Consider the following 66,741-nt stretch of genomic DNA (forward strand, 5'->3'; position numbering starts at 1 on the left):
CGTTAATCGCTTTGCTCAGATCATTTTAAGATATATCCATGAAATTGAAGCAGGTATACAGCTCCAATGGACCACACTGGAGGAAGCTGCAGTGATAATGACACCCACCTTTGAAACCTTTCTAATGGCCACCGTGATTTTTATTTTTATTTTATCATCCAACCTATTAATAAGGTCATGTAGACGTGGATGAAGTGAAAAAACAAATATTAGCTTGATCTGAAACTTCTCCAGCTCTCAAGAAATTTTTAATGGTGGACATTTAAATCCCCACTTTGTGGTCCACTTAAGCCCTTTACCTTGCTCATTTTTTACCTCATACTTAAAATAATCTGATAAAAGTGATTAACGGCTTGGATGAAACACTTACATCACGGTGGGTCCCACAGAGCCCTGCCCGGACGGATTAGTAGGAAGCAATCCGCGTCCTCGGCTACCCTCGCACCGTGTCCCTAAAATACGCCACTTTTGATGAGAGAAAAAAACGGCGCTTCCTCCATCAGGACCGTACAATAGTTCTTCTATAACAGGGTATGTAAGGACCACATTGATGAATGGCCCAAATCCAATCCGTCCATTAGGTGTTCCCTATAAACTTCACACTATATACTAATAATCATCATGATCCATAATGAATTTTGATCACACCACGGGGAGCATTTTGGATGGGGATACTCACCGTTAAAACATTCCAGATTATGTGAGGCCCACCATATTTACTATACGCCATCTTGTTCATTCAGAATAATGGAACTGACAGGATGAAGGTACAATCCAAAAATAAGACCATTTCAAAACTACAGTTGACCACACGGCCCCACACCTCTTGATTTTAGAGGTTTTAGAAATGAATGATGTGGCCCACCTGAGCTTATAATGGAACTGATATTTTGGATCAACGGATAAAATATAGTGTAGAATGTGATGGAAGTATAGGATTTCACGTACACATCACATTGAGCCTCACGCCCGACGTTTTAGATTATGCTTTTTCTACGACCTTTGATGAGAGACCGGCAATGGGAGAAAAAAATTGAAAAAATAAAAAAATAAAAAAATCCAAGAAACCAGAACCGTCTACTGAGCTCTGTAATTTGTACACGTAACATCCACTCCGTTCATCAGGTGAGAAAAATTATTTGAACCGTACATACAAAAGATAAACCCAAATAGAAAGTCATATGGGCACCACCAATGGGAACTATGTAAAATTGCTCCCAAAACCGTTACTTGGCCTGGCCCACCTGAGGTTTTTATAATATTTAATCAGTTCATTTCTGGATCTTCTCTTCATCTGGTGATTGCAACCGATTAACGCATTTAATGAAATATACACACCAAGGTGGCCAAACACACAAACCAAGAGTCCAGATCTTCTGTTATTCGGTAAACAGGGACTCCCTGATTGCTTAATCCTCATTGGTCCACGTCACCACTCACTTAAAAAAAAACTAAAAGAAAAAGGTAATGGATTGGCTACTCCCCCTGCCACCAGCCATTGGCTGGTGGTCAGTGCTCCGTGGGCCCCACCGTGATGTATGTATTTCATCCATGCCGTCCACCTATTTTTATAGATCATTTTATGCTATGAAAAAAGAAACGAGGTATATCTCAATCTCAAGTGGACCACATTACATGAAAAAGTGTTGAATGAACAATGACCATTAAAAATATTTTGGGGGCCATAAAAGTTTTGGATCAAGCTGATATTTATTTTTTCCCTTCATCTGGGTCTTGATGACCTAATCAACAGATTGGATGTCAAATAAACAGTACAGTGGGCCTTAGGAGGATTTTAATGGTGGATATCCAATCATTATTGTTTTCCTGTGGTGTGGTCCACCTAAGATTTATATCCCTAAATTTTTTTGTATAAATCCCTAAAATGATCTCTAAAAAGGGATGAACAGAATGGATGAAACACCTACATCATGGTGGGGCCCACAGACCACCGACCATCAGCCACGGGGCTGGTGTCGGGGGAAGTAGCCAATCCGTCTCCAAAGAAAAATAATACAACTCCGCCTTATCTGCTAGTTTTCCGCAGGACTCGTGTTTAGAAAGCCCTGCTGCTTGCGAGTTGGATGTTTGTCATTTTCGAGAATGAATTGATTACCTGAAAACGGTTGTACAACTCCGTCTTGTCTGCTAGGTTTCAGCTGAGTTGGTAATCTGATCAAGGGAAAAGATGGACCACATAGTGAAAATTAGTCACTGAAAAAATATGTGAAATAAAATCATCAACCGGGCCACGTGGTATTAAGAAAAATAGACGGTTTAAAGAAAACCATGTGAAAATCGTTTATCAGACCTGAAAAGTAGACCAGAATGTATTTTTACGGTGAGATATTCATTCTGGGGCCCATTTCATGGATCGGATCCTACTTTTACATGACACGTGGACTTCTGAGACACGTTGGATATTAAGCTTACCTACAGCCGTGTTGCAGATAAACAATTTGATGCTCCGGTAGAGCGTGACCATCCATACACAGCAGCACAGCTACTGAACAACACAAACGATGTGTCAGTTGTGAATATCGATGACATGATCAGGTGGGCCATACATCTCCATTAGGTGGTGATCAGTTTTCTGGACCTTTGATTAAGTGGGCCAGAAAATAGACGGACAGAAGGAGAACACATCAATGGTCCAGCAATGTGATCTGGAGTAAATGGACGGAGTGGATGTCACACGCATCGCCTGTGGGGCCCGCAGAGATTTTTGTTGGATGGGGTTTTGTATGAAATTTCCGTTCCTGTTTAGAGGGTTGGGATGGTCCAGGTGTGGTTTTTGAGCTAGGAACCATCCATTGCAAGGCCCAACTGAAGAATGATCAAATATCTATGATAAGATCCTAGCCGTTCATCACGAGGTTCCAATATGATGAGCGGCTTGGATCTTCCACACGCCTGGTAAGGTTTCGCGTGTGAAAAGCGGCTGCAAAGAAAACAAATGGATGGTTTCTTTCGTACGTCTATAATCAATTTATCGTATCGCGATATGATCCTGTTTATCGTTTATTTTCACGCGAGAATATGAAAGAGAGGTTGAGAACATCAATGCCAGGATGGTCCAGCTCAAAACGAACGCCTCGTTCACAAAACTAATGGGCGTTTTTATCCAATACCTGGACGCCACGTGGCAGAGGATAGTCTAATATCAACGCCTCTTGTTGTTGGGTAAAACTCGAGTGATTCGCGCGAGAAGAGATGGAAAGGTGAATCGCTTCACACGTGCCAACATGTCCAAGGCGTGCGAGATCCTGACCAATAAATGGCCTATAAATCAGTTAAATCGTCGAGTGGTGGGCCATAATGGTATGTAAAGAAATTCCTTATGTACACGTGTGGCCCACCCTGAAGAGTAACCATATTGGGTTTCTGGAAATAGAATATTCATGTTGGACCCCACCTGATATACGGATCGGATCTGAGACACGTGTGCAAAGGTGGTACGAATAAGATCTTGAATCTCTCCTCGCGCGAATCTCCTATACGATTTCGTTCTTGTTGAGATCGGGAATGTTTTCTTGTCGAAGAACTATTCGGCGGCTGTATTGGAAGTTACCATACAGCTACTTTTTAACCCTAACGTGTAATTGTTCTAAAATATCTAATCGGTGGAAAATGTGGACCACATCATGATGATCACATGGTATGAAAATGAGGCTGAAGTACTCATTGGTTGTCCACCATTTGAACGGATTAATATTCTACACGTGTGCAATTATGGAGGAAATTTGGTTGTATCAGGACTTCTGTCTATGATTATTTATCCTTGATTTTCCCGGCCTGGGGATTCTGAAAAGGTTATCTATTTGATACTCCGTAGCTTACGCTGCTCCATACACAGGCACTCAGAAATTGTATACGTGGCATAATTTAAATAAAATGAAACTTACAAAATTCATATGATGGCCCACGTAATGGTTGGAGATGGTGGACAGATTGATGCCATGCAGGAACAGATCATCAGAAAAGTGGGCCTTTGGATGATAAAAAAACATCACGGTGGCCCTTAGAAAGTTTTCAACGGTGGGTGTCATTATCACTGCAGCTTCCTCTGGTGTGGTCCACTGGAGCTGTGGACCTGTTTCAATTTTATGTACATACCTTAAAATGATCTGAGAAAAGCGATTAACGGCTTGGATAAAACACTTACATCACGGTGGGCCCCACAGAGCCTTGCCCGGACGGATTACCAAAACACCCAAGTTTGTGGGCCCACCATGTTCTAAATGTAAATCCACTCCGTCCAGCTAGATTCATGATTCAGATGAAATGGGATGGGATGTATCTAAACACACACGCGTGTACAAATCAGCTAATGCACACGCCACCACATATGCCAGCGAGACAGACAGATGAAATATCCAAGCCGTCCATCAGAAGATTAAAACAGCACAGATTTACTAATCAAAGAATAAGGTCTGTACATTAGTTATGTGGGTCACAATTAACTGAACAAATGTACGGTTGCAAAAGTCAACCGAACTTTGTAAACTGTTAATTTATTTTTAATATCATGGTACATATAATAAATGAAATGCTGTTATCCTCGATCCTTAAAATGCAAAAAAAAAAAAAAGAAAAAAAAAAGTGATGTCCACGTGATGGATGGCTTGGATATTTCACGTGTTCGCCACGCTGGCATATGTGGTGGCGTGTACATTAGCTGACTTGTACACGCGTGAGAAATTTTAAAATTTTCACGTCGAGAAATTGAAAATAGCGCCCACGTAATATTCGCATTGCATTGCATGAGAGAGAAAGTCGTCCTTCGTTGGATCCGTTAGAAGATGATTGGCATGAAGAGCAGAGGATTTAAGAGAGAGAGAGAGAGAGAGAGAGAGAGAGAGATGTCTACACTCCTCCAGCCCACATACACTGAAACACTTCCAACATACACATAAGCATGCATGCGTGCATTTGTATGTAATTATGATGATGGGTCTCTAGCAGGACCATCCATTAATCATTTCCAGAGTCTTAAGTCCATGAACAGATCTCAAGATCTAGTATTATAGCAATTCTATGGGTGTATGTTGAGCTTTTGAAGATGGAACACCAAAGCCCACAACCCAAAAGACTCTATGAAGTTTGGAAAGGAAGCAATGTATACTCTCTCTCTCTCTCTCTCTCTCTCTCTCTCTCCTTCTACTTCTCTTTCTATATGTTGGGTGGTTTTTTTTTTTTGTGTATATTTTCTTACTTGGGGTGTGGTTGTCTGATCATGAAATGAATTGGGTTTTTCTCTATTTGAATCTCCATATCTGATTTCAAATTTAGCTGGGCTCTTTTTTTTTTTTTTTTGTTTTTGTTTTGTTTAGATGTTCTTGTTTGATCATATATGAATTCCTTTTTTTTGGGGGGAAGGGATATGGGTCTTCCTTGATTTTGCTATTTGTTCATGAACTACATGTGTTTTGGAATGCTGATATATATATATATATAAAGAAATTCGGATGTGCTTGTTTGATAATAAAGTGAATTTAGTTCTCTCGGTATTGTCTAAGGAAATAGAATTTGGATGGGAAGTGACATGGGCTGTCCCTTTAAATAATATAAAAAAAAAAAATCTCATCTGTGAATTCAATATTTTTGGGGAGTGTTTTTTATTTTTTTGTGGTTTATTGTAATTTGCTCATTTGATCAAAAAATGATTTTAGGCTTTTGTTAAAAATCCTCTAAAGGGAATTGAATTTGGAACAAAGGATATTCGATCGTCCTGATTTTATTTTTGGTGTTTCTCTTTTGTGTAAATGAATTCAGTCTTGTTTAATTGGATCCAGTTATTTTTTCCCAAGAGGAATTTGAATGTCGAAAGGAAGCTCTGTCATTTGTTGGTTTTTGTTTGTTCATGTTCTTGATCTTCTCATATTGGTTTTTAATTGGAATGTATATTTGGAACATAAATGAGCTAGATTTTTTCTCAATTGCTCCAAAGGAAATCAAATTCCGCAACGGGATGATTCAGGTCATCTGCATTTTAGTTCTCATGAAATTCGCCTTAATGGGTTTCATTAAATTGGGGTTTTTGCTATTTATTCTCTGGAAAGGAAGCAATTTGGGCCCTTTTTTTTTGGGGGGGGGGGGGGGGGGTGGTTAGCTTGTTAGTACACACCCATGTCAGTACACACACTCCATGTAGCCAGCCCTGCTAGGGATCGATACCAAGACCTCAAGTGTTGAAACAAGGTATCTCCACTCAGTCTGCCAGTTGAGCTATGGATCTGGGTGTAAGCAATTTGGGCCTTTCTGTCTATTCTTCTGCACTCAAGATTCAAACTGGTTGGACCGACGTGAATGTTATTTCCTGAAATGGATTGGGTTTTTATTTCATTTTAGGAAATTTGAGTTCAAAATAGAAATTGGATTTCATTTTTTTCAGAAAAAATTATTCAATTGGCTGTTTTTTTTTTCATTGAGATGTGCTTGTTTTTTCATTATTTGATGTTTTTAAGGAAACTGCATTTGCAAATGAGTCAATGTGTTCTGTTCTGTTCTGTTTATTTTATTTACTTTCTGTTTTTAATTTTGGATGTGCTCAAATTGGATTGTTGATGGACAAGGAATGATCCGATGCGAGTATTTAAAACCAACTGGGATTTTTCCATTGCTGATAAGTATCTGGTTTTCCTTCTACTAATTAAATTGGGAAGAGGAGGTCTTAGGCATTTCACAACAACAGCCATTCTGAAAACTGCCCAAGTAGTGGGATAAAACTATAGATTAGTCATATCCCCAAAAACTGGATTGATTAGATGATCCTGACTTCTGCTTAGTGGACATCTGTTCATTGAATTTTGGACTGTTTACTGCCTTTCGATCTTACCATCCATTAGAAATCTACTGATATTCAAGTTATGATCATACTTCCAGCGCAATTCTTGTGTTATAATTCATTGACAGTGGGTCCCATTATTTTGGGGTTTAGACAATCCTAACTTCTGCTTTAGTGGGCATTTCTTTGTTGAACTTGGGATCATTTACTACCTTTTGATTGTAACATTCATTAGAAATGTACTGATATTTCCAGTTACGGTCATACTTCGAGCGCAATTCTTGGGTTATAATCCATCTGCAGCGGGTCCCACTACCTTTCAGGTTCAGACAATCCTAGCTTCTGCTTTAGTGGGCCTTTCTTTGTTGAATTTGAGACTGATACTAGCTTTCGATTGTACAATCCATTAGAAAATCTACCAATATCTTCAAGTTATAGTCATACTTCTAGTGCAATTCTTAGGTTATAATCCACCCATGGTGGGTCCCACTATTTTTCGCGTTTCGATGATCCTGATTTCTGCCTACTGGACATTTCTTTGTTGAATTTTGAACTGTTTACTGCATTTTGATCTTACCATCCATTAGACATCTAATGGTCTTAAGTTATGAGAATACTTCCAGTGCAATCCATTGACAGTGGGTCCCACTATTTTGAGGTTTAGACAATCCTAGCTTCTGCTTTAGTGGGCATTTCTTTGTTGAATTTTGGACCGTTTACTACTTTTCGATTGTACCATCCATTAGAAATACACTGATCTTCCATTTATGGTCATACTTCCACTGCAATTCTTGGATTATAATCCATCCACAGTGGGTCCCACTATTTTCGGTTTAGATTCTGCTTACTGGACATTTCTTTGTTGAATTTTAGACTATTTACTGCCTTTAGATCTTACCATCGATTAGATATCTACTTATCTTTTATTAATAATCCATCCACGATGGGTCCAATATTTGGGTATCTAGACAATCTTAACATCTGCATCAGTGGACAGTTCTTTGTTGCGTTGGACCATTTACTGCCTTTCAATATTACCATCCATTAGATATCTACTGATCTTCGATTTATGATCATACTTCCAGTGCAATTTTTGGTTCATAATCGTTCCAGACTGGACCACACTATCTTGAGTTTAGACAATCCGGGTTCCTGCTTTAATAGACATTTCTTTGCTGAATTTTGGACCGTTCGTTGCCTTTCAACTGTAACATCCATCAGTTATCTTTTGATCTTTAATGCAGTACAATTAACCACTTGCTCTAAAAGCTCGAACTGATAGAGCATGGCAGATTAATCCATTTATCTCATAGCCCAGGCCCCACATCGCATGGGTTAGGATCTCGGCCAAACCCCCCTTGTGGGTCCACATCACATGGGTACCGCCTCACACGAGCCACCCACCCCAAGTGTGTCCTAGCATCCCATAGGCTACCCCACTCGAGCCCTGTGTGAAAATGCCCCTGCATTAATCTTCTAGTGCAATTTTTGGGCTATAATCCATCTACGGTTGGTCCCACTATTTTGGAGCTTAGACAATCCTGACCTCTGCTTGAGAGGACGTTTCTTTGTTGAATTTCAAACTGTTTCTACCTTTTGATTCTACCATCCATTAGATATCTATTTTCATTGCAATTTTTGAGTTATAATCCATTGACATTGGGTCCCACTGTTTTTTGGGTTGGACTAGAGTAGATGCAGCATGTACGGTGTGGGTGCCTCCCCTGCACCATGATTGTGGTGTAATGGATCTCTAAAAGAACTCTATCTGGTAGAAATTACACCATAACTGCTTGAATTCTATTTGAATCGATGATTTGCTACACGCAAAGCTGGTTTGTATTAGTGGAATGGAAGAACAGGATTGATGTAGCCGACCCCAATTAGTTAGGATAAGACTTAGATGATGATGATAATGACAGCTGGTGCATATCGCCGTCCATCAGGTGGGTCACATCATCTGGATGACCTGGTCCAAAAATAAGGCCAGCCAACTCTTCAAGCAGGCTAGACATGTACGTTGAGTATGGACAGTCAGAATTTTTTTAAAAACATCCTCTGTTTCCATACATGTCTGGCCCACCCCAAAGGTGGGCCCCACTTGTTGCATGGGTAGGAAGCACAAAACACACAGAGTAGATGCCATATTTCTGTTTCTAATTCTCTTTCAATTGATCATCAGTGTTGCTCAATACCTTAATACCATAGCATGTCCATGATTTCACTATGAATACTATAAAAACAAACTGAAATGATTATAAATCTTTTCTTCTTCTTCTTCTTCTTCTTCTTATTTTCTTTTTTGGATTTTTCAGAGGTTTTTCTGTGGCGGGAGATTGATATTTGGCCCGGATTTTGCGTCGCTATTTTTGTCCACAGTCCTTATAGCAGGCCCGTCGATAACATTCTGCTTGCGAGTGGTTTCGAGGATCAGAACTTTTGATAGCTTTCTTGGGCTTATTGCATTGGCCATGGCCGTGTTCATAACTATATTGGTTTGTAGACTGTTCTTCATCTCTTGCTAGAGCTTTCCTCCATGTTTTCCATTTCAATCTACTTTGGGTCATTTCATTCAGTTATTCAGTTGAAGAGTATGTTCAAACCAGTCTGAAATGTGTTAATCCAATGCTTCCCATAACACTGATTGATTCTCATAAACATACAATGTGGGGCCCGCTTCTCTGATTGCCTATTTGCTTGTCTGAACAAGCTCAACACATGGGGCCCACTTTTCCAATGATGCAATTTGGCTCATGTGGCAGTAAGTCCATTAGTAGACGAGAGATAGGCAAAAAATGTACCCCAAAAGATGATTGTGACCGTCTGATTGTACGCCTGTTTAATGGATAGGATCCTCTGGTAGGGGAGACATTGGGGCATGTTCAATCCCATGATGTGGCCCACCAGATCAATGACTGCATTAACATAATGTGCTGGGAGCCCTATTATAAGTTATCTGTGCTTGTTTCATACTTAATTCTCGGCAGCATGGATTTCAGGCAGTTAGGAATTTGGATCCAGGAATTTCAATCTAAATCATGTTTCACATGGATTTTAAATCCAACTTGGATAGAAAATTCTCAAGAGGGCTCTTTTGAAGGGATTGTTTGGCAGCTTGGATTTGGATTCTAAAGTTAGAATCCAAATCCAGGATTTTGCACCCCCAACCATTTTCTTGTATTTTAAAAGGGGTCCTTCTGAGAAATTTCAATCCAAGTTAGATTTGAAATCCAATATTCTAGGAGTTCCTAATTACCCAAAATCCATGCTGCTAAATGACCTCTAAAATCCAAGAGAAAAGGTGGGTGCAAAATCCTTGATTTTCAATCCAGTCTAACTGTCCCTGCTTTCTTTTCCTCTCGTGTAAGGCCCCTGTAAGTCAAAATCTAGGCTGCCAAACGCAACTGAATTCAAGATTTGAGTTCTTGAATCAGAATCCAAATCCATGCTGCCAAATGACCCTTGTAAATCTTTTAATTGTTGTCTTTCTATGATTTGATGACTCATATGGGATTTGTGAAGTTCCACTCTGTGCATCTTTATAATTTTGATAATTTTATAGATTAATTAACATGGCAGGCATGTGGAGAAAGAAAAGAGATCACTATCTTCTTTTCAAGAATAACCCTTGAATCCACAAAAAAATAAAAATAAAAATAATATTATTGAGTGAAAATTTCTCGAAATAGTAAAAGTTACTAAAAATAGTAAAATATATCTGAACCTATTCAAGCTTTTAAGTTTCACTTGTATTTTAAAAGGTTGGATTTTGAACCGTAACCTTTCTCTTTTATTTTAAAAGGAGTCCTCTTGAGAATTTTCAATCCAAGTTAGATTTGAAATCTAGGGTTCTGGGAGTTCCTAATTGCCTAAAATCCATGTTACTAAATGACCCTTGAAATCCAAGAGAAAAGGTGAGTGCAAAATCCTTTATTTTCAATCCACTCTATCCCTACTCTCTCCTCCCCTCTTTTAAGGCCCCGTAAGTCAAAATCTAGGCTGCAAAACATAATTCCTCGATTCCATAGGATTAAAAATCTAGGTGGCCAAATGCAACTAAAAGAATGCAAAATTCAAGATTTGAGTTCTTGAGTTAGAATCCAAATCCATGCTGCGAAATGACCCTTATACATCGTTTAATTGTTGTGTCTATGATCCGATGATTCATATGGGATTTGTGAAGTTCCGCTTTGTGCATCTTTATTTTTATGATAATTTCATATACTAATTAACATAGTGGGCATGCGAAAAAAGAAAAGAGATCACTGTATTCTTTTCAAGAATAACCCTTAAATCCACAAAGAAGGAGAAAATAAATTTGATATTATTGAATGAAATTTTCTCGAAATAGTTAAAAAATGCTAAAAAAATATACCTATACTCATTCAAACTTGTAAGCAACTCCTAGATGACTAAAAGAATTGACTCTTGACCACACTCTGGACCACAACCAAAGTCTTAAAACCTTAAAAATAGAAAAAAGAAAAGAAAAAAAGAACTAACTAAAAGCAGCAAGTTTTTTACTGAATGGACCTTGATGCGCGTGCCTAGCTACCCACATTTGTTGGCCATAAAATGATATCGTAAAGCGAGCCAAAGCATGTGTTACCAAGACTTTTTCACCCCCCATGTTCGCAAGTCGAGGGATTAGTCAAAGCTAGTGCATTTACAAGCTGATCTAGTTAAGGCATGATGGGCCTTGCGGTCTGGAGACTTGCACTCGATTCTTCCAATATAAGTGCCTAACAGGTCCACCCATGAGCCTATATTTATGGCATACACACGCTCTTATGTGGGGTAAGGCCAAGGCACACCAACTAATCGTTGTGCCCAATGGTGAAGACTTTTCATCCAGACTTTTCTTCAATCCCCTCATGTAGGATGATCAAAACAAGAACAACAACATATTCGTCCCATAACATGTAAATGGTCATGACTAATAGGGTACTGAGATCCATGGCCCACACTCTCCCTTGACTAATGGTTGTTGTGTCTAATCTCAAGTTCCCAAGGACAACTAGAGGAATCCCTCTCTCTAACCCATTCATATAGTTGATTATGATATTCTGCATACATTAATAAGGCCAATGAATGAATGCATAACTAATAAGAAAGATAAAAGAGTAACACTGATTTTCCAGGGCACAACCCCAACACTAATAAACCTAGGGCCTGTTTGATTTTCCACATCAAAGATACCTTGTAAATGGGTAATAATAATTTACCTAAGTAATTATGGCATTGTTCCCGATGCAGATGCTGATACCCTACCCTTTGAATGCTAAAATTGTCCATGACGGCTTCCAAATGAATGTGGGGTCCACTGTGATGTATGTGGCTTATCCCCACCATTCATCCATTATGTCAGCTGAATTTAGGCACAAGCCCAAAATTGAGGTAGATCCAAAGCTCAAGTGGACCACACCATGGGAAACTATGATGAATCAAAAGCCTATCATTAAATACTTTGTAGGCCCTTAGAGGTTTTGGATCAAGCTGATATTTGTGTTTTCTACTTATCCATGTATGTGTGACTTTATGAATAGTTTAGATGACAAATAAACATCAACGTGGACCCAATGAAAGAAACAACTTTCAATGGCAGATGTTTTGCGAACACTGTTTCCTTTGGTGTGGGCCACTTAAGGCTTGGATCTGCCTCTTTTTTCAGCTCATGGGCCAAAATGTTATGTTAAAACGGATGGACGACACATATATGTCAAATACATTATTATGCGGCACACAAATTTAAGTCAATTTTTTGAGACCAGTTTTCAAGGTAGAAATACAACCAAATTATCAAACAAGCTAAAAATTTATCTATTTACAATGTATCTGCGGTTGAGGTGAAACATCAAACATGCCCCTAGGGTAATTGGCCAGGGCATTGCTCATCAATAGCTTTCAAACGGAATATTATATGCGCAAAATGGATAACTGCTTGCAAAGTAATGGCCATCAGAAGCTCTAGTGCACGTCTACGCCATTTTTTCCTTAGTTCGAGCCTTCTGGCATGATTTCTTTCGTTCCTATCCATCCATAAAGTCATTTGCCACCTGTTCTACATCACTAATTTGTAATTAGCATGAAATTGATTAAATCTTACCTGTTTGGATGAATAATGCAGGATTTGATTTTTCTCTTCATGACATCCAGTAGAGATCCAGGTATAGTTCCCAGGAATTCACGACCACTGGAATCAGTAGAAGCATTTGACATTGAGTCTCCATCAATGGAATGGGATGGAGGCCGGACCCCGCGTTTAAAATTGCCGCGAACAAAAGATTTACAGGTGAATGGTATTACAGTAAGAGTTAAGTACTGCGATACATGCCTACTTTATCGCCCGCCACGCGCTTCTCATTGCTCGATCTGCAACAACTGTGTCCGGAGGTTCGATCACCATTGCCCATGGGTGGGCCAGTGCATTGGACTAGTAAGTTACATTCCTTCAGTATTTTTAATTTCTTATTAAGGGTGTGTTTGGTTGTACCAAATATCATGAAATTCATGATATTTGGTGCAACCAAACACACCTGAAGGAATATTAGTGTTTTTCACGCATCTCTTAACTAATATCTACACCTTCCCTTTTTGATATGTTCACCCTGTCTACTTTCAGTGTGTTAGATTACTACACTTTTTCTACCATTCTAATTCCAAAAGTAGAACAATGAAAAAGACAGTTAACAAGACCAAAATGCAGACAGGAGTTTAATCTCAATGAAGAGATGTGATATCTACTCACATGAGTAGGAATTCAAATCATATTCTCTCCACATTCGAATTGTCGAATGAGAGGTGTGGACCATTCATCAGGTGTGTCACCATGTTTCCACAATGGCTTGTAAATAAGATGACCAGGTCATTAGGTGGGGTGTGAAAGCAATGGATATGGTTGAGCATTGACCATTGGTCCATGTTCAATGTAAATGAGCAGCTGAGGGACCTATATTTTTGGGCCATGGCTCACACCAGTGGGCTCGAATCGATGAACTTCACCGGTCTCTCAAAAAGGTGCCATATTGACATTGATGGCTAGAGTATGATTTGCAATCTAACCCTCACAAAACAAGAGCCCATATTGTCTTGGACCAATCATTCACAAGGGACTTGGCTATTTTATGTTCCCGAGTAGTGTGGAGTGTTCTCTATACGGATTGTCTATGCATCAATAATGAAGATTTAATACAATAATCTTAAGGCATATCTGATTGGGAAGACATTCCCGATGTTGCATTATCGCCGAGGGATGCTAGGTCTTCCGCACTTCACACCTCTAGGATAACCTTTAATGAGACTAGGGTTTTTTCTTATGTGTTGCTGAGGGGACCAAAACATGTATTTATAAGAAAGAGGGCTAGAAAAGCTTACACATCACACTTCTCCCTTCTAGGGTCTCCACACGGTAAGTTTCCATATCCGGCTTAATAACCGTGTATAGGGACTGCGGTTCAAGCATCCCGCCCCAAACCTATTGGCAATGATCACAACTATAGTGGGGCCCACTGAATCACTCAATCTAAATAATCCAACTGTCAGATCTAAACCGATGATCATGTGTGGCCCACCTGATTAGAGTCTTGTAGAGAAAGTGGTGTAGAATTCTAGAAGATTTTTAGAGTGTTCCTGGAAGTTGGGATGATCATCACAGTGCCATCTAACAGTTGATGGAGGGAGTCTAGAACGTTCTTGGGTCTTTACAAGGACGAGGGGTCCTCATCTATAACCATTCTTAGAAACATATGCTTTGGATCTCTAGGCAATAGACAATGCTCTTCCATTCTCTTGTATCTCTCTTGCATCCTAGTGGGTTTGATGCACAACACTTGGTAGAATAGGCTGACTTGTCCATGACAGGACTGTGAGTATGAGGGCAGCAAGGTCTATGCTTGGGGAAGCACTTAGGCTATAACAATATTGTTTTCTTCTATCTTCTAATATCCATTCCCTTGAACAGATCACCTGAATAGAATGGTTGTTGAAGCTAACAGTAAAATATTAATCTATTTGTCGCGTCATTAAAGCCATGCAACATTTTGAATTCATCCAGCAAGAATTTTCCTACAAAATTCCAATGCATTATGCGATATGATTTTCTTCAATTTCTGAAAATTACCCATTAATCTTATCAAGTATACTCTTTTTTTCAGTCATGATCTCATCCATTGGTAATTTTAGGCTAACATACACACTCAACGTTGTGGACGAAACCACTCTGCACATTAAGGGCGCATTTGGATGCTCAATTGAACTGAATTGCATTTCATTCCATTCATTATTGAGGAAATTGATAAAGCGGCAAGTCTGCATTTCAAGTTAGACTCATTAATATTGTTCGTACGAATGCTAGACTCTGGTCGCCTAATCTTTATAGAATTGAATCATTGAGATTCATTTCAATCAACCATCCAAACGCAGGCCAAGTCTTGAATGAAATAATTGTTAATCTTCTCTTTTCAGGTGTGCTAGAATCTTACAGTCTGTATTCCAAACTGATTGCAGCGCAATTATCGGTTCTTCTTCTTATTCATTTTGACATCAACTATCCTATGCATCTATGTCTTCACCTTTTCTTGGGTGAACATTTTGAAAACTTTCCAAAAACAGAAATATGATCAAATGAAATCGAATGGGCCGATGCATGAGGTTTCCCAACAAAAGAATCACGAACCAAAGATATGGTATGCAATGGCGCATGAGGTCCCGTCTGTCGTGCTCATCGTGTACTGTTTCATCACATTCTGGTTCGTGGGTGGGCTCACTGTCTTCCATCTTTATCTCATCTGCACAAATCAGGCAAGCTTCTGTACTTGGATGCACTTATTGATGTTCCAATCTATCAGGAATGCTACTTCGATGCTTAAACTATTATCAAAACATATCCACTGTACATGGACAGTTTGTTTAGTGAGACCATGTGATCAGATAATAACCCCAAAGTTGAGGTGATCAAACTGTTGTAGGAGTCCAATCAGTGGCATGAAAAAGGGATGCTATCCCAAAAAAAAAAAAAAGATCAATGGTCCACATGCCATGGATCGATATGATTTTTGGTCTATAGTATCATTTCATGTAACTCTGTATTATCTAATACGATATTTGGGTGCATTTGTTTGCACCAAATATCAAGAAATTTCATGATGTTTTGTACAACCAAACACACCCTTGATATAATCTTCATGAATCTGTCATTTTTCTCATTGAAATTGGTGAATGTTTTTCACTTGCAACACAGACAACATACGAAAACTTCCGATCTCGATATGATAAGAAGGAGAATCTATATGATAGGGGGATGGTGAAAAACTTCATCGAATTTCTTTTCTCAAAGATTCCACCTTCGATGAATGATTTCCGTTCATGGATAATGGAAGATCCTGTGGAAGTTGAATCGGTTACTCTAAATAGTGGGGGCGACAGCATCAACTTAAAGGAGAGAATCGACATAGAAATGGATGGTGAACTTCCCAACGGTGAGAACATGACTAGTCCAGAGATGATGCAGAATTTGAATTACTGCAATATTGATGGTCATTTGAAGATCGAGGATAGGCATGAAGATGGGCATGGCTGTGACGGATATCATCAATTTTATTTTTCAATCAATCAAGAACCAAGAACCTCTGATCAGGGCCCCACAGCCGGAGATGGGACTGTCTTGGATGATGATGTGGATGAAGGAAGCACTTCTAATGGAAAAACAACAACCATTGATCAAGAAATTCACAATCATTAATCATGAGAGGTAACTCACCCTCAAATCTCTATTTTATATTCAGATTCATTCAAACTCATGCACCATGCTATCGAAATCTTAGAAATTCTGCAACCAGCTAATTTTCAAAATCAGCATGTGAAAGCAATTTATTACACATACATGAGCAAACCATTTCTCAAATGAAGGTTCAACTCATATGGAACATTTGGGGTGTGTTTGGATGCTCTATTGAAATGAATTGCAGCTCATTCAAGTCGCTATATAAGAAATGACTGAAGTAGGGTGCAGCCATTTTGTTAAAAATGACAAGTGAATGGAACCCGTTTCAAGTTGGAAATTTCAATTTGTGGGCTAGCCCCACTTTATTGAAATGAAATCATTGCAATTCAATTCAATGGAACATCCAAATGCAGCACCACTTTCTGCATCATGACATTAACTGAAGAGAAAAGAACTCAATGAAGAAATTAAGGGCCTGTTTGGGTGTACCTCAGAATGCAAACTAAACAGAACAGGCATTAAGTCCATGCCCATTTTGTGCAAGTGGAACCTTTTGTACCATCTTGCAAAATGAAGATAGTAGGATGTGCAAAATGCCCCTGTCAGCAAAATGCATCCCAAGATGAGAATGCATTTTATGGACAATCCAAACAGGCCCAGACATGCAATTACTACTACTTACGGATACCATTTGAACTGTCTCCAAACATGCAACATGGATACCATCGTATGGTAGAGAACTAGAACTATGATTAGGCCATTGACGACTCCTATGCTAAAAACCATGCATGGGTACACAGCAGCATATAATACTTTCTCTTTATTTCAGTTACTTAGAAACTGTTTGGGTGATAATAAAAAATCATTCCAACTCATTTTTATGGAATTATACCAGACATGACCACAGGAATGTCATGCCATGTCTGGATTTTTTCACTAATTCACAACAAATAATAACCAACAGTTCAAAACTTTTGTGGCCCACCTGAAGGGTGAATAGCCTTGTTTTTGTCTCAAGCTGTGATCACGGAATGGTCCACCTAATGGAAGGTTTGGACCATTCCCACGTGCGATACATTGTCATGTGTGGGGCTGCCATCTCCAACTCACTTCCGCACAAAAGAGAAAATGGTTGTTTTCCTTGGTATTTGTTTGGGTACTTTTTTAATTGAATACAGACATTGTCACCGGTGATTTGTGCAGAAAAGAGATGGGCTGATTTTTGCCGGTCATCCAAACGGGGCCTAGTGTTGCTATTAAATGTTAAAATTTTTCCAGTAAGCCGATTGGCCACTGTGCTCATTCTTCCTGTTTGGAAACATGGAACAATTATCTGATGGTTATTTCCAAGAGCAGCATTGTGTTGTTTGAATAGCAAAGAAACTAAATGACCGATGTGAGAGGAATATGAGATTTACACTTGCTATCCAAACAAGACCCGAATCCATGTTTCAATAGTGCCCATTGAAATAACAGTTAGATAATTATTACAATTTTCTTTTCTTTTCAATGTTTCTGATGCAGGACATGAAATTCAAATATGATGTGCAAGATTTTCAGGCTTAAGATCACATTAGTTCAGAAACAATTACACAAATTCTATATCCCACACAAAAGTTCAAACATTCAATCAAGGGGAATCTATGCAGGTCTAGACCTACACATGTTAGGGTTGGATCAATAAAAATTATGAACCAAACGATACCCAAAGGAAAGTAAATTCATCCACACATGCACATCAATCTGTCCCTAATAAAAGGGATTCATTGGTTCCAGTCCAAAGAACCCTAGGATTAGAAAAAAGGAGGCAAACAAATTGAAAATAATGCAATCTAGGGTTAGGGTTATGGAAAGTAAGTACGAGAGGGATGAAAGAGGTGGGAAATCTGAACCTGGAGACAGTCCACGCGCGCGGACAGCGGGCCAGACCTGACACACCTGCGTAGGGGCCTGTCCGCACGTGTGAGGGGGCCCCGAATCTAGAAACTAACTCCTTGAGTTGGTCGGCTAGGGGTGGGCTCCAAAACCACCAATTTTTGGGCCAATCCGATATGCGGTTTGTGCGTGGTGCTCCGCTGAAGTTTCAGCCCTCGTGCAGGGCGAGATTTTGGAATTCTACTATAGGGAGAAAAATTGCTGCAATAGAAGACGGATTTGAAGCATAGATGATTGCAGGAGATGAGAAGTATGGATGTTAGAAGATAGGGGCGAACCGGGATAGATGTGGCTTCACACCACACAGTAGTCAGCCCTTCAAGGAATGGAGGGTTTCACACCCAATTAGATTTCCACAACTCAGAAGCTCATAGGAGTAGAAAAACACAAGAATTTTTAATCTTCAATGAATCAAAAAGACTAGAAGGGGTGCCTATTTATAATAAAACCCTATACCCCAAAACTCGTGCCATATGCGCACTATTACTTGGCGATGAAGTAATCAAAAATAACAATTAATCAAAGTAATTTAAACCGTCGATGATACTCTTAATAACAATAATAAGCAAAATTTAAAATACGAGATTAATTAGAATAGTGGGCTATGATCATAAGACCCATGGTAGGCTTTACATGGCTATCGGGTCGACTCCAACGAACCAAAATGCAATCCTCTAACGAAGATGCCCTCCCTAGACATCGTCATCGATCCAGATCGATAGTGGAGCCCTCCTCCTCCTTGCGTACGTGCGTAGTAGGGGCGTGCATGTGCGCGTGATGTCCCCATTAGTTTCCAAGAGACGAGACAAGCCTACATTTCCAAACAAACTAGAACAAGCTTAACTATGGGCGATGGAGAAAGTCCATTATGCCCAATATGTAATGCACTTCTCTGCATTTCCAAACACCATTTCTTTCAAACTGCTTGTGGGCGCCATTTAAAAAAAATAAAAAAATGGAGGAATGCCAATTCGAACACTTTTTACTAAGACCGTTTTGTTGATATTGAAAACAAACGTGGAATCCGTAAGAAATGGAAAACTGTGTTTTCCATAAGGAAACCTTTGTGTTTGTTGCAGTGTAGTTTTCCATGGATTCATGTAGAAATGTGAGAAAGTTAATATTCAAATGATCACCTTATTCCTTTCAGCATTTTGAAATTAATTCATCCGACTTTTTTTTCAAAGACATTGATTTCTATATGCTTTATGGAAAGGTTTGAAACTTAAAATGGATTCCAGTCTTTTCTTTTCCATAGATTGGAAAAGTAGGCTTCCGCACGATTCTCTTTCAGTTCCAATGTATTCCATAAAAACAAACATGCCTGAATCCTTCTCATTGAATTCTCTTTCACAGGTCTATCCATGAACTATCCTATATGAGCGCAAGATGATTTCCAATGCAATGCTGGATTTTTTAGTTCGACAAACACCCATTTGACCATATAGATTGAGGAGTCTTAAGTTGGCTCCTGAAAGCATCTTGACATCGAAATGTAAGTGCAGTGATGATATTCATACTGAATATATATATATATATATATAAAAGAACATTCAAAGTCGTATCTTTATTCAGTTTAGAGATTTAATCTTGCATTTGCTAGAACTAGGGAACAGGCGCATGCATTGCACGTTTATATGTCTAGTAATCTGCATGGCGTGCGAACATCCATCGAACTAAAGTGTGTGGTTCCAAAAGTGTGATGTGGTTTTTGGGCTGCAATGATTCTATTTTTTTGTGTAGAAATCTAGAGTTTTAATGATTTTTATTTTTATTTTTTGGATTTTTACTGCAAAACTCCTCAGAAATTTGCATTTTACCAAACAATGCCCGAACAAAATGAAAATCCAGGGAGGAAGATGCTTGTTGAGTGGTGAAAGCACCAAAATGCTCTCAGTTGTTTTTTTTTTTTTCCCTGTAAAAGGTGTTTTAGTCGAGAATTGTGGAGTCCACGTGGTATGTGTATAACATCCGATATGTCTAACATGCGAAACCGAGTATGGTATTCATACTAATTAAAAAAAATGTGTTTGATCGAATCACCAGACGGGCCACACATCTATTCAGATGTTTTTGAGTGGTGTATTACTATAGTTAGGGAAATTCGAATGCGTTTCACATGGTAATTGTCCATTTGGATGTATTGTTTTGTTTTCCTAGAGAAACATGTCATTTGCTTTCCTTTAAAGGGAATGTCTCAACTAGTTGCAGATGAGAAAACCATGCAACTATTTATGTGGGGCCTACTGTGGTGTGTCTATGGCAACAAACCCACAGTAGTCTCCAACCATGAAAATGGGATGCTCCAAAAATCAAGTCTATCGAACAATTCAGTGGGCCACCTCATGAATTTGGAAGTTTTTGGATAATGGTTCATTTCTTTCTTTGTTGTGGCCCATCTGATTTTAGTAGCATCCCATTTTGGACAACCACATTTGAAGGGTTGGATGCCATACACACCACAGTGGGCCCCACACTGCTAGTTGCATGGTTTTCTCGTTGACGGTCCAGCATCCATTTTGTTCCATGGATGAATCATACAATGCTCGGGCTGAAATTTTTTACAGTGCTTTCAGCCTATTGGTTTGTAGTACAGGTGGGGCCAGTGGTTCTGTGATCTGGACCATTTTAATATTCTTTGGAAGCCTCCTCTGGTTTGATTCTTGAACCTTAAAAATGGGAGGGTGAAATCTTGTTGGCTTTTCTGGATGGGCCATGCACCAAAAATCTCCCAGATGGAGGAATCCTGACCCTTAGGTGGGTTGGGCCCATCTGAAATCTGATGCTTTATTCTCATTACCGAAGGAATGTATCTATGCATTTTGGTATGTTAAAATTTTGAATTCTACAAATCAATGGTGTGTGTGTTATTTTTAGTATTCCGTATCGACTTCAAGAGACCTATGGAACCAAAGTGACCTCGCAAGAAGGCTCTTTGATTTCTTTTATTTATTTATTTATTTTTAGTCTTGTGTTTGGATGGAGGAGAACAGAAACATGGATATGGAAAAGCGACCTGGAATCCTCAAGAAATAGAATCCATGGTGTTTGGGCATGATTTGGGCAGTCCCAGATGAATGGTGTAGATAAGGCCGTGTGACATAGATGATATCCGTGTCGTGGGCAAGATCTGGGCAGTCCCAGCTCACTTCTGAGTAAATCTACGAAGGGGCGTGCTGGGCACGTGATTTCGTGATAAGAGCGCATTCAGTAAAAGACCGCTGCTTTACAGCTAGCGATATCATCAGCGCGCATTAGGTGTTTGGGCATGATCTGGGCAGTCCCAGCTCACTTCTGAGTAAATCTCCCAAGGGGCGTGCTGGGCATGTGATTTCATGAAAAGAGCACATTCAGTAAAAGGCGAACACGATTAAGAGGAGGTAACCGCTACTTTATAGCTAGCGATATCATAAATTGTCATGTAGGCAACAATTATTCTCACAACTACATCAGGAGCTCTAAAAATAGCAAAAGCCCAAATCTATTGACTTGAGCGTTATATAGGTGCTTAAGGCTCCTTCAGGCCTACCTCATTACCACAACACATATATAAGGCGACTGCTTGGAAGCAAGCTACTAGTGCCTATCGGCAAGAACTAGGTGTTGGCTTGGTTAGTAGTGCCCGCCCATTTTGTCTCGCCCACCTGTCGGCCTCTTTTGAAGAATTCATGGCCCCGCAGGTCAGGCGGACGAAGGCGCAGAGAAAGGGATCCACAACAATAACAAGTCAATCAAACAATCGGCATCAAGTTGTTTATCTAGCCTTTTATCCTTAGTCTCCAAGAGTAGTTTATCCACTTAGCTTTAGTTGTAATTTCCTTCCATCTAAGCCCGTGTGCCGGACCTAAAAGAAGGCCTTAGTTATAGGAATCATCCACCTACACTCGTACACTGGGTTGACAGTAGATTGTAATATTCAATATTGATCAATCCTTGGTCATCAACACACTACTCCACGAAGCACTTTGATGCTCTCAGTCAAGTCAGTGATTCCAACTTTAATAGTAAGTTTTCTCTTCTCTGCATTCATTTCTAACTTATTTTCGTTCAATCACATAGTTGTTGCACCTTTGAAAGACCCTGGTTTGTAAAGGCAAAAGGGACTCACTGGAGGAGCATCATTGACCTCTGCAAATTGCCTAATATTGCACTCGACAGTTGGCTCAATATACTGCAGGTCGTATTCCCGACCAAGCATTGCTCTATCTCGACGCTAGGGGTCGGTTTTGGTTTGAATCGAACACAATCGATTATGGCACGTCCGCATCTTCACACATGCATCACGTGGCCAACTTCTAGACCAACACCATTTTTGGCACACCTAGTGGGACTTCCGTGCAATTGTTATTCAAGCAATTTGATAAAATGGGCCGTCGATCCACTCAAAATAGTGGAAGCGTTGATGAACAAGAACCGCATCGTGCCCCAGAAGCATTTCAGATGGAGGCCTAGGGATCTAGAATCAGGGCCTTCAGTGATTCCAAAGGCTGGATCATCATCACCCAACAATCTTTACCTGGAACATGTCATTGGGGCAATTAGCAACTTGCTACCCAACAATCTTTACCTGGAACATGTCACTGGGGCAATTAGCAATATGCAAGCAAGTTTGCAACAATTGATTGAGCAATCAAGGTCTCATGTCGAGTCTGTCAACCAGATTCTGGGATTTCTAACGAGAGATTTCCCAATGTATGACAACACAATATGGAGGTTCCCTCTTCGGAAACGTTCCACAGGAATTACCGATTCCATCTTCACAGAATGTTGGGTTGGGATCAAGGCCAAGTCATCCAAAATATGTCCCCCTAGGCTGGTACTAGGAGAAATGGTCGAATTGGCCGACTGAACAAATATGAGGGAAATATTGGCGGATCCCTTGCCGGACAATTCATGCCGAACAATGAAGCACTTGGAGGGCATGGTTGCAATAGCCAACCAAACAAATATAAGGGAAATATTGACATACCCGCTGTGGGATAGTTCATGCCGAACAATCAAGCACTTAGGGGTAGGGTCCTTTTATACCATCACCTCAAGCAGCTAACCTAGCATCCCAAGACCCCAAAGTGGCAATTTTTCCTTAGCCAATAGGCCGAGAAGAATTGGTTAATTTAATACAAGAGGTTACCGACCAAACCCATGATCATCAGACCAATCAGTCAACATACCGTAAGCCTTATCCTGGTTGGGTCAATAGACTTGTTGATATACCAAGAGGCTATATTTTACTTTATTTTCAGGAAAATCAAGCCAATCTACTTCAGAGCATATTGGTCATTTTACCATGCAATGTGGTAAATATTCTAATAATGAATATATAAAACTAAAATGGTTTGCAAATTCCTTGACCGATATTGTTTTCTCGTGGTATATCAGTTTACCTCCAAATTTAGTGCATACCTGGCAAGATATGGAAAAAAAAAAAAAAAAAAAATGTTTCATTTTCACTTCTTTGGAACAAAGCGTGAGTTATCTTTAGCCGATTTGTCTCGCTTAAGACAATTACCTAATGATATTGCTGAGAGTTATATTGCTCAATTCAAGAGAGCAAGAAATAAATGTGGAATCTTCGTGTCGGCGGCTCAGTTTGTCAAACCAATCATGAAGGGTTAGATATTGAACTTTGAAAGATGTTTGAGGGGATGGATTTTGAAGATCTGGTTGACCTATCTACTAGAGTGACTAGATATGAATGGTTATTACATGAAGAAAGGCAGAGTAAGAATGCATCTCTTGGGATATAGTACCATTACTCAAACTTCGAGATAGTACTAGCCGAAATAAATTTATATAAGCATTTTGTTTGCATGGCCTTAATCAAAACTAACGGTGAATCTTCGTCTGAAAATTCCAATGTTGTCAAAGAACATCCAAAATGTTGTGGGTATTTCTCTTATGATATAACAAAGGCTGATGATATTTTCGATCTGCTTCTGCCCAAAATTTTTATTAAATTGTCGCCAACATAAAATTTCTACAGCCGATGAGCTAAAGAAAATACAATATTACAAATGGCATTGCTCATGTTCTCATTAAACCAGAAATTTTGTTAATCAAAAATGTTATCCAAGATAATATCAATTCAGGAATGTTGAAATTTTCAGAGAATGAAAAAGAAGCCATATTAGTGGATACCAATCATTTATCGACTATGATCGAAATCAATATGGTCTCTGCCCATTTGAAAAGGATGGCCGCTCCTAAAGAGAAAGTCGACCTAGTAAGAAACACCAAACATCTACACTTGCGTCGGTCAAAGGAAACCAATGGGAAATCAAAATTCAAAGAGAAAATAATTGAGAAAGAGAGTAAAGAAGATAAGCCGATCATCAATGAGAAACGGCTATGCGGATATTACGAGAACGATCCGTGAAGAGAATCAACTAGAGTCTATTACACACCATGAAAATACGTAAATGTGTAAGGCAATAGCACCATTTAAAATTATCAACCCACTAGTTTAAGAAAGAGTTCGGGAGATCCACATGGAGAAATGCTCCCAAGAATTACATGAGCATGCGAAAGCAATTTATTACACATACATGAGCAAACCATGCTTTTAAATGGAGGTTCAACTCATATGAAAAATTTGCCTTGCGTTTGGATGCTCTATTGAAATGATTTGCAGTTCATTCAAGTCACAATATAAGAAATGACTGAAGTGGGGTGCAGCCATTTTGTTAAAAATGACAAACGAATGGAACCCGTTTCAAGTTGGAAATTTCATTTTGTGGGCTAGCACCACTATTGTCATTAATTCTTTATTGAATTGAAATCATTGCAATTCAATTCAATGGAACATCCAAATGCAGCATCATTTTCTGTATCATGCCATGAGTCTCGTGTCCCATAATAGTAACTGAAGAGAAAAGAACTCAATGAGGAAATTAAGGGCCTGTTTGGGTGTACCCCAAAATGCAAGCCAAATAGAACAGGCATCAAGTTCATGCCCATTTTGTTGAAGTCCCTTGATATACATTGATACACCATCCTCTAATGGCTCACACTTTCAGATAAATACATGATATGAGAACGGAAAGGTCGAATCTTAGGAGCAGCAAATATACGTCGGTTAATATATTCTCCCATGGAGGGCTGAGAAAATCAAGTCTGGCCTATATACAGAATGGATATACAACAGCACATAATACTTTTTTTTGTTTCAATTATTTAGAACCTGTTTGGGCGATACTCAAAAATCATTCATAGAATTATACCAGACAATGAGTGCAGGAGTGGCATGCCATGTCTGGAATTTTCGCTAGTTCGAAATAAGTTATAACCAGCAGTTCAAATCCTTTGGTACTTTTGTGGCCCAACTGAAGGGTGAATGGCTTTGTTTTTTGTCTCAAGGTATCATCCACCTAATGGAAGGTTTGGACCATTCCCACGTGCCTGATACATTATCATGTGTAGGGCTGCCAGCCAACTCACTTCTGTGCAAAAGAGAAAATGGCTGTTTTCCTTAGTTTTTTTTCGTTTGGGGACTTCTTTAATTGAATACAGACGTTGTTACCAGCGATTTGTGCAGAAACGAGGTGGGCTGATTTTTTGCCATCATCCAAACAGGTCATAGGTATTAAATGTTAAAAAAAATTTTAAAAAAAAATCTCATTCTTCCTGTTTGGAAACATGGAAAAGAAGAGAAAAAATGGAACAATTATCTGATGGTTATTTCCAAGAGCAGTATTTTGAAGTTTGAATAGCAAAGAAACTAGATGACTGTTGTGAGAGGAACATAAGATTTACACTTGCTATCCAAACAAGACATCTAAAATGAAATCTATGTTTCAATAGTGCCCATTGAAATAATAATCAGATAATTATTATATTTTTCTTTTCTTTTCTTTTCTCTTATTTTCTTTTCAATGTTTCCAAGCAGACAAGAGACGAGCTTACAGTTCCAAAAAGACTAGAACAAGCTTACTTATGGGCAATGGAGAAAATCCATTCTACCCAACATGGAATGCACTTCTCTGCATTTACAAATACCCATGCCTTTCAAACGGCCTGTGTGTGCCGTGAAAAAAAAATAAAAATGGTGGAATGCCAATTCAAGCACTTTTCACCAAGACCGTTTTTGACATGGAATCCATGGAAAACCGTGTTTTCCATAAAGAAACCTTAGTTTGTTGCAGAGTAGTTTTCCATGGATTGATGTAGAAATGTGAGAAAGTTAATAGTGAAGTGGTCACCTTATTTCCTTTCCACTTTTGGAAATTAATTCATCTTTCCTTAGGAGACATTGATTCTGCATGCTTTATGGAAAACTTCGAAGCTGAAAATGGATTCCAGTCTTTTCTTTTCCATAGATTGGAAAAGTAGGTTCCTGTGCGATCCTTTTTCAGTTCCAATGTATTATTGCAGAAGTCCCGAATGCATACAGTTGAGTCATACAAGCTGGATCTTGCCTCTTTATGAGTTCCAATATCAAGAGACTTTCTGTGATTTCTTGTGTTCAAGGCTTTCCACTGCATGAATATATTTTGAGTCGGCTCATAAAGTTAGGATTCAGATAGAAAGCTGGATTCTCTTTAGGAAGGTTTTAAGAACGAAAAGACTGCAACGATCGACAATATGAGGCCACAGAGTCATCGTGACGGGTCCATGCCATCCAACCCGTCTATCAGATGCACATGCCCATGTTAGGCCCAGAGCCCAAAATCGGGTTCGATCAAAACTCGGGTGAGCTAATACCTCAGGGAACAATGGATGGAAATGGAGAGGGGGATGCCCACCAAAGAAACTCCCAAATCAAGCGTGGGGCCCAACAAGCTGTGCATATGCCATCCAATCCAGTCATCAGATGTGCCCCACCAAGACAAAGGGACATCCCAAAAAATAGGCCATTCCATAACTCAGGCGGGCCACCCTGCACGAATTTAAAAGTACTGGGCGTGATATTACATTGTTCCCTCTGATGCGTCCCACCCAAGTTTTCATCAGCCAGATTTTTGGGTTGCACAGTGAACATGAGGTGGCATATTTGATGAACGGTTTGGATTCCACACATGCATCACAGTCGAGCTTCTATGGGACCTGCCACGTTACCAGCCGGAAAATAGAGTAGGGAAAAGAAACAAAACAAGCTCTTATATTTAACAGATTACTTACAGCCTTTGGTCATCAAAACATAAATCCACAAGATAGAAACCCTCTCCTCCCTACTTTGGAGCAGCTTGGGCCCTACAAACAGAATTTCAGCTATTGATACAGCAATGTGTTGAAATCCACCATTAAAAAATGGCATCCCTTACCTTTGGCAGAAGAAGGCCAAAAGCGGCCCCACCCATGTCAGAAGCACCAATGAGAAACATGGCATGTCGTGTGGAATTCACTCGGGGAGCTTCAAACGGTCGAACAACACAAGGAAGCTTTGTTCAGGGACAACATAAAGGAACCCGAGCTCCGCACCTTTGACATGCTGCTGTAGCCCCTGGAAGAAAAACCATCAAAAATTTTCAGGGGCTGTTAGGATGCATGTACAGAAAGTCATGTACCGCACATGCTGTCTTGCCCATGTTATGCAGATCATGAAATGCAAAACAACCTGTAACGTACCATGTTTGTCAAGCACTTGGGACATAGACTTTTGGAACGTAGGGAGATGGCAACACATGTGGCATTATGGGGCATGTGCACATTAATTAACATATCGAACATGTGAGGCACTTGAAGATTGATTGTGGCAGATCTAGCACATGTAGGTGTTTAACATGGATGGTCACACATGTAGACCATTTGGCACATGTGATGTATGTGTAAGCATTATGTTCTTGCTTGTCTCATACAAGACTTTTCGCATATGTAGTCCACATGCTGCTGGGCCTAGAAAAAATCCAGTAGCATTTTATTTTACCTTTCCATTGAGTTGCAGTAGCTCGCCATCAACCCATTGTGGATTCCGGAATCCGGGTTCCGCTATTCTTCCTTGACCCTTGTAACTTGCAACCTGCATGAACAGTTTACACATTGGTTTCCATGTCCCTATGTTGATAGAGAAAATCTGAGGCCTAAATACAATACAAAGTGAAAGAAACTGAAGAAATTCAATCAACCCCAACGCACCAATCTTGCAGATAGTTGGGTTTCATATTTTGTTGGGAAACAGGTTCAACATTTCATGAAAAGTCAGGTGAGTTTCGGTGCTTGTTAGAGTGCTGCAGATTTATTCGAAAAAACAAAAGCAGCTGCATTGATCATGTCAATCCACTCAAAAGAGAGTATTTTGTTGTCTAAAAAGTTGGAAGTTGGTAAGATTTTCAGCCTATGGCTAAGGGCAGCAATGGGCCAGGTAGCCCGCCCAACCTGATGAGCCCAACTGGCTTTGTGCTGAGCCTGGACCTACTAGCTCAGCCAGTGGGCTGGAGCTGGGCCTGGTATGCATAGCCTGATCAAGGGCTCAGGTCACTTTAGCCTGCCCTGGCCTGGCCCAACCTGACTTTATATGTATGTGTTATATTTGACAAATATGACATTAAATCCTCAATTAGGCAACCCAACCATATTGCATGTAGACCATTGCTTTCGTTCCTATAAAATGTCTATTTCTTCGGGCATATGTGGCCACTTGATCAACGGATAGATTAAGAACATTCAGGTGGGAAATAAGGATTTTATCATTTTTCAGGTCAGGACAGGTCTAGTCGGGTCGGGCAAAGGCCCTTTTCAGGCTCAGTCCTGCTGTGCTAGGCTCGGGCTTGGGCCTCAGGCTTGTGTTGGTCTGGGCATCGGCCTAGCATTGCCTGGCTCATTGTGACCCCTACCTACGGCCCATCTGCAGCATTAATAACATGACCACCTTAAACTTTTGCTACACATACAGTGGGAATGCAGTTCATATTACTTGTATGATACTTTGAACATAAGATGAATTTGGATGCAAAAGTGTGAGGATCCTTACCACCCCAAGTTCCTCTGGATAGGCCCCCCGATTTGGGAGCCGACTCCCCTTGCCAATTTTCGCACGGAATGTTACCTAAATAAGGATTAAAAGAGGAAGTTGAGATATGTAAGATATGAGAACCAAGGGTTAAAAATCAGTTTTGGTTTACAATATTGGTCACCACCACAAACAGGTGTATTGCCCCATTCAGGCCATTTTGGGCCCGCATCAGTGTGATAATACAGCCGTATCATTTATGGAAGAAACCGATTTGTATCAGGCAGTAAGGACTGGTTTCCAACAATACTTTAAACCTTGATGAGAACTAATCACCTATGGCCAATCGCATAACCTAGGAAACCATGTTTAAAGAGTATTTTGCCCTGGACAATACCCAATATTTATAGAAAACAGATCAAACCCTATGACTGATTTCTCTTTACATGCAACACCAGAAATTTTTTAACGAAGTCAAATAGCTACAAACCTCGCCAGCTGGGACATTCAGATCGCCTGTCAGCTTCACTGCTTCCACATATTCAAAAAACTCCACATCAGTCCCCTTGTCGGTGTCATCCGAACAGTGCCAGTGACCAAACTTACGCCTCAACTGTACCACCTCAGTGCCATAAGGGCCAAAAGCACCCACATATAAGCCTGACCTTCAAACAGCATGTACTATCATCAAAGAATTTCAAACCAGGCTTCCTACTTTGTAGAGCCAATAATAAATTAGGACATTGGCAGGCATGAGGACCAAATCTGGACTGCTTGCCCTGCACACCCACCATGAGCAGGCCATGATGCAAAAATAGGCTGATTAGGCAATCCCTTCACTTGATTTGAAGGGAGAATAACAACCAACCATTTGTTGGTGCTGATCTGATGGACTAGTTATGATCATCCAATGTGAGTGATGTTTTATATGTTGCCCATTGATGGGCAGGCCGGCCAGACGAGTGTCCAGATCTTCTAAGCATCCGCCATATTGCACCGTGGAAACCTGTACATACTAGGAGTGTGTGATCAGCTGTGTGCAATTGGCATTCCTCTAAGGAAGATAACCAAAACAAACGTACCATCAAATGGATCTAAGCCATTGGTGGGAGCAGTGATTCGATTAAAAATTGTAGTCGCAGATAGTCTGCTCCGCCTCTGCGCCTGACTAACAAGCTTGACGACTTCACGTATATCTCTAGAAACCTAAAAAAGAGTTAGCAACTCCATCAATCCATTATCATGAATTAGAAAAGCCTACTTCAACCACAATCGACAATAACATTTGTTGCATAAATCAAAGCCTGCATGGGCAGGCATGATTGCATGATAGGATTAATGCATAGAGGATGCAAAAACATACAGCATCTTTAATCCAATTTCTTTATCATTGGGTGTGCGACATTGACCCAAGGGCCTGCTTGGGATGCCCACCAAATGCAGACGGAAGTGTGCATCCACCACTCGAAATGAGTAATAGATTATAAAGGGGCCGTAAGCCTGCATCCGCTACATTCTAACGTAGCGAGTGTGTGGTGGAAAGGGAAGGAGATTACCATCTTCTTCCTCTAAGATAATTCTTGCATCACAAGGCAAAATAAAATAAAATAAAATAAAAAATTAAAGCACTCTGATGAAAAAGAACAAAATTTACAAAAATGGACGAACTCTATCTACAATGCCCTTAACATGAATTATATATAAGCCCCAAGTTCATAATTTCCTTGAAATGTATAATCCTACCCAAACTTTACTAGAAGACTCAAAAACAAAGAATTTAAGGGACTATAGGAATCTTCAACCCTAAAATGAATAAAAATAACAGACATTGTAACTTGCTAAAAATAGTAAATTTTGACTTAAAACTCAAATTTGAACCCTAAAACGATTGAATTTTGCAAAACTGTTCAGGGGCCAATAACCTTTGTCATTATCCATGACATAGAGCTTGTCGATGGCTTCCAATGGCATTATACACGTGAAACAGATAATCGGTCGTAAAGTTATGGCAGTTGGAAGCTATAGTGCACAAGACCCTAACTTTCCAGCCCGATTTCTTTCGATCCCAGCCGTCCATGAGATTGTCCTTGACTGTCTTACACATTCTCAATTTGGGGTGAATTTCACAGATAAGAGCATGCCCCATACCAGTATTTGCATGTCTTACCGAATGGCTTCGCTTCCACAAAATGCAAATGGAATGGCTGTATTTGATCCCATTCTCATTTTGCCGTACATCAAAACAGGCTGCAGCCTGTAAGGCTTGAAAGCAGTATACTGTACATAAACCAACAAAAGCTTCCTATAGGGAAAAAACAATTGCAAAAAGACTCACAACATAACTACTCCATAAATTAAGTAAATTTCACCACCAGACTCCTAATTCCTAATAAAAAGAGAATCGTGATTCAATTCATCTTAGCCTTACCTTTGAAGGAGCCTTATCCACACTCCAAAACGCCTTAGCAACATCAAGAGGCATAAGCTCCGAAACTGCCTGGGCCGCAATGGCTGCAACCTTGAGCTTAGCTGCTTTACCTTCACCAACTTCTGGATCTCTCTCTCTCCCAGGAATATGTAGCACAAAAGAATCCCTCTCCATATCCTTTATCTCAGCTGGAACCCGTGCGTATGCCTTCGGTGGGATGTCCTCATTATGTAGCAACCCACCAATGAAAAGCTTCGTGCCCGTATTCTTTTCTTCCTCCCTCGGATCAGCACTCCCTCCACCCATGGAAACTGTTTCACGTTGAATATCATCTGCATTATCAGCCAGATCTTTGGAATTTTCAGTAGAACTTGACTCCTCACCATCTTCCTGTATTAACTTTTCCAAAGAACCACTCTCTCCTTCTATTTCCTCGGTTACATCGATGTTGACAACTTGAACATTAACTTTCAATCCTGGAATTCTGTCTTTAAGGAAATTAATAACATCTTTTATTCCTTCATCACTGACATCATCAGTATGCGCATTTTTCCCCTTGCTTTCTTCTTCTACATTTTTGTTCATCGGGATGCCTTTCTCAGAAGAGTTCTCAGTGTCAGATATGGGTGGACCATCTGTGGGTTTTGACAGCGGTGATGTGGAAAGTGTCGAACTGCTTTTGACTGGCTGCAAGAATACCACCTGTCCAAAGATAACGTATCAGAACCCATTGGAAAAGACACAGTGGCACCAACAAAGTATTAGGCGGAGGAATTACATGATCCGGAACCCAATTACCCAACGGTATCAATAGTATACTTGTAAACCTCAGTCTAAAAAAGTGGGGCCCATGGTTATGTCATCCAGACCATTGATCTGACAAGCTACATATGGATGAGGAGTGCCCCAAAATCTCCCTGACAAGACAATCCTAACCATTCCAAATCAATGGCCTGCAAATATACAGTTAAGAAAATTAAACGCAGCAACAGTCCACATTCAGCAGAAAAAGGGCCACTTCCAATCTGGAAGCATATTGGGGCACTCCCCATCCACCATGAGGCCCACCAGACCAACAGCCTGAAAAAACAAATCATGAACCCATGCTTGAAATTGAAGGCCCAAGGACACTGCACATATCATTGGGTTGAGGACATGGATTTAAGTAGCAGTTTCCAAGTTCAAATTGCCTGGGGACCAAAACCAGTACAACTCACCCCAACTTGGTCTGACTTAATCCCATTCTGATGTGACGGCTCATTTTGTTTTGGACCAAAAACCAATATAGCTCTGACAATACCAAGTTGTATCGGACTTCTTTTTTTCAAACCACGGTTGAGGATAATATAATTCCTCAAAGTTTCCAACAGAGTTACGGTGATTGGTGAAAAAAATTTTCACCATAACCTAAACATCATATTACCTGAATTATGTATGTCTGGTCAGCATCCTTGACAAGAAAAATTTCAAACAATGGGGTGCCAGGAGATGCAGTAATCAGTTGTCTGAAAAAATAAGAAGCATCCGTCATGATCATTTTATGGTTGCTCCAGAAATTAGCCGGAACTCGTTAAACTTCCTACCTTGGACTGTAATTCCTAGCCACAAATCTACCCACAGCAGGGGTTATTCGTACTACTCTGCCAAAATAATCATTTGAATCCTTTGATAGTCCCACCCACCAACCAACCTGCAAATCATAATATAAAAGCTTAATGGCCCCATTCAAGATATCCAATGAGCAAGAGAAAACATGCAACGTACCTTTCAGCATTTGTGACCCATTAAACTGTAGACCAACCAAAAATCTCTCCGGCCAGATGATCCTAACCAACAGATTAGACCCCTACTATATTTGGATCATTGGTTGTGATTTGTCAACTTCTATCAAACTAGTGGGATAATCTGATAGGCACGTTGATTTCCTGTATATGCATTGCCTTTTTATTTAATATTTTGAATATTAAATATTCCGGTAGGATGGAGATATTACCCAACACAAAACTTAACCCGAGTGATTTGAAGGACCTAGGTATCACAGTAGTTTAGAACACCAAATAGAAGACAAAGCAAAGAAAGTAGCATTAAAAGCCAATTCTATAACAGACTGAAAATGGGGAAAGTTACAATAAAGTATGGAAAAGCACAAATTTCACCACTTTGCGTGAGAATAGATAAGGGCCGGTTTGGGTAAAATGCATAAATCATTCCTGTGGAAATGGTATCAGCTGTACGAACGAAATCATGCCTCCTTCGAAATAATTCCTGGGGAAAACAGGATTTTTTCCATTTCTGCAGGAACTCATTGCAAACTGGGATTTTTTCCACCTCCCTGAGTGATCTAAACATCCTCAGGTGTGTTAACGTGGCCATCCATGACCCATAAATCAGGCAGCTCCAACTTCAAGTTGGCCACAATTGTACCTGAAATCTGAACTGTTGGTCATTTTCAGGATGAAACAGAAAAAGCAAGCACCCATACACCTGACTCATCAGTTCACTTTATAAGCAATATGCCAATATCCAATTATTTGTGTCCGTCACACAAATAGCAGATTTTGAGAAAGGTAGCATTCATCTTGAGAAATATTACCAGCCCACTTGCAGTAAGCCTACACAGTCTAGATGCATCATGGTAGCGCTCTTCATCTATTGTGTTCTGCCGGAAAACAGAATATAAAATTAGAATGCGAAGTTACTGCAATAACCAAGCAATGATTCAAACAATGATCCACCGACCTTCAATTGAGACATAACTTCAGCTACGCTGTCTTTTGAAGCTGCTTCTGCAATAGCCGTTTTCAGTTTTGCGGCTTCCTGAAAATCCTCATTCTCAATAGCTTCTTCCAGTTGAAACTGTGAAAGGTCACAAGGTAGAACTAAATAGAATAAACAGACAGGGCTGACTAAGATTTCTCATATGAAAAGAAAGAATGCTAACACTAAAAAATTGAGAGAGAAAATTTGTATTATATTCATACACTGATACACCTGGAGGCATTATGCAATACTCGGACTGAGAGTTTGTACTATGGATTGTATGGGTGGGGCCTCATGGTTCAGCTTCCAAACAATGATATGACTGGAGCCACTTTGGATGGCTTCCCACATGGGAAAATGCTAACCTGCAATATGTGTCCAGGAAATAGATGTCAAGAAAGAAAACACAGCAAGGATCCACATTCCTCAGGAAAAAGGCTAAAGGTTTGTTGGCTGGGATCTTCCAATCTGGGGGATTTTTGATGTATGGACCATCCAAGGTGCAGCCCGTCATATCAACCGTTTGTATCAATGAGCCATGGGTACCACTTGAATAAACTGAAAACCAGAGAACACTGTAGAAACTCTAAGGCCAAGCATTGTATAAGACCTCCTATACATATCCATCTTAAAGGAGTATTCTTGACTTTTTCACCCTATCTAAGGACAATACCAGAAACTCCCTGATAAAGTGAAAGGGCCAAATCACCAATATATTTAGTAAAGATCAAGAATGGACAGAATTCCGCCGAGCAATCATGAGAAAAGCTGACCCGGATAGTTGGGACAAGGCTATGGTGGCGGTGGTAGTGGTGACGATGAAGAGGAAGAAGAATGGGCAGTAAAAAATCAAGTCAGTCAACTGTTTGAGGCACATTCTATGCAGAGAGGGCTCAGTTATTTACAACAACCGAACCCCCACAAAGTTTATAGGTTGCTTTCAAGTGAAAGTCACTAACATGCTACTTATTTGGATATGAATTGTAAGTCAGTTACAGGTAGATTGGTTTTTTGTGCTTGGACAACCTATAAGTCACTTACAGGTAAATAGTTTTTTTTGTGTTTAGACAACCTGTAAGTCACTTATAGTTGTATATTCACACCAAACAAAGCTTGAAATAGGAAATCGTTCCATAATCTTCAAATCACATAAAAAAATGGTAGGCCAATTCTTAGGCTAAACCAATCATCAAGTGGGCTGCAAAAATGGACCCACGTATTCAAAAACTCGTACCAATCTTCTCAATTATTGAATATGTTTTGTTTGGCAACCCACTATTACAACCAAAATGGTATCCACCAAAACAATCCGGATTATTGAATCATGGGCCCCACTTCTATAATGGAAAATATGGGCCATTATTTTTCAGTGGCACTTAGACCATTGATTAGATATCCAAAAAAAGCTCCAACAAAGAAAGCCCAAAATACAAAAATGAAGCCCATTAAATCGTTCCTCAAGCCCACTCGAGGCCACTTCTCTCTTTCTTCTCCTTCTCTAGGGTTTAGAAAACACATATCCAAAAACGAAGTTGCCATTACTCAATCCCGGGGAAAGAGGAAGAGGAGTGATGGTGGGGGTTGCGGCACCAACAGCTACACTGCCGCGGTTGTTATTGGCAACAGTAGAGAGCGAGAGAGAGAGAGAGAGAGAGAGAGAGAGAGAGAGATGGGAAGACCATTGTGTGCATCTCCCCCTCCAACAGAGAGAGAGAGAGAGAGAGAGAGAGAGAGAGAGAGAGAGAGAGAGAGAGAGATGGGAAGACCATTGTGTGCATCTCCCCCTCCAACATTAAAATCAAATTTTTTTTACCGTTGCCTATAGCTCACATATAGGTAATTGAAATCCCACCCCTCCCCCATGTTTTCATAATGTGAAGAGTCATTTGGATGCTTGTAAGTTGGTTGGGAAGTAACTTACCTATAACTCAATTACAGGTGGTGTTTGGGTGTGAAATTTCACATGTGAATTACAATCTATAAGTCATAGGAAAATATTACAGACAACTTACATGGGAGTGAGGTGAGATTTCACATACCTATGAGGTAAACCCCAACGATCGGATTTTTTGAAGTTGTTGTTGCAATGGGAGACGCACAATTGTTGGATTCTCAAACCCGTCTACTAAAATCATCCATCTTTCAAACCAGCTTCTAATTTCTCCATCTTTCCCAGCCTTCCGTAGCGTAAGGTACAGTTTTTCCTTTCTCATCTTCTTCTTTTTTTCATCAATAAAATGGGAAGCAAAGATCTTTACCTTGAATCTCAACAACGATTTTAAGGGATCAAATTTCTCCCCTTTTACAGAGGAATTATAGAGAGAGACGAAGACAATTGTGTTTCGACGAAAACGGCTCAAGTTTGTGTTTAATACAATGCTCTACCCCAAAGGTTTATGTATTGTTGTTTAGGGTTTTCAGTTTTTGTTCAAATGGGGTCCATTGTTCAACAATGCAAAGCGTTGAGTATATGGTCCTCATATGGATAACTTGCTTATCAAAAATCACCCGAATTTAATGATCATATTTGGATGATGTTTGGCCTTTTTCTTTGTTGAACATGAATGGTTGTTGTAACCATCTATATTTGACCGCATGTTTGGGGTATGCAACTCTTCCAACCTACGAAGTTTTGGTTCATGGGCCATCCTAAGCAGCACCCATAATGTTATCAGTCTACATCATTGAACTATAGGTCTCACTTGTCTTGTACGAAACTCAGAACAAGAATAGCATTGTGCAACCTTTTGGCCCAAGCATTATATAGTTAGTCTGAAATTCAGCCACTCAGTTTCTCATCCAACAAAGCCATATATATGTATCACCCAACACACATGGCAAGATGGGCACGCTTGGTGCGATCTAACCTTTCCTACAATCGCGTAGGAATGCCTTGGCCACTAAATCTGGCCCATCCACTAATCACCAATATTTTAAATATGTGGGCCCACTTTTGTAGCCCATTAGATGATTGGTTTAGCCTAAGAACCAACTTAAAGATTTAGCTAGCTGGGCTCAACCCAATGGTGCATCTTATGCCAAGCTTTTTTATATGATTTGAAGATTTTAGAGTGATTTTCTATTACATGCTCTGTTTGGTATAAATAAACAATAACTTACATATACTTGACTTACAAGTTACCCAAACACAAAAGGCTACTTACTTATAAGTGACTTACAACTTACTTCCAAACAAGTAGCATGTAAATGACTTTCACCTGAAAGTGATTTCAGGTTGTAAGTCAATTGAAGGGAAGTGATTTCTCACCCCAGCCCCAAGTAGTTTCTTAGCAGTTATGCATGTAAGTGACTTGAATTTCCTCCCCCAAACACCACCTGTAAGTCACTTCCCACTTACAGAACTTACAGCCTTACAGGCATCCAAACGACCCCTAAGATTTGCCTATGACTGACTTACAGGTGAAATTTCACACCCAAACATCATCTATAAGTGAGTTACAAGTAAGTCACTTCCCACTTGGCAGTTATGCATGTAAGTGAATTACAGGTGAATTTCCTCCCCCAAACACCACTTATAAGTGACTTACCTGTAAGTCACTTCCCGCTTTCAGCCTTACAGGCATCCAAACAACTCCTAAGATTTTCCTGTGACTAACTTACAGGTAGTAACTCACTCACGAGTGAAATTTCACACCCAAACACCATCTATAAGTGAGTTACAAGTAAGTCACTTCCCACTAATGGAACTTATAGCACCCAAACGGCCGCTGAAAATTCAAGAAAACTAACTAAAATTACCATCTGGGTATTGAAATTTATGAGTTCAAAAACGGAAAAGAAAATCCAATGAGAAAAAACACGCATCCAAACAGGACAAAACGGAATTCTCTTTGCGAAAGATGAAATGGGTAACCTTAAGAACCGAGGAGAAGCTCTCAGCCTGATCGATTTCCGAGAAATGCCGACTCCATCGATTCCAATCCCAAACAGATGAACTACTGCTTGTGCTGCTGCTGCTGGTGCAACGGCAAGAGAGGGTCCAAGTCCTGCCGTTTTTTGAAATGGGTTTTTGAAGAATCGAACCCAATACGTTGGAATTCGTCTCCTTTTTCATAGAGAAATCAAGAAACGAGCGTTTAAAGAGAGGGAGTGAGGGTGCGTTCTGCGCACTCCATGCGTTTGCCACCGCCATCTCTCTCTCTCTCTCTCTCTCTCTCTCTCTCTCTGGTTTTCAGAGGATTTTATTTTATCTTCGGATTTGGATTTTCGAATGTGGATGATGGATTGGCAATGACCAAAATACCCCTGTGAGTGATTTTGGCACGTGTGCATGACACGATCCGTGTATCAGGTGTGGCCCACCCCACCTTTGGGTCGCCTTTCCAGCAGCTAGGGCCGGTCGACTGCCGGTACGCCACGCATGGACAAAATAACGGGGAGTTCTTCCTGGACCGTCCATTGTTTTCGCCTTATGCGTGGCCTACCAGATAGATGATCGGCCTCAGTTTTATTCCCCCTACAGGTGACGCACGCAGTGGGACTCACACGATACTAGGATGGTACAGTACCCACGTGTGTCGATATCGCTGTTCGCTGTTGTCTTTGTACTGGTGTGAGAGGATGTCAGAATTGGAACGGCTTGGTTCCCAAAAAAATAAAAAATAATAAAATAAAATAGTGTCCCCAAGCGTTTGAGGTAGGCGGAGACACAAGGTATGACCGAGATCCAAAGATACCGGTTGCTTATTCAAACACTCATTCATTGTGTAAATTGAATTAGTTGATATTTAGATTACCAGGTTCCTCATTTGATAATAGGTTACACATTTACCTTTTTAGGTAGAGATCCTTTTAGTTAGTTTGAAGAACAGCTGAAGAATACCTATGTGATGGATGAGTTGAGTCCATTCTGCGAGCATACGTTCGCATTACACCTAAAATTACTCGGTTACGGATTACACTATGTCAATCGATAAGCTCGGAAATTAAAGATTACGCTAAGGAAATATAATTTGTTTAGGGCATGTTTGGATACACATTGCATTGTATTCGGGTACTGTTCATGTATACATTGGACGGTTTGACGGATACATCCAAATTAATCAAATACTGATCAATGTTTGGATTGGAGGCATTGGTTGGCATAGCATACAGTACCTTATACAGATCAATGTTTGGATAGGAGGTATTGTGTCTGGATGGGTACCGTACAATCATACAAATTTATATATCTTTTGGTACGGACGGCCAACCCACGTTTGACCAACAATCCACATGTGATATGTGGGCCCCACGTGTAATCATGATGTCATCCACACCCCAGAAACAGAGATTACGAAAGAAAATATACATTTTAATTTAAAAAAAACAAAAATTACAGAAAACAGGTAACTAATATTGACAATTCCAGAAAAGAAAACAACAAAAAACAAAAAAAACAAAATAAAAAAAAAAAGAGCTGAATATTACAAATGGGTCGGAACAAAAACAAAATTACATAACATACTTACACACACACACACACACACACACACACACAAGGACCTGATATTGAAAGTTCCAAAAGAGGAAATAAAAACAAAAAAAAAAAAATTTAAAAAAAACTTAACAAACAAATATTACAAATGAACACTTCCGTAAGCACATACTTTCAAACCGTCCAAACATTTCTTTGCTGGTTACAGATGCAGAAGATTATCCGTTGCCGCGGATAGTCACGTAAACAGCAGCAAACAATACGAAGAGACCAAACAGCAAACTAACAAGCGGAAGATGGATATGTGGGTCATTTCCTAGACCATCAAGTCCCACTCTTTCTTCATTGCCATCTTGCGGACCATCGCCACCAATTACAATTGGCGATATGGGTGCAGCTACACATGTCCCGCTATCCACCGTCGTACTAGTAGCTGATGCACGAACATACCGACTTCTGTCTGTTTCGTCCACTGCTCTACCGATGGTGGTGGCCTGAATAATATTGTAAACAATGCATAATCTATGTTAACAATCTAATTGTAACATAGGTAAATCAATCATGGAAATTGGATTTCTTCTAACATACGAATACTTGTTCAAAGTTTTATCCAACCTAGTGTTGATTCCATGCAAGCATGGCATCTTCATATACAGTGAATGACTTATGTAAGCATCCACTGAATCCATGAACTTGAGCTTTGCACTCTTCCCATGTCTCGTATATACCGGGCGTTCTGCCCACAAACACTACGTAAAACTTTCTCTTCATTTTCTCTGCAATTGGTAGACAAACAAATTCTCAGTCCACATATTGAGTGATGAAATTAAAATAAATTTTAAGAAGAATGATAATGCTGGCTGTGTGAAAGTCTCTATGTTACATCATGAAGGTCAGAAATTTATCATTAGATAAATAGATTTAATTACCTCTGTTTCACTTACATTATGTCAATAAAACCTATCATGAAAAAATTCATACAAGTGCCTATCAGTAAAGCTGAGAATCAAGAAGATTAATATCAAATACAACATGTCGGATAACATCCAAATCTGTGGCAGAAATGAAGCATGGCAAAAATGTAGCAATAAGAGGCTGAAACCGACAATATTACAATGCAATCATTGTGATGGTTATAAGGCCATTGCGTAAATGTCACATATCTACCAGCCAGCATTAAAATCCACACCATCCACCTGCATGATAATTGATGATCTATAGCATTAAACAAATTAAGAGATGGATATCTACAAGCCAGCATTATTTGAAACCTAACACTATCCAACAGTTTAGGTCAGGCATGACCCCATCCTGCTGCATAAAAATCCACATCATACAGTACTAAATAGTATTTTAGATCAATATACTGACTGAGCAGATATATATTGTCTTTAATATTGCTGATCGAAACAGCAACAGAAATCATCCCACAGTATTATAGTTAATACTATCCAGCAGTTCAGGTCAGGCATGAACCCATCCACCTGCATTAAAATCCACATCCTACAATAGTGAACAGTATTTCAGATCAATATATATGTGCTACATGTGCAACCAAAAATACTAACAGGTGTGGATGTAGAGTTATGAAAGGTAGTTGACAACTGAAAACACAAAAATAGACCATCACCAAAATATGAATCACAATCTGAAATCACAAATATTTAAATTCACGCGATACTTGTAAAACTGTATTCGAAAAGCAATTCTCTACCAGTTACACTCAGAAATCCTTCAACATGTTACTCCCGTAGAAATTACTACTGAGTAAGGACACCTGTGAGACAAGTAGCATTCTCAACCACTTACACTCAGAAATCCTCCAACATCTACACCAGCAGAAGATACTGCTGAATAAGGACACCTGTGAGACAAGTAGCATTCTCAACCAGTTACACTCAGAAATCCTCCAACATTTTACTCCAGCAGAAGTTACTACTGAGTATGGATACCTGTGACACAAGTATCATTCTCAACTAGTTACAGTCAGAAATCCTCCGACATCTTTACGCACCAGATATAACAATTGAAACATGACAACTATGAGACGAAGAGTATTAAGAATCACAAAAGGGCAGATTTCCTCCAATTTAATCAGTCAGCAGAAACTACTACTGAATAATGAAAACTGCCACCAGATATAAACTCAAACAGAATATCGCATAGCAGTTATAGTCAGAACTTGCAACAAAAAGTAGCATTGTAGATTTAAAATATAGCAATCTAATACATTAAAGAGCTGATTACTGCTCCAGCAGCAATCATATAATCCACAGTGTTGCCAGGAAGTAAACCCGAATGCACTCATTCACAATCTCTGGATAGAAACAGTATCCACCCCAAAAACCAAGAGGAAAAAAAAAAAAAAAAAACAAGTTATAACCACATAACAGTCAGCATAGAAAACAAAAGGGTCATTTTCAGTCTAGACCACAGCGAGGAAGGATAACTTTCTTTATCGATTCCTTTTGTCGTTCATGTCCCATCTTTAAAAAAAAAAAAAAAAAAAAAACCTGTACTGATTAAATCACCCTGCAAAACCCTAGCAGCCCGAATTTTATCTTCACTGGAAAGACCATCCACCTCCTCAAGGATACCCAACAGACGTTGCACACGCGTCATACTTTTCCCCTGTGCCATTGTAATGGTCAGGTTGTTCACGGCTTCTGCGACCTCCCCCATCCTATCCCCAATCTGTTCACTCGGTCTACTCTTCCTACGACTAAAATCACTCCCATCAACACAGCTATGACAAGAACATGAGGTGGCTTCCATTAGGCTTTTGTGTGTTCGCTTTGCCCGATTTACTGAACCCTCACCACCGTGAAATCGGGGAGTTGCCTTCCGATCATCCTCATCTGAGGATGAGAGACGCACAGTCTGGCAGGCTCCTCCTCCGATTCATCATCGGAGTTCATTTCGTCACGGCCGCGCCTTCTCCCGGATATGGGAGAAGAATATACCGTACTCGCAAACTCGCCGTCGGCAATATCATTGCCAAACATGAAGGTGAGATTGTCCCATCTGTCCACATGTTTGCCTCGAACCCGTTCAGCATAGGGGTGGATCTGTTCAGACAAGGAGAAAATGTTATAATCATTTATTAGAAATTAGTTCATTAAAATATATTAAGCAAACATAAAATCAATTCATACCGCAATGTATCATTCCCATACATCCTCGGTAGCTATCACCATCTTCTAAGAGTCATCCCATCTGAAGCCTGAGGCATTGAGCATGTCCTTTATTGCCCAATATAGCTTTTTCAAGGTCCAAAGCCGGTTCGAAATATGTCGGTTCTCTAACAATATCCCACAAGCATCGTAGATCTCTTTAATGGTGGCTTTATAAGCTTCGGGTTTAAACCCGACATCACTCTTAAGACCCAGATTCACCTGTTCCACCAACGCATCAACTAGTGCGTTGTCCATACTATCTGTCCATTGAATTCTACTTACTCTACTTGAACCACCTAAAGTACGCTTCGGTTGAGGGACATTTCTTGGTGATGGTCGGGTCTTTACGGGAGTTTGCTTCTTTTTTAGAGTGTCACTTTTTTCAACAAGTGAGCTTGGGCACTGGTTGGATACAAGAACCCTCTTACTAGGTGATGATTCCACATCTTTCTTCTTCGTGTCTTTGAATGTGCTCCGTAAAAAATTCATTGAACCTACAAGGAGAAAATATTAATAGAAACATGACAGCTAAAGCGAATTGATGGACGACTATATCAGTCACATATATACACAAATGACATTCATCACAAATAAATATGATAAGTATTAAGAAGATGGTGAAAATATATGTTAAATTATTCCTACTTTCAACGTAGTAGATAATTACAAAAACCAGGCAAGTCTAAGTACGTTGTCTTGTGCCTGGAAGACTACCATTCCACATTCGCTCAACTATCTCGTCTCTCTTACGTGTCCAATCATCACGTGCACGATCCGCCACCCGAGCTAACGCTTGTCCTTCTTCCACCATAGTTACATCTACAGCGGAAGGCGAAACATCCATTGTACTGTCTCCACTATCCTCAACTTCCTCAACCAGTCCATTATCACCAGCAACACGGAGGAAATTATGAAGGACACAGTAAGCTATAACAATTTTCACCTGCGTTATAAACTTAAACTAAGGAGGAGTACGTAGAATAAGAAAGCGGCCTTTTAGAAGCCCGAACGCACGCTCTATGACATTACGCAGTTGTGCATGGCAATAATTAAATAGTTTCTTTGTATTGGCAGGCTTTCTTCTCATACGAAACTCGTTCAGATGATACCGCACACCTCGATATGGTGTCATAAATCCAGGCGTATGTGCATATCCGGCATCAACAACATAACATTTTCCTACACATTGCAAGATATGTGTAACGCCCTGAAAATCGGGGGTCAAGTAGGTACCCAACTCCCGAGTTCCAACGCATCACTTATACGACATAGATAATGATGATTTTGATGTTGTCCATGTTAGTGTATAAAATATGAATGAGATTAAGCTAAATCAGCAAATCATACTCTAGAGACAGTTGAACTTACGCAAGTAGATGACTGTGATCAGTGTATAAAATATATAAATCATTGTAGGTCCCCAAAGTATGAATGTATTGCCAGGTCAAATAATTACAAGTGTTGTTTCAAAATATAAAATGTCCAAAAAGTGATGGTCCACTACAAGTATAAGCCCTGAAGCCCCGTCGATCAGAACAGTATATAGAAACCCGCCTGAATACTGCATGTATGAGAATGCCTCCTCATCGTCCTCAAAGTTCGGCTCCGCCTCGCAGGCTGCGCCATCATCTGAAACTACAACAGGGTCTGGTTGGTGTTTAAAACATCATCCCGTAACGTGGGAGTGAGTGATCAACTCAGTGGAACAATAAAGCAAAGATTAACATGTTATCAGTTCAGTAAAGCAGTAATGATAACGCAATACAACAATCAGGTCCTAAGTACTCTTATTAATGCAAGAATGATATGAAATCATGATGCATGCACTCGCCTACGCTCCCTCAGTGACTTCATCTCACGATCGCGGCATGAAACACTTCCTCAGTGCTTAACCTGCTACACCAAACGCACACGTAATATGGTGCATGAACGTGATTAGCCAGGTTGCTTACTTAGGTTTATTCATACAACAGGATTGGGAAGCTAAGGTACCTCCCTTATATCAATTCACAAATAATGATTCATTCTAGGGTCGTCAGTCCTAACAAATCTCATACGATGTTGCAGTTCTAGGTTACTACAAAGGACTCGTCACCTGATCAATGTAGGCCTAGTTTATACTCTAGTTACTACGGAAAGACCCGTCGTCTCTGCGCAGTCTTAAAGTATGCTCGGGGTCATTACGAATGGCTCATCACCTAGACGTAGGCCGACAGCTCGAATACAGTGTCTCATATCACCGTATTCGGCTCACGAGTTTGGGTTGCTCACTGATCACTACGGGGAGGCCCAGCGTAAGCCAACAGCTCGACCACGGTATCCCATACTACCATGCCCGGCTCATGAGTCTTAGCGGATCGAGGTACCAAGGTTAAAGGGGTTTTTTCACTGGTAAGTTTGGTACCTTAGATTCAAGCAGTAGCGTCCATACATGGTGAACATACATTGGGTCAATCGGGTTACTTGACGAGCTCGACTGGTACGAGTGCACGTTGACTTGATCGACATGGAGTGCGTAAGCATTCTGCGTGGCCTAACCACTGCCGTCAAACGACGTACGATTCGGATTCGTCGAACGTATCTATCGTGGCTAAATCAATTCAGTCACCCATCGTAAACCATTACCGATTGTCTGAACTACATCATAGCCCCACTCACATTTCAAACAATCGCACTCACGTATAATAGTCCAAAACAACATATGACAACTAGTGTAAATATAAATCTTACTTAAGCATTTAAACAACCACATCATACACATGTTATCACACATAAGCATTTCATCTATAAATACATAGCAGTAAGATAAGCTTCACACAGGAAACTGTAACTACGTATGAGGGGATCGAAAATCCTATCTCAACACTCTCATTAATTAGATACATTACATCAAGCATTTTCTCATTCAGGCATTTTATCAAACACTTAGACTACACATATTACATACATGTAATATATTAGTTATAACACATTCTAGCAAATCCTTCCATATAGGAGTTGTCATACGTACAACAATCAAGTATTCCCAATCAGAAATCATGGCAAGTACAAATCATAATTCCATACTCATTCAGACATTTCAACAAACACATGGAATGCATTTAAAATCAACATAGTTCACATATGTGTAATATATGAAAACCCTCGTATTTAAGCATATGAGATAGCAATCAAGTCAGTCATAAATCAATACTAACATTGAAAGCCTTGAGAACCATAACTTAAACATTTATAGTTCGCACCTTACATCGGTAAACAAGTATCGAACTCAATTTGTATACCGAGTCTTTGTCTATGGCACAACGGCAACCTACAGTTCGAAATAGGTTAGCTATTTTATCACTTACACGATTTGAAACCCTAAAATAGGTTAGGGTTAGGTTTTTCTTACCTAAGAACGGCGTCGAAATCGCTGAAATAGTGATACAGAAATCATGGTTAAGCACGTGGAGCGTCAGGGAAAGATCCCAACAACTAACTCTCACTCTCACTCATTTCTCCTCACTTTCTCCTTCTCTTTTCTATCTCTTTTCTTCCTAGGGTTTGAAAATTCGTATGTGGTGAGAGAGAAGTGGGTTTAGGCCTTTATATAGGCCCAGGTCTGATAGAAATGGCCCCAGGGCCAAGGTATACTTAGGTTATATCCAAAGGGCATCTGTTTCAGCCCAACGGAGCACTTCTGGTGGCCCTTCTTCTACGTACAGTTGGACTTAAGCTCCCTGACATTGGATCTAGGTCAAGCTGAGTTTTCGGTCCGATTGGATTTACAGATCGACCGTGGCGGATCAGTTTCAATTCAACGGTCACCGATACTCGATTAGGGCCACAAGTGTACTGACATGTGTTAGAAATTTTTTCTGATTCGAGGGTGTAATTGGGTCAAATTTTAACGGTCTGAATCCTTATATTTGGACCTGCAAGTGAACGACTCAGTTTACTTAAGTTTGGATTTATTTCTTAAAGGTATTCGCATTCCTCACACACTTCGCTCCGGGCTCAAGTTATGCATTTCTGGATACTATTAGGACTTGATTTCCGAGGTGGTTATCAAGTCCAGTAACGCGGTCATAATCGTTTAGTTTTAGGGTAATTAGACTTTCGACGTGCGGTTCAGGTCCGATACGGAGTTTCATGATGCTCCCGAGAGCAACTGGGACTTGAGATTGATCCTAAGTCTCAAAGTAATGTAGCGGTAATGATTCTGCACAGTTTGGGTCTTGCAGATCATATTTAAAGTGATTAGTGCTAATTTCACAAATAAGCTAATTTAACATTAGTTAATTCCCGACTAATTTCTAAAGAATTTGGTCCTGGGTGATTTCTGCCTGAGGTGGTACTTGAGCCTTTGTATGGATTTTTTCGAGATGCTACAATATGTTTCAGTTGAATTACATACATAAATAGTTATAATGCAAACAATCACCCCCTTTAGCCAATTACCATGTAGAATAAAGAAACAATCAGGCCAACAGGTTAATGCATTTTATAACACACGAGCATCGGATGCGGATCCATCCCAACCAGCAAGTACGTATACAAATTTCATATCAAACGTACATGCGGCCAAAACATTCTGTGACAGAAATCATTTCCTATTTCTGAATGTTGAGCTTGATTCTTTTGGCAAATGAGCCGGGATATAGGTACCATCTAGGGCCCCGATGCAATCCTACAATGAAAAGTGTGCTACATGATCAGTTCATTCTTTCAAGGTACTATTTAGTAACTGCTCCAACACATGTACTCACATTACCTGAAAATATGGGCTCCACAAAGGGTTGTTGGATATTTCCTTTGGTGTGTGTAATATAGAAAACTTCACATACTCTGGATATAGACCGATTATAGCATCCAACACTCTAGTAAAGTGTTGGCTTACAGTCTCACCAGATCTTGTAAAACGATGACCAATGACTCGATTACGTACATTATGTCCGATAGTATGAAGAAACATTACAACCTGCTCCTCCAATATGCATCTCCTGCTATCGAATAGTAGATTCCGATCTCTCAACAGTGAACATAATTCGAAAAAATGTCCCCTACCCATCCTCAACTACGCAAGGCAATCACTATCGCTCTTACGTATGATTCGGCTGATGAATCTATCCCTTTCAATTTGACCACCAGCGGGGTTTGACTTGATACAGAACCGGCGATAGTATTCAGCTGCTTCGATTACACATACTGAAGCTGCAATGGCTGTAATTGCAGCAGCAATTTCACTCTCATTCCATTCACTGCCAGAGGACCTTTCTTCGGAATTATCCGCACTTTTAGAAGCCATCGCAGCTCAATAGAAGTCAAAAGAGATCTGAATTGGAATTACATTAAATTGAATATTTATACCTCCTCTAACGTGAAATGACTATACAGCAAACACTTCTATTGTAGTGGAGATTGTATGGGGATTGATAGTCTTTCCGAAATTGATGATTTACAGAAAGTTGAGATGAATACATAAAAGTTGAGTATGGACATTAGATAATGTTAGCAGCTAATTTTTTTACTTGCTAATAAAAGCAATCATAGAACAAAGCTGTTAACATGCAATTCTCGGTACTTGTATTTACAACTTCTTAGTACAGACATCAGACCTTACAAAAAGTAAGGTAATTTAGAAGCAATAAAGCTCGATGGTGGCATGTCGATTTGTCTCTGTTAAGACAGAAGCACGTCAATGGATGAACCTACCAGCACTGAATCTACCAGCGCTGAATCTACTGACGCTAACCAACATATGTTACAATCTGCAAGGCTTGAAGGTGGCATTGAAAATAAAAACTGAACGCCACCTAACACCTTGTGGCCATATTATCACAATTGCATTACTAGTGAATGTAATGAGGAGACATCATACAGTGAATAACCTGTTCATATAACAGGGAGATTGATGCTGAATATGGAAAGGATAATATGAACAGATATTCATCCTTAAAAACTCCAATGAAATCGATTTGAAATGAAAGAAATAATGCGTCTTGCATGTAATAGATGTGAACGAGTATTACCTGTTTTTCAAAACCGAGCGGATGATGCAGAGCGTACAGAGGACGCAAAACTTTCCTAGCTAAGATCTGATTTTGAAGATCTTGTTCAAGGGTTGGTAAGTTACGAAGAAGAGGGTTTTATAGAAGAAACAAGTATCAAAATTATGAAATGTTAAAACATAAAATCATCTCATCTGTCCAATACAGCAGAGCATGCACGAGTCATTTCATCCATCGACGCTTACCACCAAGGCGGATTGTGAAATCCCAATTTGGATTTGGATTATTTGTAGATTTCCCTCCCATCAACTGAAATAGGGTGTAGACAGTCCCGGGTGTGTAATATAGACCGTATACACGCCAATAAGAGGGGCGTCTTGCATCAAAGATGCTCATGCAAGATACAACCCTCTCCGAAAATGGTTACAGGTGGTTCGATATGGCGAACCCGATTTGCGGGAGGGAGATGATCGTACCTGAGGTAGCTGCTATCGGGCAACAGGAACTGCTTTGCACGATGGCTCGATTTACAACGAGGAAGCTTGCAGAGAGCTATAACAGTGACTATATGTGCAGAGGGCAGTGTTCGAGTTGTCGGTATCGCTACAAGTTTTGTTGGCCGGAGATAAAGATATAATATCGTTATCGCCGATAATATCGCCGATAACCGAAAATGCAGGGAAAAAGGGAGAAATATGGGGGAAATTGTGAAATTTTTTAGTGAAACTTTAAGACATGCCTAAATACACATATTTACATATTCAGGAATGAAAATTTTACAAAAAGAATGTATTAAATTAGAAGTTTCCATTTAATGGGGGCCAAAAAGTATGCGTTGTCATAAGAAATCACTCAAATAGTAACCAAAATTAGTTTATATAATACAAATGCAAGCTTACAACAATTAAGACATGCAAAAGTAAATAAATTGAAAAAATACACATTTCTGGCCATGTTTCATCCCCACATAGAGTGACGAGGTGGCTCGTAATCATTGTCCGGATCTCGTGGCAATTGAGAGTAGTACTGCTGCCCAACATATTGGCAGTACTATTCCTAGGTCATTCTCTGCTCGTACCAATTGAGGAACTCTCTTATGTACCTCTGATAGTCATCCTCCCCAAACTGTACGAGAACACCTAAACGTGGGAATTGCGTGACATACATCGACGGCATTTCCTGAGTAGGGTACTGAGGAAACAGATCAAGCCCAACCCCGACTCATTGATAGTATAGCTGTCAGTCATATGAGTACCCCGAATATCCTCCTGTCAAAGGGTCTTGACTCGAAGAACTATCTTCCGGCTGCCTATACCCATGGGTAGATGAGCGTGACTGAATGTCAGAACTGTCATGGTCATACCCGTGATATCTCCCATAAGCATAAGGTGGGACAGAGGTGGAGCTCCCCTGATCTGAACTTATGTCCATAGATGACAAGCTGCGTGTGAGAGCATCAGCCGCGGCACGTCCGGCTTTCTTCTTCGAACGACGTTCGAACATATATCTGGGCTCTGATGCTCTCGCCCTGAATGGTGGACGAGATCCATGATCCCCGTCCTGAGTGGCATGGTCAAAGCTCTGCTCCTCAGTGAACTGGCCAACGGATCGTTGGCTGTGAGCCGTCGTGTACCCCCCACTACTGTCACCCCCACCCCTACTAGTACCACCTATACTAGTGTCGGTGCCTCCGTCCCCTCCTTCATCACCATCATCATCGTCGTCGTCGTCCCCAGGACCAGTGTCAAGTAGGGGTTGAGTCTCATCATCATCATCACTCACTACAACTTGATGATGAGGAGGAGGCCGTGAAGATGCTTCCTCACCCTGATTGGAACGTGCCGAACTCCTCACCAAAGGATCAAAGGAGTCTGTATTCGTCTTTTGTTCCTCTAATACCTGATCGACATCGATACCCAGAGCCGCTGCTGCCTCGGCTACCTGTGGAGCAAGGCCTCCCTCCACATCATCTAAATCAGCTGATTTGACCCACTCATAAAGTGGGTCCTCATCAACATCACCTATCTGTGCCATGTTACCTATAGATAACAGGTCTAACGGGTCTTGATTTTCCTCCATGTCTCGGTCTACCCGCAACTGCCTCTCTCTTAACTTCATATTGTAATGGCAGTAAACGAGCTTTTGCAGCTTCTCATATGCTAGTCTATTCCTCTTGCTGGTGTGTATGAGTGACCATGTGCTCCAGTTCCTCTCACACGGTGAGGAGGATACAGTCTGTGCAAGAACACGAACTGCCAATAACTGCAGTGCGGGCGTGTCGACTACATACATCGCCCACCACTCACCTATATATCCATGAGGAGCTTGTTTTAGTTTGAAGTTTAAATAAAAAATGTAATTACCTAATTATGTTACCATACTCACATGGCATCATCGTTTCAGTCGATGCTTTTGCTAGTGTTGATGAGAACGTACCCCTTGTATCCCTAAACCGCAGTAACTATAAACATGGATTCACATGTTATTATTTTTAATCACCCATATTTCTGGAGGCTATAAGGAAGAAATTTTATTATATTACCTGGTTACCGAAATCTGCTTGCGCTGTTGATTCTGGGAACAATCGTTCGAACGCCTCGTGGATAGCCATCGTCAAATCTTTATTCTCATGGAGCCGACGTTTATAATGAAATTTGGGATTCAGGTAGTATGCTGAAACCCAAATATTAGTTACTCAGTTGTATTAACATGCAAACAGAAGTGATGCTTAAAGTACTCAGTTGTATTAACAAACTTACCAGCTTGGTGGAGTGGATGCTCGAGAGTCCCAGTCCATCGACGATCGATGATATCGATCACCCACTGATACGAAGTGGGGATTACAATCATTATCCCCTGTCTCATAATTCTCATAAGCTCATACATTGACCCCATCGAAGGCCATATCTCATTATTTACGGCTCGTGGGACCTTGTACATCGGATGTAGGAAGGAAACAACGCTCTAAACTTTATCCCAGAAGGCATCGGAAAGCACTATATTTGAACATATCTTTGCACCCTCAGTCTTCTTCTGATTCCACTCCATGTATCTCTCAGATCTGAACAAATTTCTGAGACCCACGCAGTGCCTGTATAAGCTGTCAAGTGCAATAAAGTTCGTGGCGAATCGTGTCACGCCTGGTCTAACGATGTCCCCTCCACAACACTCACGCATTGCAGCCAACAACCATGAGTGATTGTATATAAAGTTTGTCACTTTCCTCGCATCCTGGATGGTTTTCCTGACAGAATCCCTCTGGCCAATCTCCTCGAGCATTAAATCAATGCAGTGTGCCGCACACGGGGTCCAATAGAGATTGAACTTCTTCATCAATGTTTTCCCCGCCTTAACGAACGCACTGCCATTATTCGTCACAACTTGGACAACATTCTAGGACTCAACATCTCTAATCACTCCTTTCAGGAGAGCATATATGTATTCGTAATCTTTTATTCTGGCCGATGCATCAATGGATTTGAGGAAAACCGGTTTGCCTCTACAGTACACCATGAAATTGATAATGGACAATTTCATGGGTCTTGTCCACCCATCACACATGATTGTTACCTCATACTGCTTCCAATTCGGCTGGAGTCCATGTACCCAAGCCTGCATCTCCTCGTGCTCCCGATCGAGGTAGACGCCAAGAATCTCCTGTGGCATGGGAGGCTTCACGCCGGGCCCGGCACGCTGCACCTCCTCAATCATATTTTTGAAGTGAGGACTGTCTGCTGCATTTGCTGGTACATGACTCGAGATGAACCACCTAGATATAGCGCCACCTACTTTCTCCCTGAGCCCCTTGCTCCACATATTTTTTAATCTTTTTTATTAACACCTGCGATGGGTGCATCTGGGACACGAGCGCTTTGCGTGCGTTGTAGGCCATGCCTGCTGCCTCCCTCAAATCGTCTGCTGCTCCCACCAGCCTCATGTCGGGACGTCCCAAACGACGGCCTACTCTCATCAATCCGTCTTTGTAACATCCCGTCCAATCGGTGCAGTGTCCTGAGGCGTCCACGTAGGATTTTCCGCAGGATCGAACGGTTAAAACATTCATGGCAGGGATACCATAAACTAATTAACCTAGAATTAGCCCGTTTGAATAAACCAGACAGGCCTTGGCAAGGCCAGTGTGGGCCGCCAAGCTGGATGACCAGTTACACTGAGCAACAGCCCGTGCGGGCTATACCGCGACGCCAAAAGGTCAGAAAAATCTAATAAATTAGGGAACCATAGAGCTCACTGGGCTTGTGGTCCATCGCAGACCGCGGGCCTGGCAGACACCTAGAAGTGGGATCTGGCACTAACTAAATGCACCCCCACCCATGCCAGGACCAAATCTGGCGCTTGCAAGTGGAACCAAGATTCCAGGTTATCAGACCATCGGATCTCTTCCATATTTACCGTAGAGGTCTAATGAATTTTCCTACATCCGTCCACCAGCTCTGGGACCCGATCGTGGGTCGGTGACTGTCGATCACAAATCGAACCCGTACGATCAAACCCCTGGTCTGATCGTCCCCAAATTTTACGTGGCCCTTCATCGGGCCATGAAGCACCCATCCTAAAAATTTCATAGCCTGAGGACCACCAGAATTACTTAAATCACTAAAATGGACCCCTCAGGGCCGTTTAGAGATCAAAACCGTTGACTCAAACCCCACAATCGTCCATCCGTTTGTTCTCAAATTTTACGCGAGCCCTAATCAGGCCATTAGGCACCTACCCACCGAATTTGGTGGCCAAGGGAGTGTTAGGGCCACTCCAACTTTAAAAGGGAGACCTTGTAGGCTATTTTGGGAATTTGAGGGAACTTAAGGCCAAAGGACCCAAGTCTAGGGAATAAACCCTATCTCTCATAACTCTCTCCCATTTCCTACAACCACCAAGGGAGAGAGAGTAAAGGAGAGTGAAGAGGAGGAGAGAGAGAAGGAGGAGATCCAAGGTGGACCCTAGATCAAGGTGGGCCCCAAGAAAGCCAACCCTTTTCAACTCCTTGCCTCTCTTATAAGGAGAAACTCTTCCCCTTGGCTTCTACAATCGACCGTGGGTTACCTAGGTAAGGTTTTCACCCTTTCTTCTTGAAATCCATGTAGAAACGTGGGTTTGTTTGGAATTCTAACATACAATAACTTGGTTTAGGGATTCCGACCGATCGCGCCGGAAACCCTCTTTCTTAGGGCATTTTTCCAAATCTCCATCGAGCCATAGGTGCGGACTATTACTCCTAGGTGGCCTAACACCTATTTCAATATGAGTTTAATGATTATGATTGCTTGGTTGATGCATTTAGAGAGTGTAGAGGAAACCTAGGAATTTTATGTCTATTTTAATGGTATGGAATTGTATGTGTCATTTGATTTCCTCACATGATGCTATTTTTGCTTCTCATATGACTTGTTGAATTCTGATTATTGCTTGTGGATGATTTGTTGGATTGCTCATATGAAGATGCCATATGGTACATGTGCCTTATCAATTCCCATATTGATGTTTCTATGAAATGTAGGAAGTGAGCAACTTCCTCACCAACACCCACAACACATGCACCATTGCTAATAAATTGTGAGAACTTGCTTATTTGACGAGTATGATTTATATGATTGAGGTGAATGAACATGATTACGATTTTGCCTGTTGATACTCCTGTCCGTTGACATGTTGTGGACCACCATTCAAACCCTAGGGTTGGCCAAGGAAACGAGGAAAGCTAAGGCGGTCTCGTTGGTAGGACCGCCTTGAAGCTAAACCCACGGATTTGGGCGAGCATGTGTGGGCGACTGTAGTTAAACTACGTGGGTTGCTTGCACCCGATGTCGTTCCGCCATGCGCTTACCTGAACTCGTGCGGTCTAGCCTACTGTCTGGCCAACCATGATTGTTAACCCTGTCTGCTCACATTTGTATAGAACCTAGGACTCCCCACAACCATTGTAGCCCAACAACAACCCACTTGAAATCAGTCCACAGCCTCGTGAGCCGGGCATGGTGGAATGGGATACTGTGTCCGAGCTGTCGGCCTACGCTGGGGTACCTCGCCTCCCCGTAGTGACCGCGAGCGATCCCTTCCTCTTGGCACTCCTCATGTGCTTGAAGTCGGGGATGAGGAACCCGACGGGATCGCGGACTGCGGGGCCTCGGCCTCACGCATTGGGAGGTCTTGGCCTCGCACTCAGATCAGGGCATTAATAGGTGGGGTGTACCAGTTTTCCCAATCTGCTGGATGAATAAACCTAACTAAGAACTCGGTTAACACGACCACATTGCATCGCATTAGTTAGGTTGGCGACTCGGCAATCGAGGTCGCACTGAGGGAGTGTTGGCATTGACGATCGTTAGATGGTGTCGCACGAGGGAGCGTTGTGATGAGGGCATGCATCATGTCATGCTGCATACATGCGCATTAATAAGATTACTTAGGCGTTATGTGATTGTCTGCTTTTCATTAAAATCATGTTAAAATTGTTGCCTGTGACAACTTGAGATTAATAGCACCCACTGAGTTGATCACTCACTCCCACTCTGGGACGGTGTTTTAAAACACCAACCAGACCCTTTTATAGATGCAGGTGACTCGGGATTGGAGGAGCCTGGAGAGCCGAGCCTAGACGAGGAGGTCGAGCTGTCATACTTTCAGCTGATGGAGGGATCGCCGCTTGCTTGAGGGGCGGGATTGGATGGCTGGGTAATGGGCTCAGTCCCATTCTTTTGGACATCATATTCTTTTGTTGTTTTGGTTGGGCAATGCCATGCACGACCCATTTATATTTTTGGACTTGTATATGTATATGTCAGACATCTTCATTTCAGCAGACTTGTGTGTTCATGTTTCATATTAAGGGAATTTCAGGCTGCGCAACTCAAACAGATTAAATGCACTTTAATGAATATCTGTTAATAGTGACTCTTGGGAACTCGGGAGTCGAGCGGATGCGCGACCCCCGATTTCCAGGGTGTTACAGTCTTCTTTGCTCCCCCTCCCACTCTGAAGCCCGAAACTCATGAATCACTTGTCTAAAATCACTCCTTTCTCGAGCCGTAACACAGTCATCGGGGTACACAATCCCCTCATCGTCGTCATCATCGTGCTCGTCGATAGCACCTAGGCCCCATCCAGTGCCTCGTAGCTCCTCCCTCATATCCCTCTCTCAATCCCTTTGCTGCAGCTTGCGTGACTTCGCTTCAGTTAAGACTGTTCTCATCTCCTCTCTCACTGACCTTGTTACACTTGGACAGTCTTTCACATTCTTGTATCCTCCTGTCAAATGTTCCTTTAGCCTAGACACTCCCCCACTCCGTATCACTTGGCCACAATAGTTGCATATGGCTCCATATTTATTTCCCTCCACTGGCCGTCCATGTTTCCATCCAATGTCCCGTGCTCCTCCTTGTCCCGATCCAGACGACATTTTGCTCCCTAGTAGTATACAAATTTGCAATAATCGACAAAAAAGGTGAATCGGCTCGTATTAAGTGTAATAAGCCCAAATCATTTTAAGGGTTAAGATGTTAGATCAAATCAAAATTTCATATAAATTACAATTGAGGAAAGAGTTTGCAGATTACATATTAAGTAAACTTTAAGGGGCCTATTGTGATTTATACATACAACATGATGAGTATTGGAAAAAAAAATGAAACAGATATAGTCTCAGGTGGACAATGCAAAAGGAAACGGTTGTGATTGTACGGTCCACCATTAAACACTTATTAGAACCCACCATAATGTGTCCATAATGTTTATTTTTCATCCAACCCGTTGAAAAGGTTACATAAATCTAGATGAAGTGAAAAAACAAATATCAGCTTTATACAAAACTTTTGTGCCCCATAATAAAGTTCAAGTGGACCCCACCATAGAAAATAGGTACTGTGATTGCATATCCACTATTAAAATCCTCCTAAAGATGGCTGTACTGTTTACTTGACATCCAATCTGTTGATTAGGTCATACAGATCCAGATGAAGGGAAAAAACAAAGATAAGCTTGATCCAAAACTTTTATGGCCCTCAAAAAGTTTTTAATAGTTGAAGCTTATTCAACGCTTTTTCCAATAATGTGGTCCACTTGAGACTGTTATATACCTAAGTTTTGGTCTCATTCTATCAAATAATGTAGGAAAATAGTTGGATGGCATAGATGAAACACATTCATCATGGTGGGGCCCACAGAGCACCGACAACCATCCATGGCTGGTGGTAGGGGGCGTAGCCAATCTGTTTCCTTTGGCTACAGTTTTTAGCTACAGCTTTAATTTGTAGCCAATGCCCCTGAAATTGGTTTGCTTACTGAGTTAACTCTTATTGTACTGAGTAAACTCAGTTGGGCCCACTGTGAATTTATGTGGTTTATCCACACCTTTCATACATTTTTCTGTCTCATTTTAGGCGTTGAGCCCAAAATTGAAGGTTATATAATTCTCAAGTGGACCATACCACACGAAACAGTGGAAATAATGATTTCCACCGTTGAAACCTTTCTATGCCCCACAGTGATGTTTATTTTTCATCCAAACTGTTCATGAGATCAAACAAACATGGATGAAAGGAAAAAACAAATATAATCTTGTTCCAAAACTTCTGTGGCCCCCAAGAAATTTTCAACGGTATAACTTTAATTCACATTGTTTCCTATGGTGTGGTCCATTTTAGCCTTGTAAATCCTTCTGTTTTGATATAAGGCCCTAAAATTATCTTGTAAAATGGATAGACAGACTGGATAAAATGCATAAACCACGGTGGACCCCACAGAGTTTACTCAGTACCGTTAGCATGCTATACGCATTACATAAACGAAATCGGATTGTGTACTGAGTTACTCAGTAGGCTCTTATCGTACTGAGTAAACTCTGTTGGGCCCATTGTGAATGTATCTGGTCTATCCACGCCGTCCATCCATTTTTCCATTTTATTTTAGGGGTTGAGACAAAAATTTAAGCATACCAAAAGATCAAGTGGACCATACCACAGGAAACAGTTGGAATAATGATTTCCACCATTGAAACCTTCATAAGGCCCACAGTGATGTTTATTTCTCATCCAACCTGTTCATAAGATCACAAAAACATGGACGAAGGGAAATAGAAAATACAAGCTTGATCCAGAACTTCTATGGGCCCCAAGAAATTTCAATGTTAAATGTTCAATTCACACTGTTTCCTGTGGTGTGGTCCAATTGAGGTTTGGATATATTTCATTTTTTGGTTCAAGCCCTAAAATTATCATGTAAAATGGATGCACGGAGTGGATAAAATACATAAATCAAGGTGGACCCCACAGAGTTTACTCAGTACGCAATCCGCTTCCGTACGCAAACAGCCATCCCCTTTTCAACAGCAGCGCAAGACTCGGTTTTCCTTCCTGCACTGCAAGCTTAGGTGGGGCCCACTATGATATTTGTGAAAAATCCTCTCTGTCCATCTGTTTTGTGAGTTTATTTTAGGACATGATGCAAAAAACTAACCGTATCTAAATCTCAAGTAAGCCTAAAACGTGATAATTAAACGTCCACAGTTGAAATATTCGTGGGGCCACATAAGTTTTGATTTAGCTAATTTTATTTTTTTTGAGTTCATCCCAATAGTAATGACATTATTAACGGTACTGATGGCATCTAAACATCACTGTTGAACCCCAGGAAGGTTTCAACGGTAGGAATTTTCCTAGCCACATTTTTCCTATAGTACGGCTCATTTGAGCTTTGGAAACGGATTGGCTACTCCCCTGCCGTGCTCTGTGGGCCCCACCACCAGGTATGTGTTTCATTCATTCCGTCCATCTATTTTTATAGATAATTTTATTGTATAGAAAAAAAATAGGTATATCCCAATGTCAATTGGACCACATTACAAGAAATAGTGTTGGATGAACTTTGACCATTCAAAACTTTTTGAGGGCCGTGAAGGTTTTTGAACAACCTGATCTTTTTTTTTTCCCGTAATCTGGGTCTATATGACCTAATTAACAGATTGGATGTCAAATAAACAGTATCGTGGGCCTTAGGAGGATTTAAGTGATGGATATCCAATTACTATTATTTTCCTGTGGTGTGGTCCACCTGATACTTTTATCCATCTCGTTTTTGGGATAAAGCCCTACAATGATCTGAAAAATTTGATGAACGGAGTGGATAATACACATACATCATGGTGGGGCCCACATACATCATGGCTAGACCACACCGCAGGAAATAGTTGAATTGCACATCTACCATTGCAAATTTCTTGGGGCCACGGAAGTTTTGGATATGCTTAAATTTTTGGGCTCAACCCCTTGAATTAGATGGAAAAACGGATGGACGGATTAGATAAACCACAAATGCATTTAACGTGGGCCCAACTGAGTTTAATCAGTACGATGGGAGCGTACTCGCATAGCGGCCGTCGAATTTACCTCCGAGGTCTTTCATTTTCACCTTCGCACGGCGCGAACTCCACACCACTAGAGGGATTTTCGCGCGAGAGGGATTTTCGCTCCGCTAAATCCGATTTGCCGTTGCGAGAGTGATTTTCGCTCGGTGTGAAATCCGATTTCAGGGATTTTCGCTCGAAGCAAGAAATTCAAAAAACCGAGAAGCTCTGTCGAGAAAAGAGAGGAGATGGGGAGAAAAGAGGGGTTTTGAGTACACATACCGGCTCTGTCGATCGAGAAGCTCCTCTTCCAGCTCCGGTTCCGACTTCCGATTAACCAGGTACGAAAATCACTTTGAAAATTTTTTTCCCCGATATTTATCGCCGAAAAGAGGGGTAGGTGGCTACAGTCAAGATTCCGAAAATATCGGACGGACGCCGATAATATCTCCCGATATTTTGTCGATAATGGAGTACGAAATGCATATTCCGATAATATCGCCCATCTCGAAAAAATTGCCGATATTTCGCCGATATTTCGTCGACAACTGGCAGAGAAAAGAATTTAGGGGGTTTCGGTGTCGCGGAGCTGGCGACACCGATATTATCGACAATTCGTCGATAACTCGAACACTGGCAGAGGGAACATCAGAAGGGCCGATTCAGAAGAGAATGCCGACATGCAGGCTCTCATACGGTCTATGGAGGAGGCGGTGGAGAAGATCATCCGTTCTCTATAGGAGAACGAAAAGAAAAGGGCCTGTTTGAAAGCCTTTTTTTTTACAATGCAATGAAGGCGTTGTACAAACGGTAGCGGCATGCACTGACAGTACAATACCGCCAGTCTATGATTTTGGATTCACAATGCATTCGCGCGCTTCATATAGGAAGGTCGGCTACTCTTAACCAAACGTTGGTAATGTCACATCAGACCCATTAAGACAATGCAATACACCCCTAACCGAGAATCCAAACAGGCCCTTAATAAGAAAAGTAATGGCGTGTTTAAATTCGCGTATAGGGTTGTATTGCATTGTTATTCAATACCGCAGATGTACAATGGCGGATGTAGACTGTATCCAACACCCTTTTCATTGATGAACAGATTATTTGGGAAGGACTGGCTTTGGAAATATAATCAGTTGATATATGCGTATTCGCTGCTTGTTGAAAGATCGAACTAAAATGAACAGTTAAGTAGACCACATACAATACAAGGTATAGACCTCGTCTACGACATAATCTCATTTCACCATTGATTTTAGGTCGTAGCTATGTGGGCCCCATCACGATGTATGTGTTTCATCCAAACCGTCAATCAACCTATATTGATTACATACAGTATGACACCCAATATTAGGCCTATCCTGGATGTAACATAGATTATAAGGATCAATCTGTCTGCTTCTATAGGCCCTTCATCTGGCCCTTTATGATTTAATCAGTATATAGGATACGCATATCACTGTAGAGTGGGCTAATAGAGGTTTGTAGTGCTGGATATCCATCTACTGATTATTGTGGCTGAAATTGAGGTTCTGCTTTCATATAGACACAGCACAGACTTACCCAATGAAAAATTACTGAAAAATTAAGAACCGATGTTTAAATGAAGAAAACAGACAAAGTCGAAAATAACAGTACACATACAATAATATAAATACAAATAAAAAAATGATTTGACCATAAACTGAAAAGAAAAGAAAAAAAAAGGTGACCAGTGTTTTGAGGGTCTAACAAAAAAATTTACAGTCCCAAAAAGATAACGCCTCACTGGTCCTGAGTTTTCTCCACTCATTTCAAATTATCATATCGGCCACACCCCACCTAATGATCTCATATCATCAAAAACTTAAAAAAAATCACACAACTACTACGTATATAAGCACGACTCCAATTAGAATTTTGACTATGCCATTCAAAATCCCTTTGTCATCAGTATTTCGATTCATGTCTGATATTGAGACGCCAAATCTCTGCACTCTATTTTGATGTTCATCAGTGCCTGGCGGTGGCTGAAAGGGAGCAGAACCACCTTCAACTCTTCCCGACAGTCTTTCTGTCATGCTTGATGACGCCCTATTATGTACACCACGGGTGTTGCCCGACCTAACTTCCTGCAGAGTAGCCTAAATACAGGTAATCAAGATACTATTACACTTCAGATACAATGGATGAATCTGATACTAACTAGAAATTCCTAAACATGTTTTCAGAATTTTTCATATGCAATTTAGGTTCATACCTTAAATGTTGTCCACTCTGCAACAGCCTCACCGTGCGTTCTGAACAATTGGTGTCTGGACCCGCTGAATCTTTCAACCTGTTCCCGAGCATCCTCTCAGTTGTCATATATTCCTGGCACCCTACCCACAAACACGACATAGTATTTACCCATTTCTATCTACAAATAAAACATGTTGTCATAATTGAAGTGCATTGTATGGTCATAGAGTATCTCAGGTCTTATATAAAACTAAGAACGGCACATGTGGTCATGCAGTATCCTCGTTTTCTCACCTGAAAAAAATCTTCACTTCAATCACAAACTCTTCTCAAATATACCCATCCAAATGATAATTGAAAATTCATGTTTAATGTGTATATACATTTAGACCCTCTTTACGTATAAGCAGTATGCATGAGTAACCAAGTATCATTACATGAAGTAAGACTGTGATAGCACAATTATGACCGTAAGAAGAAGTAATCATCTATGTTCATTATACTTATCAATAGCTGATTAGTGAGATGGCAGCATTACAATTGAGATGCCAGAAGATAAAAGATAGAAGCTAAAATATGGAGATGAATGAGATTTGTTAATAAGGAAATAGCAGCATCACATCCAATCAGTTTGAACGATCTCAGTAGTAATCTGAGGCAGACATCACACCAGGTTCTTGAATTAACAACTGAACCATACAGTGGACAATATATCAATTGAAGACAACTGAAGAAATCTGGTCTGCAAGTCTGAGGCAGACATTAGAGCATGTTCCTACAATATATTTATAACCTACAATGGACAATATATCAATTGAAGACAACTAAAGAAATCTGGTCTACAAGTCTGAGGCAGACATCACAGCAGGTTCCACCAATATATTTATAACCATACAGTGTACAATATATCAATTGAAGACAACTAAAGATACCTGCTCTAATAGTCTGAGACAGACATCATAGCAGGTTCCTGCAATATATTTATAGCCATACAGTGGACAATATATCAATTGAAGATAACTAAAGATATCTGCTCTGATAGTCTGAGGCAGACATCATAGCAGGTTCCTGCATTATGTAAAAGACCTAAAACAGGTATCTTGACCATAAAATAATGATCAATGTAAGCAGCTATAAATAAACACAATTTTTTAGATGGTGGGACCATCAACACCATCAAAATCCAAAATTTACTGTCAGAAGAACAGCGCAAGCAGGCGTAAATCCCACAGCATTCAAACCCATCCAAAAATAAAATTTATACAATACATTTAAAAAAGAAAAGAAAAATGAAAACAGTTTGTTCAAGAACCCATAACCAAAGTATCAAAGGCAAAGTTTTTTTTTTAAACAGGACCATTGCGTTCAAGGATTTTTTGCACCCACTCCTTATGCCTCTCGTGGCCCATCTTCATGAAAAACCCAGCACTGACAAGGTCCCCCTGCATCATCCGTGCAGTACGCAATTGATCCTCAGGGCTAAGTCCCTCTACCTCTTCAAGTATACTCAGAATTTTCTGGACTCGGGTCATTTTCTTGCCCTAGGACATTGTAATAGTGAGGGACTTCACGGCATCAACCACTTCATCCATTCGGTCACCGATTACATCACTCGGCTTGCCCCTTTATAGATGGGACAAGCCGATAGCGGTAGAATGGGTGTTCTTGGACCCCCTTAAGGTATCCACGTTTACTACATTAACCCTATTCAACCGATTAGATGCATCATTAACATGAGGGGTTGAACCGCAGTCGTGGTCCTCCCCAAAGTCTGAAGAAAGGCGAACTATGTCACTCTCATATTCATCTGAATAAGAGTAAGAATTTAACTCATTTCTACTTCATCGGCGACCCGAAAGTGGTGATGAGTAAGTTGTGCTCACAAAAGACCCATGAGCACAGTCATTCCCAAACATGAATGATAGATCATTGTATCTGTCAATATGTTTGTCACGCACTCTTTCGGCGAATGGGTTAGACTGCAAAAAATGAAATACAAAGTTATTAACATATTGTAATGAATAAAACTGAACGACAGGTATAACAAACAATTTTTTAATATTACTTACAGCAATGTACCCATCCCACACTTCGTCTGTCGCCGTCACCATTTTGTTTTCACTGTCCCATTAAAATCCAAAGGCATTCAGCATGTCTTGCACAGCCAAAAAAATCCTTTTAACGTCCTCAAGCAGTTAGAAATATGTTTGTTCTCAAGATCAATACTACATCTATCAGAAATTTCTATTATGGTGGCCTTATAAGCCTCCGGTTTGAATCACATATTACTTTTCCTCCCGAGGTTTACTTATTCTACTAGTGCATCAACTAATGCATTGTCCATATGGTCTGTCCATTGAATCCGCCCAGTTTTCCTAACAACTGAATATTTACTTTTGCTGCCACTTGTCAGATTTTTCCTACCAGAGCTACCAATAAGCTTACTCAGTGATGCAGTGTTTTTTTTTGGGAGCTTCTCTCACGTCCCGAGGAACCTGTCTCAATCAAACACCTTTTTTCCTTATATGTACTTCGTAAGAAATTTATATTACCTACGCATTTGTAACAGTTAATAGGAATAAGAATACTAAAAATAAAAACTTAATTGCAGTTTTAACGAAACCACATAAAGTAAAGATTAAGGCATACTGAAATATAATATGACAACTACTGTTATATGGCATGCAATCAACTATAAATTTACTGTCATAATGATATCCATGCATGATAAAGTAACTATCAAATCCATAAAATCCAGCTAACAATCTGACCAACCAAACAAAAATTTTGAAAAAACCAATTTGCTATTACACAAACGGCATAATACATAAATAGTAGCAAGGCAAAGTCAATAACGCTGTCGAGTCCGAGGGAGACTGTCATTCCACATCCTTTCTACAATGTTATCCCCCTTTTTCCTCCACTCTTCTCTTGCTTTATCTGCCGTGTAAGATAAAGCACGATCTTCTTCAGCCGAACTTACGTCCACAGAAGATGGCGATGTTTCATCAGCACTGTCTGCAATATCCTCAACTGTTTCAGTAAATCAGTTCTCACCACAGACACGGATGAAGTTATGTATAACACAACAAACTATAACAATCTTTACTTAAGTTTTAAACTTAAACTGTGGTGCTACACGGAGTATAAGGAAACGGCCTTTCAAAAGTTCGAAATAACATTCAATGACATTTCGCAGTTATGCATGACGATAATTGAAGAGTTCTTTCTTATTTGCAGGCTTTCGTCCGGTACGAAACTCATTCAAATGATATATCTCAATAAGGTGTCATAAACCTAAGGAAATGCGCATAACCCGCATCAACGACATAGTACTTCCCTACACAAACCAACGTATAGGTATTACAAATCTATACATAATATGTTCTACTATTTTCTTCTTAGGAAATCACATCAATGTTTAGTTACCATGAGGAACAAGGAAACAATCTGGTCGACAGGTTAACGCATTATGCAAAACATGAGCATCAGATGCCGAACCATCCCAACCCGCAAGCACGTATACAAATTTCATATCGAAAGTATAAGCTGCCATTATATTCTGAGACAAAAAAACCTTTTCGATTTTAAAAGACAGCACTTGCTTCATTCGGCAAATGTGTAGGTATATAAGTCTCATCAAATGCCCCAATGCAATCTTACAAAATGTTGTTATGACTTTTAGGTTGTTATTTACAAATTAGCACATAGTTAATTTCATAAAAATCTGTATATCACTGATTATTTTACCTGAAAATATGACAACCACATAGGATTATCAAATATCTCTTTTGGTGTATGTAAACCTGAAAACTTCATATATTCCGGATAAAGTCCAATTACAGCATCAAGAACACTTTGGAAATGACGACTAATGGTCTCAACAGACCTAAAAAAGCGATGACCAACGATCCGGTTTCGTACATTGTGGCCTATTGTATGCTAGAACAATACCACTTGTTCCTCCAAACTACACCTCCTTGAATCCAAAAGTAAATTTCAATCTCTTAGTAGAGAGAATAATTCGAAGAACTTATCTCGACCCATCCTTAACTGTGCTAAACAGTCAACATCGTTCTTTTTAATGATTCCATTTATAAATCTATTTCTCCCAATATCACCACTTCTAGGCGATGCCTTCATACAATAACGCCGGTAATATTCAGCAGCTGTCATAACACACGTAGCCGCTGCGATCGCTGTTAAAGTAGCAGCTATTTTGTTTTCATTACATTCACTACTGGAAGATCGATCTCTGCTGCAGTCCCCACTATGAGACCCCATTTAGACAAATGGGAGCTTCACCTGTTATTCTTCTCAGTTATTTTGTAATTGTCAATGCATATGACATAATTGGAGTATATGTACAACGATGAATTGAAGTATACTCCAAATAAATAAATAAATAAATAAAATACACACAGCATACGATTTCTTAATAGGAATGGCACATATGAGATATATGTAAATTTGGGGTATAATAAATGCGTGCAGTCTTTGCATTCTCGAATGATAGAGTGGAAAAAAAATGAGTTATTGATTAGGGAAAGTTTAATAGTCCTTGGTTGGTAAATTACATATATCATGAAATAGACGATGCCCTCATAAACATGTATTGATTTTAGGCATGAATCAGCAGAGAATAAATATACACCTCTGTTCTTTTTTAAACTTGAAAATTAACTGATTAGTATGATGATCTACACGTATGCAAATATCGTTTTCTGCATCAGTGGTCGACAGACAATTCTGTAAAGTATTTTGAGTTCAACTAGAAATTTAAAAATAGAATGGAAACGATATTCTAGTTCTAAGAAAAGTATAGCTTACAACACTGCTGAAATATGGTCTGTTATCCTTTCAAACACATATCATATGCGAAGAATATTCATAGCATTATGAACAACAATAAATAGAAACTAGGGTTTTGACATGCATTTACTCGGATGATATATTGAGACATTGTCATGTTGAGAATGGAGTATCACCTTATACAATCAACGCACCACTGCAAGAAACAAACCCTTCAAAAATATAACGGA

The 66,741-nt window shown here is 40.3% G+C and overlaps 2 protein-coding genes and 1 long non-coding RNA gene across 11 annotated transcripts in view; 1 reads left to right on the top strand and 2 right to left on the bottom strand.

Annotated features, from left to right (window-relative positions):
• The first annotated feature begins 4,589 nt into the window (after window positions 1–4,589).
• On the top strand, window positions 4,590–19,967 carry LOC131227881 (probable protein S-acyltransferase 1). The gene is made up of 6 exons (XM_058223708.1): window positions 4,590–5,119; window positions 9,103–9,282; window positions 12,915–13,223; window positions 15,293–15,586; window positions 16,026–16,535; window positions 19,800–19,967. Exons 1-5 carry the CDS (start codon window positions 5,063–5,065, stop codon window positions 16,524–16,526), a joined length of 1,341 nt encoding a protein of 446 aa, XP_058079691.1. The 5' UTR covers window positions 4,590–5,062; the 3' UTR covers window positions 16,527–16,535; window positions 19,800–19,967.
• Window positions 19,968–25,329: 5,362 nt separating this feature from the next.
• On the bottom strand, window positions 25,330–38,712 carry LOC131227032 (protein EXECUTER 2, chloroplastic-like). 9 transcript variants are annotated; one of them, XR_009162043.1, is made up of 13 exons: window positions 38,391–38,708; window positions 34,496–34,612; window positions 34,350–34,415; window positions 33,340–33,446; window positions 33,180–33,261; window positions 31,757–32,458; window positions 30,411–30,534; window positions 29,819–29,988; window positions 29,350–29,424; window positions 28,306–28,398; window positions 27,704–27,882; window positions 27,561–27,632; window positions 25,330–25,882 (listed from the first exon to the last, which is right to left on the bottom strand). XR_009162043.1 is itself a non-coding variant. In XM_058222718.1 (11 exons), the coding sequence occupies exons 1-11, from the start codon at window positions 38,667–38,669 to the stop codon at window positions 27,781–27,783; spliced, it is 1,917 nt and encodes a 638-aa protein (XP_058078701.1). In that variant the 5' UTR covers window positions 38,670–38,708; the 3' UTR covers window positions 27,518–27,780. The 9 variants fall into 9 exon arrangements, 4 of the variants coding, with proteins under 4 accessions (XP_058078701.1, XP_058078704.1, XP_058078702.1 ...); XR_009162042.1 differs by lacking the exon at window positions 25,330–25,882 and adding an exon at window positions 26,053–26,917; XR_009162041.1 differs by having other exon boundaries at window positions 27,561–27,882.
• Window positions 38,713–61,195: 22,483 nt separating this feature from the next.
• Window positions 61,196–66,741, bottom strand: part of LOC131227587 (uncharacterized) — a 6,218-nt gene continuing 672 nt past the window's right edge. Inside the window, exons 2-3 of the long non-coding RNA XR_009162371.1 lie at window positions 61,719–61,993; window positions 61,196–61,602 (exon numbers count right to left, since the gene is read on the bottom strand). This is a non-coding gene — a long non-coding RNA (uncharacterized LOC131227587). The remainder of the gene's footprint in view (window positions 61,603–61,718; window positions 61,994–66,741) is intronic.

This window comes from Magnolia sinica, chromosome 15 (genome assembly GCF_029962835.1).
Source record: "Magnolia sinica isolate HGM2019 chromosome 15, MsV1, whole genome shotgun sequence".
Taxonomy (NCBI): domain Eukaryota; kingdom Viridiplantae; phylum Streptophyta; class Magnoliopsida; order Magnoliales; family Magnoliaceae; genus Magnolia; species Magnolia sinica.

Excerpts from the sequence above, each read along its gene's own strand:
- LOC131227881 (XM_058223708.1), top strand. The coding sequence starts at position 5,063 with ATGGAACACCAAAGCCCACAACCCAAAAGACTCTATGAAGTTTGGAAA. Across the intron at positions 5,120-9,102 it reads AAGTTTGGAAAGGAAGCAAT|AGGTTTTTCTGTGGCGGGAG; the intron begins GTATACTCTCTC and ends TGGATTTTTCAG. Across the intron at positions 9,283-12,914 it reads CCGTGTTCATAACTATATTG|GATTTGATTTTTCTCTTCAT; the intron begins GTTTGTAGACTG and ends TGAATAATGCAG.
- LOC131227032 (XM_058222718.1), bottom strand. The coding sequence starts at position 38,669 with ATGGCGGTGGCAAACGCATGGAGTGCGCAGAACGCACCCTCACTCCCT. Across the intron at positions 30,535-31,756 it reads TGGATAAGGCTCCTTCAAAG|GTTTCTAGAGATATACGTGA; the intron begins GTAAGGCTAAGA and ends ACTCTTTTTTAG. Across the intron at positions 28,399-29,349 it reads ATCCAGAGGAACTTGGGGTG|GTTGCAAGTTACAAGGGTCA; the intron begins GTAAGGATCCTC and ends CTGTTCATGCAG.